Source organism: Cajanus cajan, chromosome 1 (genome assembly GCF_000230855.2).
Source record: "Cajanus cajan strain Asha chromosome 1, NIPB_CcT2T_4, whole genome shotgun sequence".
In the NCBI taxonomy this organism is placed as follows: Eukaryota; Viridiplantae; Streptophyta; class Magnoliopsida; order Fabales; family Fabaceae; genus Cajanus; species Cajanus cajan.
This window is the reverse complement of record NC_138517.1, coordinates 11,257,923-11,330,011: the sequence shown is the minus strand read 5'-3', so window position 1 is coordinate 11,330,011 and position 72,089 is coordinate 11,257,923. Positions and strand designations below refer to the sequence as shown.

Genomic DNA, 72,089 nt, shown 5'->3' with positions numbered 1-72,089 from the left:
CCAATACAAAGGAAACCCTTCGAACACACTCTCATGACCCGGTATACTACGCACTCGGAAAAATGATTTCTTGAAATCCTTGTAGGATGACTGAAACAATGACAACAAACCCCGACCTGACACTCCGCTAACAGACACCCAGCTCGTACGTTTGCTAACCCTACTCTAAAAAAAGTATACAAATTTATCTGCAGTCAGAATTATCCCGAGCCCCTCACACAAAATCTCAAAACCCCGTACAAAAGCCCAACTGTTTGGGTGTAGTTGGGTTGGGGCGACATTCAAAGCTCGAAGTACCCCCTTTTCACAGTCGGTTAGGGGCCATCTCACCCTAATCTTAGAAATGAGAGTGGTGTAACAAAAGGTAAATTTTTCGGTTGGGGGAGGACTAATGCATACTGGTTCCTTATCAACACAAGGCTCACACGCGACCACTTCATCCCCACCCCGGAAAACTACATAGTCTCTACAGAAGCTATCCATGGCTTCGCAGGAATTTATCAAAGATTCGCATTTCAATGCATCGTCCTTAACCCATCCATATAATTCCCCATAAATCGCGTTAGCCATTGTGAATATAACCTTAGTTTTAACCTAAAACTTAAAGGCTTGCAAGAAAAATCCACTAAGAGGGTAAAATAAATACGAGCGTACCTAAAGGTTTCCTCTCACAACTTCACCTACTAAAAGATGGGCACAAAACCACCGCCAGCCGCCGTAGATTAGAACGGAGGAGAAAGCCACCACCGGAGGAAGAAAAGCTATGGAGAGGGAAATGCAAAATTTTAACAACACAAGGGGCCACCCCTATTTATAGCAACGAAAGGCCGTATGTGAGGAGGTACTCCCAAGAGTCACAACGCGCGTGAAAAAATACGCTCAAGAGTCGTGAAGCGCGTGGGACGTTTTGGCATTTAATATTTCGTGATAAGTGCTGCCACGTGGCACCACCTTTACTAATGCCTCTGCAACGCCGGCTTCGCAATAAATGCATGTCCCACCTCGAGTAAGGTGAAGAGACATGACTTGTCAAAACAAATGTACCGTCTCGGCTAATGGCCGAGACGTTCTCTCAGTTTATTTTCGGAACGACTCAAGTGTGCCATCCAGGTAACGGCCCGACTTGATCTCTTTTGGATCGGATGCCGCTTGGCCCACGACCGAGTTGGTCTCTCCGTTTGACTCGCCCCTAACCCAACTCCACTCACCTATAAGGAGGGTCACTCGGCTTCTGCCTAATGGGATCTTCGGAAACATGACAACTCGACTTCAAGCCCTCTCGCCTCATGAAGCTCAGGGCTGAAGGGCAAGTGGACCGTTCAGGTCGTTTTCCGACCTGATTCCCTTCTCGGTCATAGGACGTTAGCGACCCTCCTCTTGACAAATAACCGACCAGGTGGCCATGTCTTGAGCCCTATCGCCTTTTAGGCTCAGGGCTGAAGGGCAAGTGGACTGTCCAGGTCGTCTTCCGACTAGCATACCGTCTAGGTAAAAGCCCGACTAGTGTACCGTCTAGGTAAAAACCCGACTAGCATACCGTCTAGGTAAAAGCCCGACTAGTGTACCGTCTAGGTAAAAACCCGACTAGCATATCGTCTAGGTAAAAACCCGACTAGACCCTCTACTCGTCTAACACCCGACTGGACCGTCACAGGGTGTGGCAACTCGGCTATAACACCAATTACATGCACCCGAGAGGGGATACGCCTTTCTCCCGACAGGTCCCCTTGTAAAGGCATTCTCGGTAAAATACCGATTTGACTAACAACCACTCACTCCCCTGGCTTCAGGATAAGAGCGGTTAAGGAGAATCCCGAAAATCGCGGGGTCCACGAAGCCCATAAACACAAAAGTATAAAACCTAAAACCCTAGAACTAGGACGACAGATTACACTTTTTGAATGCTCTGGCTTTGAGGCGACCTAGGCAGAAAACCCTAGCGTACCCCATGGCCAGAACAACTATGTTCTTGTAACTATTTAACTAAGGCGATACGCTTAAAATACAATGTGTATAACATCTTAATTCTAATGGGGCTTTATTTAATGACTAAAAATAAAGTAACTAAAAGAAATATGACTCGTCCAACATATTATTATAACTTCTTAATTCTAATGGGGCTTTATTTAAAAACAAATCTTAAAAAGAGGTTTTTCTAAAATTTATAATAACTTCTTTTGATTAAAAAAAAGCGTTAAAGAGATGTGTTTTGAAAAAAACAATTATATTTGAATATCTTTGAGAGATACATCTTTTAAAGTGAATTATTAAGAATGCAAAAAGTGATTTTAAGTTATGGAATTTTAAAAAAATTATATAAATATCAATATAAAATGTTTTTTTTAAGGGAGCCTAATGTCAATGCTTTGTTGGCCTACCATTTGTGTAACAATGTGTTGTGAATTGTTTATTTAATTAAATATTTGTTGATGTGTTATTTTAATGTTTTAAGATCTTTATATTATGTAATATGATATTTGTATATGTGTGCGTGTAAGATTTAATTATAATCACACCAAAAGATATTATATTTCTAGTAATTTATTTTCTTGATATAATATATATATATATATATATATATATATATATTATATAAATATTCAAAGACCGTTAGTATGTTAATTTTAAGCTAGAATATGTGTATGTTTTTCACTATATTGTTGTTAAATTGTAATGTATAGAGATATGTAGGATGTTACACTTTAAAGTATCTAAACAAAACAAAAAAAATTCACATTAATTAAAATGATCCAATTGGTTTTCAAGTAATTAGCCCAAAAAAAACTTGTTTCGTTGCAAATTTATATTTGTATGTATAGTCTACAAATTTTTTAATATTATTTATGAAATGTTTCAAAGGCGATAACTATAAAATAGTGCATACTTGTATTTTAAACACGAGTCAGTGTAGATAAATTTGTTTAGCTACTGCGTACATTAATTATAATATTTTTTAATGCAAGATATCCATAATATTTATCACCCTATTATTAATATTTATATAAAAAAATCCAATTTCCCAAAACTCTAGCCTCGTTTTTAGTCCTTTTGGCTGTTGAAAATGACTACACTATCAACACTCATAATTGCAGCATAGTGTTTCAGTAGTCTCAACAAGTGACCATTGACCAAGTACGAATAGGGTTTACAGCATAGTGCATACATACCCACCCAAACTCATTATTAAGTTTAAACTAATTAGTGCTTGTGTAGATTATCATTTAAAATGATTTCAAATAAAAAAAATAAAAAATAATAATTTCTTACTTTCACGTTCAACAATATTTAAAAATATTTTACAATAAACCAAATATACGGTTAATAAGTTACCATATAATAATTAAGTTTTTAAATTCATAATTCCTATAGAGAACATGTTGACACATAATAAACTCACTTTAATAATTTTCACAATTTAAAAATGTTGATCTACAACGATTGTGAGACCCGTTCTTATTTTTTCCCCTCTTCCCCCATACTCATTTTCATTCTCATTCTCTCATTCACTCATTCTTCCTCAAACTCTTCCTACTCATTTGTTGATTCTTCCTTCTTGGATGAGCTTAGGTGCTGAGTAGTTAGATTGCTAGCTGGGGTGTGCGAATTTCTTCCTTCTCCTTTCTCATTCGTTCAAGCCATTTTCGTTCTCTCTTTCGTCCTCCTCTTCCCGGAGCTCGAAGCTGTTGAACCGAGGTAAGGGAAGCTAGACTTTTGTGCATTTTGAGTTGAAAATTGAGTCTTAGTACTCATTGGATGACTGTGAATAACTGATTCTTGGCTAAAATTCGAAGGAAGTGTTTTCGGGGTTATTCGGGGATTTGAGGAAAAATTTGGGGATTTCTTGATTTGTTGTTGCATGTTGAAAAAGGCGGTATTTTTGAGATGTTTGATGGAAATGTGATATCTGGAATGGATTGCATGTGGAATTTCCTGGTTGTTTTGCAAGTTCTGATGAGATTTTCAAAAATAGGGAGGTCTGCGGCTGAGTTCGCGCTTAGCGTAGTTCTTCGCGCCGGGCGCGTGGCCACCCGAGGGCAGCATTTAGGCAAGCCGCCGGGCGCAAAGATGTATGCGCTGGGCGGGCTTGAGGATGTTAGCCTCTGGATGGCCCACGCCGGGCAGGACTCGAACCGCGCCAGGTGCGATATCGATTGTGACTTGATTTTGTACTTCTGGTATGGCGCTGAGCGCGATCCTTGTCGCGTTGGGCGTGAGACTCCTTGGGAGTCTCTGCCTTGTGGGCGCTAGGCACAATTTGAATTGCACTGGGCGTGAGACCAAGGGAGGTCTCTACCTACCCCGCGCCGGGCGCGAGTTTGGGCACGCTGGGCGCATGGGACTCTTTGGAGTCTCTGCCTGGTCTGCGCTGGGCGCAATTGGTATTGTGCCAGGCGCATGTAAGCCTTGGGCTCTCTGGCTGAGTCCTACCAGGCGCAGGCATGTTTGCGCTGGGCGCGTTAGCCTTAGTGCTCTCTGGTTGCACCACGCTGGGTGCAACCACGAGTGCGCCGGGCGCGGAGATGTGATTTCACTAATGCATGTTAGAGGTTGTTTATGTTGAGTTTAAGTAGAAGTTGTTGATTATAATGTGATGACTGGTGGTTAACGCTGCTTGTTGATATGTTGAGCTGTAAAGTTGTAAAGTTGTGTTGTGCTGTATGTTGATATGAGTTGATCTAGGCCGCAAGGCTGAGTTGATGTAGGCCGCAAGGCTGAGTTGATGTAGGCCGCAAGGCTGAGTTGTTGTAGGCCGTAAGGCTGAGTTGATGTAGGCCGCAAGGCTGAGTTGATGTAGGCCGCAAGACTGAGTTGTTGTAGGTCGTAAGGCTGAGTTGATGTAGGCTGAAAGGCTGAGTTGTTGTAGGAGATCTCCGAGTTGATATGCGTGATAACGCATTATATGCTTATTGATGATTATGCTGTAAAATCGATGGAATGTATGTTGATGATGTATTGATAGTTGTAGATGTTCATATTACTTAAATCTTCCTATATGTTGTTCCTTTTTATGCTAGCTTATCCTTGTTGGACTGCGATAATCATACTATGTATGGGAGCAGAGCAGGGATAGGTGGTGGCTAGTGGTGAGTCTGTAGCTGGCAGGCGGAGCTGACTCCTTTTGATGTTTTTGTTTGTTTTCAGCCGCTTGATACAGTGGCTTTGGATGTATTTTTGAATTGTACACCCTAACTCTAGCCAGATTGAGACATTTTTATATATTTATATTCTAGATCCTATATTTATATACTCGTTCTATTCTGTCTAGTGTTTCCGGTGTGTTGTGGTTGGGAATGTAGTGACCAGCCGGGTCGTTACACTTTAGTGGTATCAGAGTAGTTCGAGTCTAGTGGACACTCTTTGGGGGTGGTTCCTTTAGGCTTTTGTTGTGTTAACTCTGTGTTGTGCTGTCTTGTTGTGTTGTTTGCTGTGTTGATTGATGTGATGAATTGTTGTGTTGTTAATTGTTGATTGGTTGAGTGGTAATATACTGAAGATGTTATTATTTTTGTAGACAATGACTAGAACCAACGAACAAATAGCCCGTGCCATAGAGATGATGGCTATGGCTATGCAGCAGCAAAATGCTTATTTTGCTCGGATGGAAGCTGAAAGAGCTGCAGCTGGTGCAGCAAGGCCCACGGGGTCACAGGAGAGCCGGGACCTAGCTGAGTTCCAGAAGTGTCATCCTCCACAGTTTGCGAGAGATGCAGATCCAGAGGCAGCTGACCGCTGGATATGTGAGTTGGAGAAGATTTTTGCCGTACTGGGATGTTCTCTAGAGAAGAGGTTGGCATATGCTGTGTATATGCTTGTGGGAGAGGCCGAACATTCGTGGAGGGGCACTTATCATATGCTTGTGGCGAGAGGAGTTACAGTTGACTGGGAGTGCTTTAGGATAGTGTTCATGGAAAAGTATTTCCCGGAGAGCGTGAGGCACGCGAAGGAGGCGGAGTTCATGCGGTTACACCAGGGAGGGCTATCTGTATCGGAGTATGCGATGAGGTTCGAGCACTTGGCTTGTTTTTATTCACAGGCTATTTCTGAGGCCTGGAAGTGCAAAAAGTTTGCTGAGGGTCTGAAGTATGAGTTGAAGAAGGTGGTGGTGCCTATAGCCATCACCGAGTTTCCGGCCTTATTAGAGAAGGCGAAGATTGTGGAGAGGTTGGAAAGGGGTAACCGTGTGATCAGAGCTACTAAGGGACCAGCTGGGTCCAAGAGGGGAGGTGGAAGTCAGAGGAAGCCGTATGATAGGCCCCAGCCACAGCAAGGGGGTCCTGTCATCAGGCAACCTGCTGAGACTACCAGAAGAGGAGGACAGGGTGGAGGTGCTGCCCTTAGGTGTTACAGGTGTGGTGGATCCCATTTGATCAAGGATTGTCCACACACTGAGAGCAGATGTTTCAGATGTCAGCAGATGGGCCATGTGTCTTTCAACTGTCCCATCAGGAGTAGACCGGAGAGGAGTACTCAGAGGAGTGATGCGCAGAGAGCTGATACTCAGAGGAGTAGTGTGCAGAGGACTGAGACTCAGAGGGGTGACAGACCCACTACAGCTGGTAGGGTGTTCGCTTTGACGGGTGTTGAGGCTTCAACTTCTTCTGACCTAATGAAGGGGAAGGGCAAGGTTGCTGGTAAGGATGTGATGCTTTTGTTTGATTCTGGGGCTTCCCATTCTTTTATTTCCTATGCCTGTGTTGCTATGTTGGGAGTGCCTGTGTGTGACTTAGGGTTGAGATTGCTAGTGTCGACGCCCGCTTCTGCTTCAGTAGTTACTTCTGAGCTGTGTGCTAGCTGCCCTATTGTTGTGAGTGGGAAGAAGTACAAGGTAAACTTGATTTGTTTGCCTTTGGTTGATATTGACATAATCTTAGGGATGGATTGGTTATCTTCCAATCGTATCCTTATAGATTGTGCCAATAGGCGGTTGATCTTTCCACAGGAAGAGGATGAGTTGTTGGTTTCAGCTGGACAAGCTGAATCAATGCTGAGGGATGGAGCGGAGTGCTGCCTTCTGCTTGCTATGATGAGTGTGGAGACTGAGAGGGTTATTTTTGAGATAGATGTGGTGAGAGACTTTGCTGAAGTGTTTCCTGATGAAGTGCCTGGGTTGCTTCCTGTTAGGGAGATGGAGTTTAGCATTGATCTGGTTCCAGGTGCGGGGCCAGTGTCGGTGGCTCCCTATAGGATGGCTCCTGCTGAGTTAGTTGAGTTGAAGGGTCAGTTGGAGGACCTATTGGAGAAGTAGTTGGTGCGGCCGAGCGTTTCGCCGTGGGGTGCTCCTGTGTTGTTGGTGAAGAAGAAGGATGGAGGTAGTCGACTTTGTGTAGATTACCGGCAGTTGAATAAGTTGACCATTAAGAACAAATATCCACTGCCACGGATAGATGACTTAATGGATCAGCTTAGGGGAGCATCCGTTTTCTCGAAGATTGACTTGAGGTCGGGCTATCACCAGATTAGGGTGAAGGAGGGTGACATACCGAAGACTGCTTTCAGGACTAGGTATGGTCACTACGAGTATGTCGTGATGCCGTTTGGTGTGACCAACGCCCCTGTAGTGTTCATGAATTAGATGAACAGGATCTTCCGACCGTTCTTAGATAAATTCATGGTGGTATTCATTGATGATATCTTGATTTATTCAAGGACCCGGGAAGAGCATGGAGAGCACTTGAGGTTGGTGCTGGAGATTTTGAAGGCAAAGCAGCTGTATGCTAAGCTTTCAAAATGTGAATTTTGGTTGGATGAAGTAAAGTTCTTGGGCCACGTGATTTCAGCTGAGGGGATTGCGGTTGATCCGGCTAAGGTGGAGTCGGTGTTACAGTGGGAGCGTCCGAGGACTGTCACTGACATTCAGAGCTTTGTGGGTTTGGCGGGTTACTATCGACGGTTTATTGAGGGATTCTCCAAGATAGTAGTGCCTCTAACCCAGTTGACGAGGAAGGAGCAGTCGTTCATTTGGACAGACGCCTGTGAGCGGAGTTTTGAGGAGTTGAAGAGGAGGTTGACTGCTTCTCCTGTGTTGGTGTTGCCGGATTCTGGTGAATCTTTTGATGTGTACTGTGATGCCTCTCACCAGGGTCTTGGGTGTGTGCTGATGCAACACAGGAAAGTGGTGGCATATGCTTCAAGGCAATTGAAGAACCATGAGAGGAATTATCCCACTCATGACTTGGAGTTGGCAGCTGTTGTTTTTGCCTTGAAGATATGGCGACATTATCTGTATGGTGCTCAGTTCAGCATCTTTAGTGATCACAAGAGTTTGAAGTATCTGTTTGATCAGAAGGAGCTGAACATGAGGCAGAGGAGGTGGATGGAGTTTCTGAAGGACTATGATTTCCAGTTGATGTATCATCCTGGCAAGGCCAATGTTTTGGCGGATGCGTTGAGTAGGAAATCTATCCACATGTCTGGTATGATGGTGAAGGAATTGGAGTTGGTGGAGGAGTTCAGGGATTTGAATCTCTGTGTGGAGTTAGCTCAGGATCACATTAGTTGTGGGGCAATTACCATTACTAATGAGTTCTTGAGGCAGGTTGGAATCAAGCAGTTGCAAGATGTTGAGTTGGTTAAGCTTCTTGGTTTGCTGGGTACCGAGAAGGCCGTGGGTTTTGAGCTGGGCGGAGATGGAATCTTGAGGTTCAAGGGCAAAATTTGCCTACCTCAGGATGCTGAGCTGAAGAGACTTGTGTTGGAGGAAGGACACAAGAGTAGACTTAGCATACATCCGGGTATGACCAAGATGTACCAGGACCTCAAGAAGACTTTCTGGTGGTCTGATATGAAGAGGGAGATAGTTGAGTATGTGGCGGCCTGTCTGACCTGTCAGAAGGCGAAGGTTAAGCATCAGAAGCCGAGTGGGTTGATGCAGCAGATGGAGATTCCAGAATGGAAGTGGGATAACATTACTATGGATTTCATTGTTGGGTTGCCTAGGTTAGCTAGGAATAGTGATGTTATCTGGGTGATTGTAGATCGGTTGACCAAGTGTGCGCATTTCTTGCCTGTCAACATCAAGTGGTCCTTGGAGAACCTGAGACAGTTGTATGTGAGGGAGATAGTACGGCTGCACGGGGTGCCTTCTAGTATTATTTCCGACCGAGATCCAAGGTTCACTTCCAGATTTTGGTAGAGTCTACACCAAGCCTTAGGCACGAAGTTGAAGTTAAGCTCTGCTTATCATCCACAGAAGGATGGTCAGTCAGAAAGGACAATCCAGTCCTTGGAGGATCTGCTTAGGGCTTGTGTGTTAGACCACTTGGGTAGCTGGGAGGAGGTTCTACCGTTGGTTGAGTTCACCCACAACAACAGTTTTCATGCAAGCATTGGGATGGCACCATTTGAAGTGTTGTATGGCAGAAGATGTAGGACTCCTTTGTGCTGGTATCAGGATGGTGAGTCAGTGGTGGAAGGTCCGGAGCTAATCCTACAGACCACTGAAAAAGTGAAGATGATTCAAGAAAGGATGAAGACTGCTCAGAGTAGGTAGAAGTCGTATGCTGACAAGAGGCGGAAGCCTTTGGAGTTTGCCGAAGGGGAGCATGTGTTTCTGAAGGTGACTCCGACTTCTGGTGTGGGTAAAGCATTGAAAGCAAGGAAGTTGACACCGAGGTTCGTGGGTCCCTATCAGATCATACAGCGTGTGGGTCCGGTTGCTTATCGATTGACCTTGCCACCGTCTCTTTCAAACCTACACGATGTGTTTCATGTCTCCCAGCTGAGGAAGTACGTTCATGACCCAAGTCATGTGGTGGAGCTGGATGACGTGCAGGTGAAGGAAAATCTGACGTTTGAGAAGTTGCCGATAGCTGTAGTGGATCATAAGTTGAAGGAGTTGAGGGGCAAGTCCATTGTTCTGGTGAAGGTACTGTGGGATGCAGCTACCGGTGAGGCTACTTGGGAAGTGGAGCAGCAGTACAGGGAGCGATATCCTTTCCTTTTCCCAAGTAAGTCTGTTTTCGGGGACGAAAACTCTTGTTGTTGGGGAGGTTGTGAGACCCGCTCTTATTTTTTCCCCTCTTCCCCCATACTCATTTTCATTCCCATTCTCTCATTCACTCATTCTTCCTCAAACTCTTCCTACTCATTTGATGATTCTTCCTTCTTGGGTGAGCTTAGGTGCTGAGTAGTTGGATTGCTAGCTGGGGTGTGCGGATTTCTTCCTTCTCCTTTCTCATTCGTTCAAGCCATTTTCGTTCTCTCTTTCGTCCTCCTTTTCCCGGAGCTCGGAGCTGTTGAACCGAGGTAAGGGAAGCTAGACTTTTGTGCATTTTGATTTGAAAATTGAGTCTTAGTACACATTGGATGACTGTGAATAACTGATTCTTGGCTGAAATTCGAAGGAAGTGTTTTCGGGGTTATTCGGGGATTTGAGGAAAAATTTGGGGATTTCTTGATTTGTTGTTGCATGTTGAAAAAGGTGGTATTTTTGAGATGTTTGATGGAAATGTGATATCTGGAATGGATTGCATGTGGAATTTCCTGGTTGTTTTGCAGGTTCTGATGAGATTTTCAAAAATAGGGAGGTCTGCTGCTGAGTTCGCGCTTAGCGTAGTTCTTTGCGCCGGGCGCGTGGCCACCCGAGGGCAGCATTTAGGCAAGCCGCTGGGCGTAAAGATGTATGCGCCGGGCGGGCTTGAGGATGTTAGCCTCTGGATGGCCCACGCCGGGCGGGACACGAACCGCGCCAGGCGCGATATCAGTTGTGACTTGATTTTGTACTTCTGGTATGGCGCTGAGCGCGATCCTTGTCGCGTTGGGCGTGAGACTCCTTGGGCTCTCTGGCTGAGTCCCGCCGGGCGCGGGCATGTTTGCGCTGGGCGCGTTAGCCCTGGTGCTCTCTGGTTGCATCACGCTGGGCGCAACCACGAGTGCGCCGGGCGCGGAGATGTGATTTCACGAATGGATGTTAGAGGTTGTTTATGTTGAGTTTAAGTAGAAGTTGTTGATTATAATGTGATGACTGGTGATTAACGCTGCTTGTTGATATGTTGAGCTGTAAAGTTGTGTTGTGTTGTATGTTGATATGAGTTGATGTAGGCCGCAAGGCTGAGTTGATGTAGGCCGCAAGACTGAGTTGTTGTAGGCCGTAAGGCTGAGTTGATGTAGGCCGCAAGGCTGAGTTGATGTAGGCTGCAAGACTGAGTTGTTGTAGGTCGTAAGGCTGAGTTGATGTAGGCCGAAAGGCTGAGTTGTTGTAGGAGATCTCCGAGTTGATATGCGTGATAACGCATTATATGCTTATTGATGATTATGCTGTAAAATCGATGGAATGTATGTTGATGATGTATTGATAGTTGTAGATGTTCATATTACTTAAATCTTCCTATATGTTGTTCCTTTTTATGCTAGCTTATCCTTGTTGGACTGCGATGATCATACTATGTATGGGAGCAAAGCAGGGATAGGTGGTGGCTAGTGGTAAGTCTGTAGCTGGCAGGCGGAGCTGACTCCTTTTGATGTTTTTGTTTGTTTTCAGCCGCTTGATACAGTGGCTTTGGATGTATTTTTGAATTGTACACCCTAACTCTAGCTGGATTGGGACATTTGTATATATTTATATTCTAGATCCTATATTTATATACTCGTTCTATACTGTCTAGTGTTTCTGGTACGTTGTGGTTGTGAGTGTAGTGACCAGCTGGGTCGTTATAACGATCAGTTAAAAGATAAAAAAAATATATATATAAATTAAAAAAAGTTTAAAATATAATCTTTAAAATATGATTTTTCTCAAGCCCAACTAAGTGAACAATTTATTAATTGGAAGAATAAGCACGACATTTTCAAAGAAAAGGTGCATTGGTTACCTCAAATGAAAGATATGGACCAATGATCAATATTGATTGGTATAAGAGTAATTATTTATGTTTTTTAATTAAATTATTTAAGGTTTGAATTTTAATTTTTAGATATATAATAAAATTATATGTGAGTCTTCGCATGGAATTTATACTCTGGTTCGATGATGTTTATTTTTATTCCCTTTAAATTGAAGAAACAAGCCTAACTCTATCCTTTTCATTGGTTTTTTTTTTTTGCTTTTTTTTTTTTTGGATTTTAAGCCAAATAGATATATTTGGTTAAGTTAACCGTATCCTTTTCTCTGCTCACTAGTGACTAGTCAACTACAAATATGAAATACGAATAATGATATTGAATTGACCTATTTTTAGAAATTATTTTTAATATATATATATATAAATATAAATATATATCTTAAGTTAAATTTATTATTTTAAAATATCAATATTTAAAAACTTTTATTCTAATAAAAGTTATTTTATTATCGTAAATTTAAAATGTAATTTATATTTTTACATTTAGAATAACAATGAAAATGATAAATTAATTAATATAAAATTATGAAAAACCAATATATAAAATTGTAGGTTCATATAAATGGATAATTATATTATTATAAAATTATTAATAATGATGACAAAATTATTTATTCTTATTTATAATTATTATTGTTTTTTTTGTCTTAATATTTAAATAAGATTTTAAAAAGTAACAATATTAGTTCAACCAATCGACTTTTGACTTATTCATACCAATTTTAAAATACTCTAATTTTTTAAGGTAATAAATTAGTCAATAGATCTCTTGGTCAAATCAACGTTTGATTTGATTTTTAAAATTATGATGTAAACAGTTAAAAGTGATTAAAAAATAAGTAGCCAATATTTATTATTCATTTCTATTGTACCATGATAAGTATTATCGCAGATTTTTTTTTACATGAACCAAAAAAATAAATAATAATAAATAATAATTTTATAAAATTAACTATTATGTAATGCAGTAATATCTTTTAAGGAATATGAGTATAAATAAAAAAATATAATTAATATTACATTGAAAAAATTAAAATGACATATAGTAATAATATATTATTTTCTTGCATGACATGTATTATTAGACGAAAGGGACGAAATGGACTAATGGAGTATATTCTTACAAATTACTAAAAATAGTCTTTCTTATTTCTCATGAAGATGGTTAAAAGAATCAAAGTTGAGTGAGAACTATTAAGATTAATAATGAGAACTACTAAATTGACGTTGAATGGGTGTTAATATCTTTTTCTTTAATCTTATTTAGAACATTGTTTTAAATAAAGTCAAATAAATGTAGCAAGTGAAAATTTTAAAAAAATGTTAGTGTCCAATTCTTTCTTTTCAACATTGACAAATTGAGTGAGAAAAGGGAAAGTTCGGTATGGAGAATTCTAATCCCTACTCACGAAGGTCAAAGTTTAGTCCACAATCTTAACCACTTGTGCTAATATAAATTTTTAGCACAATTACTTCATGCCTCATGCATATATTATAAAAAAGTAAATATATATTATTTGTTCGATATAGTTTTTTCATTAATATAAATTTATGATATCTCTATTAATAGATTTATTTCATTAAACAAAATTCTTAATTTTTCCTACATGTAGTCATGTGGTCTCTATCTATTATTTTTAAGTATAAAAGAGTTAAAGTCTTAATTAAACCTAACAAGCACAACAAAGTGTGAGACCCTTGTATCCCAAAAATTTAAATAAAAATAATAATTTTGGAAAATAAAATAAAATTTAATAATAAAACTTTTCTCTTTAAAACATAGTAAAAGGGTTCACAAATCATTATCCATCACTTTATTAAATGAAGAAACATGAAATACTATTTGAATCAAAATAAAACACAATCTCCTAATTAATTGTATTTCAACAATAAAAATAACTGAAGAGCAACACAACAATCCAACAACTACAAAAATTAAAATTTTGTCTCGATGTCACACTAACAGAGCATAACCCCTTTTTATGTCTCCCCTTCATCAAACATATCTTGTTGTACCTACTCTAATCCTACAAATGACGTTCAACCCAAATACAAACATACAAATACAAGGAGTGAGAATACATCTCATCCATAAACAACATATAGAAGACATAAAGATAGACACACGTTATAAAATCAATCATATCTCACACGCCTTCAACAAATCTTAATATAACAGTAATAACAATTGATATATCTCCATTTGTCATTCAATACCATTCAATAACAAAATATAACATAATCATCATTTAAGACTCATGTAATGCATGCTCCTAACTCTATATGCATGTGGTACCAATCTCTTCGTCGTCGTCATTATCATAATCATCGAGAATACAAAATAGCCTATGAATAATAAAAGGGGACCACCCTATTGAATACTTCAAGGACCACCCATTAATAGTGATTCCCCCCGAACCACCTCAACCAGGGGATATTTATCAGGGTCCTATTGAAATATTATAGTTGGCCATGATAGCCTCTCATTCCAGTTAGAGGTTTCCCCTCCATAACACCCCCTAACGCATAAGTAAATGACCTATTATATCCCATCTACATAGACTCACACTATTTTATGAAACAAAGTGTACATGCATGGAGTGAGTACATTCAACATAACAACACAATATGCATACTTAACTCCTCGAGTGTTAGTCCACAACATTGGACCTATTCATCATATCTTATCATCAATATTCTCACAATATACATCATCAAAGAATCCATCACAATCACTCAACAACATCTCAACATAGTTCTTCATACATCAGTATGGGTATAACATAGTAGATTACATCAATTTTTACATTATTATTCATTAATTCCTCTTCTTAGTGTACAATATCAATCCCTTTTCATGGTTCCTCAATTAATAATTAATTAGTAAAATATATAAAACATCTTAAAATGAAAAAAAAGGTGTTCACCCAATGAGAAGGGATTCATGCTCAACGTGGAGAGGTCAGAGACCTTTTTGCCAAACTCACACCTGACGCAAGATCACCTACGCCCAACATGATGAGGTTTGGGGCCTTTCTGTCTTAGTCTTGCCTTGCATGATCTAGGCCACACCTGACATCACCATGCTAAAAAAATCAATGTCAAATGACACTAGCCGTAACACCTCACATCTTATGCTGAGAGGTTTGGGACCTTTCTAACAATTTCGCACCCAATGTGGTTATTCTTATGCTCGACGTAGTCATAGAAATTACACATTGTAAATTTGTGATTTGTATTCTTCCCTTCTACAAGACTTTTACATATTCATCCAATTTATAATTCAATCGGCCAATTAATTTATTCACACTTCAATAACATTACCATACCATCGGATCATACATACACATTTAATCCCTCAAAATCTTGAATTTATACACATAATACCCTAATCCACAAATACATTCATTCATACCAATAATTTACTCCAACGTCAATTAGTATCCAAATTCATGAAGTATAACAGAAATCAAGCATTAATTCATTCATAAATAGTCACACAGATTAAATTCAGTAACTAATGGGGTTTAGGGATAACCCCTCTACCCTTATCTGTCATATATGCCCAAGTAATCGATAATTTCACTCCTCTTACCTGGAGTGATATCTTGTGGAATGATACCCTTCCAGTAGCTCCTGCCACTACTTTGTGCCTCCCCTGACGATCTCCTCCAAGTCTTATTCTACGTGTGCTCTAGGTTTTTCAAAATGAGTGTACTAACCTAAGCCCCTCTATATTGTCCTCTTTTGAATTAGTCTCTGACTTGAGCTACGACCTCGTCCAAAATATTCTGATTAGTTATTCCTGTTTTATTTTTAGTAATAAAATATTTTCTTATATTTTTCTAATTATTCTAATTCAATTGTTATTTATTTAAAGAAATAAGATGTTACAATTAGCATTTTTTTAATAGCATGTGAAAGTTCCTTGAGTAAATGGTTAAATTAGTCTAAAAAATTGTCACTTTCTCTCAATTTGACCCCTCATGTCACTAAAAGTAAAAAAATCATCCCCCAAATTGACAATTGTTACTCATATTCGTTCCTCTATCGGCTAAACCCTAATTTGATCCCTTATAATTAATAATATAAATTTTCAATTTAGTCCCAGTTTAATTTTTTGATTCAATTTAGTCCCACTTGTAAAAAATGTTTGCAATTTTTACCTTCCATCTAAATTTCACACACGCCGTTTAGGGAGTGCTCACATGGCCTTGAATGGGTTTGCTGACGTTTTAAATGAGAGCCACATTGGCTTTCCTTTCTTTTTCTGGTTCTACTTCCCAATTTTCATCTCCCTCATCATCCTCTTCTTCCTTTTCACCTCCTCCCTCACTCCCCACAACCCCAAAACCTAGTCCTCACCCTCTCCGCCCCCTTCGCCACCATTACTCCCCAAATTAAAAATAGACCCCAAACTTCTCCAACCCATCACCTTCCCGACTGTTCATTCCTTTCGCGACGCCCTTCGAGCTCATCACCTGTCGCCTCTTCCACTCCAATCTCTTCGACAGAAAATTGTCGCTCGACGTCGGTGACGACGCGTCTCCCTCTGACGAAGCGGACTCCACCAGAGGACTAGGGTGTCAGAATTGAATCTTTTGGCTCTTTGCCGATTGCGAATTTTGAGGATGGTGAAACTAATTCGAGATGCTGCGAACGTCGAGAAGAATCCCTAACGAGACTTTCTACGGCGATAGGTGGCTTCACCTTCGTCTTGTAGCTTGATTTGTGTGATTCGTCTCATTTTTTCTATTTCGACATGCGTTTTTCTTCATCTATGGTGGAGGTGCCGCTGGTGAGGGAGGTGATGTTGGGGGTTTCATTTGTTTATGCGTTGTGGGTTTAAGATGTTCCAAGAGGGTTGGTGGTGAGGATTTGGATGCGTTGAGGAACAAGGTTAGTGCTGCCCTGGGAGTGGTGGTGGCAGAGAGGGGGTGGGGAGGGTGAGGAACCAGGTTTTGGGGTTGTGGGGAGAGAGGGAGGAGGTAAAGACGAAGAAGTGGATGATGAGGGAGATGGGGAGAGTGACAACAAAGAGAAAGGAAAGCCAACGTGGCTCTCATTTAACACGTTAGCAAACCCATTCAACGCCACGTGGAAACTCCCTAAATGGTGTGTGTAAAATTTAGACGGAAGACAAACATTGAAGATATTTTTTACAAGTGGGACTAAATTAAAATTTTATAATATTATAAAGGATCAAATTAGGGTTTTAGCCGTCCTTTATCATATATACTTTATTAAATATACTATAGTTGCATATGTGGCTAGTTATATGATGATGTGGTAACTAAAAAAAGTAAAAGTTGTGTCATTTATGTTGATATTTAAGAGGGATTAGTTTGAAAGTAATAACTTCAAATGATAAAAAAATTTCCTATGTTGCTATTTTAAGGGTGTCATTTGGTTTATAGGGTTTAATCTTTCTTTTTGTGAAGCTAGAGATGGGTGGTGGGGAGGATGATGGTTGGCTTCAAACATAGTTTATTCTTAGGGCAATTCTTCTTCTTTAAGGCATGTTGGTAGTGAATAAAACCATGGATCAAATTTTGGTTTTTGTTATTGTGGCAGAAGGGTAGTCATTAGCACATCTAAAACTGTGAAGAACCCTAGTCAATTATTCTACACATGTTCAAGGCCAAAGGTTTGCTGCAATCCTTTGTTAATGTTTTGTCTTTTGATATTTAAACTTTGGGTTTGGTTTTTTATGCTCTACTTGTGTTGACCATTGCATGAAAGTGATGAAAATTGTAGTTACTTCCATTGGGTCCATGCAAGGGCTATAGATGATAATGAAACTAGATCTATTGAAATGAATTATGGTTGAGTGGCTGCAATTGGTTCTAAGCTTGACAGATTGTGCTTGGAATTAAGGATACCTCTATAAAAAAAAATTAGCTAGTACAACTAGTGCATGAAACTCAACTACATTATGCATATATGATATAAAGGTCCAATTATGTTGTTTGTAATCTCCTATATCATCATGCAACAAAGTAAGAAACCATTTCTAGTTGTCTTTGTTTTCTACATCTACAATGGCAAATGTAACACTAGGTGTTTTTAGTTTTATTAATTAATTATTTGACATATGTTGAATAATTGTTGAATTGTTGTAATTGTTGTTATTTTAAAGTGTTAAGGGTCAAGGGATTTTTGAGAGTTAAGTTGTTGTTGAGGTAGTTTTAATTAGGGTCAAAGTTGACCTAACTTAAGGAAGGGTATATGAGGCTTTTCTTGAGACCTGAACCTCATAAGTTTATATCTTAAGAAAAGTAAAGAGAAATTAGTGAGAGGGACTCCGGAGCTAGAGAACTTCTTTCTCTTTCTGCTTTTGCTAATTTCTTCTAGATCTTTCCTGCAACTGAGTTGAGTTGATAATGGTGATTCAAGGCCTTGAAAGTTGATTATCAGAGTTGGAGAAAGTCGTACAACAATGCCAGAAGCTTTGGGTTTTCTTCTTTTTCCCTTGATTTCTAAGCAATCCAAGGTAAGGGAAGTTAGTTGATTGAGAATTGTTGATGTATAATTGTTATTTGTTGTCTGGTATCATTATTTGTAGTTGAAATTATTTGAATTCATGAGATGATGATGTTGTCTTGAGTTTTGGTTCCTTAAAGGTGTTTTGGATAGAATTGATGATTCTTGAATTGAGATAAATGAATGTGGTATTTTGTGTTGAAATTATGTTATACATGTTGTATATATATTGAAGGTTGCATTGCATGTTGGTTTGGCTGAATGATTCACAAGTTTAAACCAATTTGAGGATTTTGTCAAGTGCGAAAATCCTCATCACGTTGGGAATGCCTTTATGGTGTTGGTCGTGACTCAAGTTAGGGGCTTTTTGCCTTAATCTGCCATACGTGAGATTGGTAGTACTGGGCGTGGGATAGTGAGGAGCTCTTTGACTTAGTCACGTTGGAAATGGAAATGAGAAACGTCGAGCTTGATTACTTGAGGAACTCTCTAACTTGGTGATGTTGGGCACATGTTAAGAGGCACTAAGTGTGATCAAGTTAGTGGTTCTTTGCCTAAATGATGTGGGGCGCAAGTTTGGTGGTGTTAGGAGCCATAGGATTTCTACATGGATGAGGTTAGCAAAGGCTTATCTACGCCAGACGTGATTGACATAAAGACTCTCAACCTCAATTATGATGGATGTGGGAAGAGTGGCGTTGGGAATGGTTTCCCAAACAAAAACTTGTTGATTAATTGTCAAGTGTGGAGAACATATGAAGTGTAGTTGTTTACTTACATGCCATATGATGTCATATGATTCTAGTTCATTATGCATTGATCTAGGATGATGTATAATGATGTTTTAAGTTCCTAAGTTATAAGTTGATAGTTGATTAAGTTGCAAGGTATATGTTGTTTAAAGCTGATTAAATTGTTAAGTTGTATAAATATGTGGTGATGAGATATAAATTGTGATGCTTCGAGAGCCTAGAGTTGAAAACCCTTTAATGAGTAAGTTGACTCTTGAATGGGTAGTTGTTTTTAAATTGTCTCCTCTAGGTTTTAATGTGTGGGCTAGGTCAAGCCATACAAATTATAAAACAACCAATGAAGATTTGTATGAGAGAAATATTAAGTCATACATGTATAAAGTGACCAAACTAAGTAAGGTATGAAGTTGAGGGGTAAAATTCTTGATTGATTGTTGAAAAGATGCGTAGTATTTGGAGGATAGTCAACAAACTAACTCCCTATGAGATACTTGACCGATAATAGGTTATTTTATTTGCAATTTTGGTATATTCGTTGTATATCATATATATGTATAGGGATGATATATAACATTTTAAAGGGCTTTATGTTTTTAGTTATATTGGTAGGAATTGTTTTAAGTTTTCTACACCCTATACATATATTTATTACATGAATGTCCAGTGACTGTTGCATGAGAATCCTAGTGTAGTTGAATGAGAACCTTAGTTTAGTTGATTAGTTTAAGTTTTTTGTTATATAGAAACTACATTATATTAAGTATAGTGACTTGTCGAGTCATTACAAGAAATACTATGACAAAGATGTGATTTTTGACATCTTTTCCAACTATAGAAAGCAATTGACCTCCATAATAACCTTTTAAAAAACATCCATTTAGGCCAATGAATGGCCTACTACCAGCCTTGAAGCCTATTTTACATCCTTCAAGGCAAACATAAAACCTTTAGAATTAGGGTTGTGCTTTAGGAATCGGGATCTTGATTGTTGATCCTGGATTTCTCATAGTCAATCTCCCTTTCAAGGTAAATTGTGTAGTCCCTCACAACAGTTTTAAAACTTTTCAAAGTTGAAAACTTCGTTCCATTCTCTAAATGTAATGTCCAAACCTTGCAACTTCATTAAACTCAAGATAAATAACTTTTCGATCACTTGCAAAAACCTCGTCATCACTACTAATGGGAGATCTGAATACTTTAGACTAATAACTTTGATTAGTGTTTTTAGTTAAGTTAGCATCAAACATTATGATAGGCCTGCCCATATGGGTTGTCATCAGCAACCTTAGTAACTGTAACAACCTGCCTAGACCGTCACACTATGGAACAACAACTAAAACTACTATAAATATATATATCAAGTAGTATATCAAAAGAATATATATATATATATATATATATATATATATATATATATATATATGTATATATATATCCAACCATAAAGGCTCAACAGGCCAAATAAATATATACAATGACAACAAAATGCTACTCCAAGGTAGTCTACACAAAAAGATCGTCTACTCTAGTTTCTACCACCAAGTGGCCTCCAACAACTCACAACAGCCTATCCTTGCCCTGCTCCCATACGTAGTATGATCATCGTAGTCCATACTACATGAAAACAGGCAAGGGTAAGCTAGTGAAAAGAATCAATATATATATATATATATATATATATATATATATATATATATATATATATATATATATATATATAAGCAACTTACAACACAACAACATTTTCATCATCCTCAACGAGTTCAATATACAACACATAACAACACACAACTCAACCACAGCTTCACAACACAACAACATATAAACAACTTACATCAACACAAAATCAACTCATCAATAATTTATACGTCGTCACGCATTACAACTCGAAGTTCTCTTACAACATAGGTGAGAAGTCTAAGTGGCTAGGTCCTACCGAACCGACAACATATAACCTTTTTGGGCTTGCTAGGTAAACAAAAAATTTGGATAAAAATCCACAACATGATAATGGTTTCTCAGACTTTGTCACTTAAACAAGGAAGTATAGTACTATATCACGATAGGACAACTGAGTTTAGGCCTACCACGACATTAGCTAGTTTAATTAAGCTACGTATGGGATTAGCCTACTGACTATCCTCCAAATACTACAACCCTCCAATACTTGGTTAAGAACTAAGTTCCTAACTTCATACTTTACTCGAATTGACCGCTTGTAATTGATATAACTCGACCTGGCCCCTATACTGTGGTCGCTTTATACATGTGTCTCTCGACCTTGCCCACACATGAGATCAACTAAGTCCTAGAGCACAACAACTCATCAATACTATTTAACAACACAACAACTCATTCAACTCATATAACATCTTTACACAACTAGGGTTCATCATGCAACTCTCAACTCACAAGTATGTTTTCTCATCATACTACAACATTCATCATTTTTCAACATTTTATCATATATAAAAATACACAACATTTTTGTCACATAATACATCTCCTATTACATATTTAAAACTCATAAATCATGCCAAAATTACTCAATATAACAATATAAATAAGTTTAAACATCCAAAAGAACTATCAAATTAATCAAATCACTCATTGTGAAATGACAATCTTCACATAAAACAACGTATCGGTAGTTATACTACTCCTATAATGCTCATCCTTATCTCATATCAAAGATAATAAGATTTTCTACAACTATTATGAAGACATCAAGTCCTAATTCCATCATCTACTTTGTTAAAAATTATAAAAACCGCAACAGCTACAACCAATGCTGACAGCTTGACCCTTAAAACAGTCATATCTGGAGTTTTATACCTCCTTTTTGGGTGATTCCAACACTATTAGAAAGATAAGATCCAAGGATACAACTTTTATGAAGACCACAAAGTAAAATTCTGAAAGCACAAAAGCGCTCAGCGCCTCCAAAGGGCTTAGCTCTTTGCCTCCAGGAATTCTCCCCTGGCACGCGGCCCCCAAAGGGCTTAGTCGTTTCACCAAGCGCTCAGCCATTCCCAATGGCTCAGCCTTTTGCCTCCTGGGAATGCTCCCCTTGCTCGTGGCCCCCAAAGGGCTTAGCCCTTTCAAAGGGCTCAACCGTTGATGACAAAAACACTTAAGTTCTTCACCATTTTCACCAAAACCAGAGATGCAAGCTTATCCAATTCATGTAAAAACATCAATGCAGAAGATTCAACACACAAAATCATACATTTTCAGCACACAACACAACATGCAACTCAACAATCCTCAAAATTACAACATGCAAACATCAAACAACCATCTCATCCCATTTTCAACTCTTCCCTAAAAACTCAATCTTTCCAACTCTCACTACACCATTCATCCACATTTCTCCAAACACAACTCTCAATCCTCACCTCATGCTACACTCAACACGAATTTAGCAAACTCACTAGCTTCCCTTACCTTGGAGAAGAAGAATCTGAGCTTTGGGGAAGAAGAGAACAAGCTTCCACACGACTTTAAGTTTATCCCAAACTTTAAGCTCTCTGGTACCAAAAGCTCAGCTTCTCCTTAGCTCAATCTTTAGAAAATAAGAAGAAGAGGAGAAAAGATTTGGTTTTAGCCAGGGACGAATAAATGAAGAGTAAAAGGAAGAAAGGAGCTGTGGGGACTTACAGTAACAGGTTTGTCACAAACATCTTGTGTATATCTTTATTTAAAATTAAATTCAGTAAATCAGCATAAAAACCAATTACCAAAGCAAAATGAAAAAAAAAAAAAACCAACAATGAAGAAACAATGATGGTTTTTAAGAGTATAATGATAAACAATAATGAAAAAAAAAACCTAGAACCATGAACATACCCAAAACCATAACAATAACCTAAACTCAAAAATATAAACCAACATAAAGAAAAATAAAAGACAAAAGCAACGAACAACATGATGAAGAACGAAAAACAACGATGAATATAAACAACCATGAACACACAAATGAAAAGATAGAAGTGATAGTAATGGATACCTAACATTGTTTTCATCCTTCGTGAATGTTCAAAATGCAACGGAGATGACTTCATGAACACTCTTTGGTATGCAACCCTCTTGTCTTCCTTTTTTCACTACACGGGAAAGAAAGAATGGGAACAAAAGACACTAACACACTTTTTAACCTCATCAAGTAAAAATATTCACTTTTATAAAAAGAATTTTTTATATATTCCAAAACGTCCCTTCTATGATAAGGCATGAAAAAAATATTAAATTTATCACATTATCATATAAATGGTCATGTATGCAACTATGATATATTTAATAGAGTATATATTATGGAGGGACAAATGTAAGTTACGATCGTCAATTTGGGAAATGATTTTTTTTAAATTTTTAATAGGCTTAAATATATTTTTATTCCCTTAAATTTAAGATAAATTTATTTTTAGTGTCTCAAATTTTAAACTATTATTTTTAGTTCCTATAATTTTTGAAGATATTGTTTTAGTCCTTAAGGTCACCAATAATATATTTGAAAGTGATTGATTGAGACAATTATGAAATATCAATTAGATTTAATATGATATTTTCACTGATAAGGACATCAATAGGTAAATTTTATGCAATAATATTTAAAAAAATCTCTAACAAAATTTGAGTATAAAAAATAAAACAAATTTTGTTAAAATTATAAAGTTAAAAAGATCAATTTTAAATTTGAGGAACTAAAAACAAATTTAATTAACTTAAATTTAAAAGATTAAAACTATATTTAAACTTTTTTTAATAAAATGAGAAACTAAATTAAGAACAAATAACAATTTCGGAGACAAATTTCACCATTTACTCAAATTTTGTTGTATTTTACTATTTCCATTCAATTGTCATGCAATTATAAACTTATAAATCTTCACACCCTGTGGTCAATTATTTAATTATTTCAAATAGTATATTAATTAAAACCTATCTATGTATAATTTTCTTACGCTTGAATCACTGAATGTTTTCTGTCATTGGAGTGAGTATAGAAAACGTATATAATTTGGATCTTTTTTCTGTTTAGACATCATAAGAAATTCGAGACAACCAACAACATTTGCACATAAAATCTAATAGAAGTCTGACTTTCCATTATGCGAGAACAAAACGTATCTTGGCCAGTTTATTTAAACTAGAAAAAAAGTGATCATTATATATATATATATATATATATATATATATATATATATATATATATAGAATGTTAATATACTCTCATCTATTTTTTAATTGAAATATGTTAGTAACTTATACCAAAATTTTAGGACAAGAAAATCACTCATTTCTTTTGATTTGGTTAATTTGTATAAAGGATATTATAGTAATTTAATTTAATTTTAAAAGAAAATAAAATATTTTCTCTCTCTTATTAACTTCATTTTCTAATTCATTTTTTTTCTTCTATTAATTAATTTTTTATTTGTTCAGAGAGAAAGGGGAGACATCATGAGAGATGAGAGATAAATGAGTTAAATAAGTAATTTAATAGAACAGAGATAAATAAGTTAGAGAAGAAATTTAATAGGAAAGAAAAATGTGTTGGAGAATGAATTTAATAGGAGAGAGAAATAACTTATAGAATGAAGTTAATAAGAGATAAAATATTTTATTTTCTTTTAAAATTAAATTAAATTACTATGATATCCTTAATACAAATTAACCAAATCAAAAGAAATGAGTGGTTTTCTTGTCCTAAAATTTTGATGTAGGTTGCTAACGTATTCCAACTAAAAAATAGGTAGGAATATATTAGTATTAACTCATATAGAGTTAATTCCCCTATCTATATAGAATTAATCACCTATACACTGTCAGTATAAAGTTTTTTTACACTAGTAACCAATTATATCTTTTAATTGTGCCATGTCACTATAAACACATTTACTTTTAACAGTGACATGACACAATTAAAAGATATAATTGGTTGCTAGTGTAAAATTTTTTTACACTGGTAGTGTAGGTGATTAACTCATATATATATATATATATATATATATATATATATATATATATATATGTATATATATATATATATATATATATAGAGGGGATTATAATTACACCGGTGTAACTTTTACTAAGTATTACACCACCCAATAACTTTATATTAAATGTGAATTTTGTAAATCTAACCGTTAGAATGAAAGTTTATATCATTTTATATGTGTATATCAAATTTTGTTAAAATTAAACAACAACTTGAAGGTAATCAAAGTGCTCATATTTTAATATATTTTGAAATGAATATATTACGTCAATTTTATTTTATAAGAATGAAGTATAAAATCATCTTAGATTAATATAAAATTTTGTATATATGATTACCTTCAAGTTGTTATTCAATTTTAACAAAATTTGATATACATATAAAGTGATATAAACTTTCAATCTAATAATTGAATTTATAAAATTCACATTTAATATAAAGTTATTAAGTGGTATAATACTTAGTAAAAGTTATACCAGTGTAATTATAAACCCCCTCATATATATATATATATATATATATATATATATATATATATATTAAGAAACATATAACTAGGGATGGCAAAATGGGCCGTGGCCCGCGGGCCGGCCCGCTGGCCCGCCAATAATTGGCGGGCCGGGCCTAGCATTTCAGCCCACCAACCCGCCAAGCCCGCCCCGCCAACCTGGCGGGCCAAATAGCGGGCTGGCCCATCCCAACCCGCCAAGCCCACATAGGTAATTTATTGATTTAGTGATTAGGCTAGTATAAATAATAGGCTTAATAAAAAAAAAAAAATTAGGCCCAATAGAGCCCATTTCCAGCCACAACCAAAACCTAAATCAATTTCAGCCAACAGAGAACATTTCAGCCAAAACGTAAATCAATTCCATTCCAGCCGCAGCCACCGAAGAGCATACCATTTCCGCATTTCGCGTGCTTTCTGCTTGGCTTCATCCAGAACAGGTGATTCTGTGCATACCATTTCTATTTTTTTCTAATTTTTCCAATGATGCGTATACGACTACCGGCCCCTACACAAGTGCTTATGTTATGTGTGCCTCCTGGTACTTATGGTAACAAGCAATGATTCCTTTTTTTATAATTTTTTTCCCATTTTTTTATTTAAACAAATTATATTTTTTTTCCATTTTTTTACAAAATATTTTTTGAGTATACGGCCCGGCCCGCCGGCCCGCCAACCCATCCTTAGACGGGACGGGCCAGCATTTTCAGTCCGTTTTTCCTTGGCGGGCCAGCCCGGCCTGGCCCATTTTTGGCAGGCCATTGGCGGGGCGAGCCAAAACGGGGCGGGCTGGCCCGTTTTGCCACCCCTACATATAACAGTTGTTTATTAAAATAATTTTTTAATAATCAGTTTAAACAAACATAAAAAGCTGTTTATTTATTAAAAAAACATTTTCTTTATAATAAATTTAAACAAACGAAGCTATTATCTAAAAGGGTAAATTTACAACCCTACCCAAAGACTCACAATAGTGTTTGCATTATATTATTTTCTCTTACATTCATATATATATATATATATATATATATATATATATATATATATATATATATATATATATATATATATGAATTTGTCTTCACTCATGTGAATTGAACATGTCCTTGCACTAGGGACCACCACCATGCCACGCAAACATTGTGATTGAAAAAAGGAACAAGTAGAGAACAAACTCCATAAACAAGGGCTAAGGGTATGAGACAAAAGTTTAGACAATGACAGCATGGAAAGGAAGGTCACAAAGCTTCAACATGGAGGAGGAGATGCTAGCAACTTCAAAAATGGCATAAAATACTTCAATTTATTTTACGTATTCATATTTAACATGTATTTGATACAATACTTTTTAATATTTCATCAATATATATTAATAAAATATCATAATCTTATTGACAAAGTATTTTAATCTTTTAAAAATATTATGAAAATTTTATCCGATCTCAATATTCTTAAATATTTCAATATATATTTATAAATTATTTAATTCTTTTAAAAAATATGAAACATCTAGTTAAATAAAACATATAAACATGTTTATTATAGAAATATTGACCCTTTATAAATTATAAATAATTTTTTTTCTATATAAATAATTTTAAGAAAGAAACAATATTAATAATATGATTCATTCTACTTATAAATAAGAAGTAATTTATGATGAAATGATTATAAATTATTTATTTTAAGTACATAATGTACAATAAATATACTTTTAATTTGAATTTATAAAATAATAATTATATTTATTATGTTTATAAATTTTGAACAAAATTATAATTACACATTTACTATATTTCATAAATATTAATACGCACAAAAATACATGTTATATATATATATATTGTATCTTATATATTTTTAAATAATCATATTATTATATCATATGTGTCATATCCTATATGTGACACCCTCTACCCCACATACAAATAATAAAATTTGGAATATCACAATCTTTCATTTTCTAAAATACTAAACATGTTCAGATAGAGAGCACCACATTCATAACTTAACAAATAACATAATCAGTGGTAATTATAAAAGAAATAAGGTTAAGGTTTTTGAAATAATTTAACAAAAACAACATCCTAATTTAATCATATCTACGCCCCGATGTCACATGTCCTATCAGAGCAAATTCCAACATAGAAACCTAAGCTTCATCATCAACATCCTCAGCCTCATGCTGATAATCACTGTATGACAGTCAAAGAAAACAATACAAGAGAAAAGGGAGTGAGAAACATCTCACCCTGACTCACAGTGTAGAAATATACGTCGGACAGCTAAACACAAACAAAACAGGTATAACATAGATAAATTAATAATAACATCACATCTCACTCATCCAAGACATATCAATTTTTCATATGACATTAAAATGCACATGTATGGACACGAACTACATTTTATCATATGCATGTGGCGCCAGTAACATATCACATGGCATATTGCCGCTAGCAATACACGAAGAGTAGTCTAGGAGTACATGCTAGGTCACACCCTCTGCACACTCTCACTAGAAGGACATACTACCAGAGTCTCGTCGAGATATCTAAGTCGTGCAAGATACATCCCATGCACACAATGGGCGAGACTGGAGCTTACAAATCGAGTTATCCCCAAGGACTAATCCCCAAAGCTTTTACACTTAAAAACATTTATGCACATGATGCATGTCAATCAAGACTCTATGCATCCTCATATCACATTATCATGTCTCATTTTCATATCACATAGTCATGATCACATTTCATCACCACATTTCATCATCATATTTCATCGTCATAACTCATCATTATATTTACATTTCATTGTCATATCACATTATCACATGTCATTCACAATTTTCACAGAGCACTTTAATCCATATTAAAACTTGTCTATTTTCAAAATTAAACACATATTTACACTCCATAAACATCAAGGAACACAACAGAAAACTCATAAGATAAAACATAAAACATTTAAAATTTGTCTGTTTCTCATAGGGTTTTCACAGGAACCTACAAAGCACTGTAATTACAATAAACATCTTATCATATAATTGTCTCTTACAATTACAAAGGAATTCCCTTAGGGTTTTCTATAGGAACCCATAGAGATATTAAAATTATACATTTATTTTTAAATAACATTTAAAAATTTGTCTACTTCTGATAGGGTTTTCCATAGGAACCCACAAAAATCTCAAATCATACAATTACAATTTTAAAACTGAAATTAATCATTCATTCAAGCAATTCATACAATTAATTACATACAAGAGGAACAATAGATGAAACAGATACAATTGGGGAAAATCTCTCATACATGAGCATACAACAAACACAGGATTGGAGGTCAATCCCACTACCCAACATACATTCCCACACCCAGAGCAAGGTTTCTCACTCCCTCCTTACCTCGATAAGCAGGAGCTGAAACCAAAACAAGACCTTGCTAATCTCCTCCTCTAAGTTCCCCTTGGTCTTCATCCTACGCAAATTTCATATCCAGAACGACCCGTTCTCAAATCAGAACGGCCCGTTCTGGGATTACATTAACCCACTACGTCCACTTCTGGAACGGCCCATTCCAACTTAGTCTTTTTAGGCCATTTTAGTAGTCTAGAACGGCTCGTTCCAGTTTGAGAACGGCCCGTTCCGGGCTACTAAAAATCAAAATATTACAAAAATAATTTTCATAAATATTCATTATCAAAATACTAATAATTATTAAAAACCTTTAAAATATTCTATAAAACTCATTAAAATAACTATAAGAACATAATCTCCATAAATATAAAATAAATAATAATTAACTATTTACCAATAAAAAATTTAGAATGTTACACTATATGTCTATTATATCAGTACATCATAAGTATAAAAGCTAAGGTTGAAAACCATGGCCACCTTAGTTTCATGGAAAAGCTTAGGAACTCCATCATGGAGCTTACAACCTCCAAATTGAGACACACACTTTTACCATAGGAAATCAATCACATTCAGTTCCACTACCTAAAACTTTCCATGATTAATTTTCAGACCTCAAATCATCTCATATACAGATGTTTCTTATCTATAATACCTTATATATATATATATATATATATATATATATATAAAATATAATATAATATAATGGATCAATTATGGTGTAAGCTCTTACATGCATTTTTATTTTAATCACTGAATAATTAATTATTAATCATCAAACTACATCAATCATTATTTAATTGAAATGTTCTTAATTTATTTCATTTGTTTAGAAAACACATGTTAGGATAAGATAAGATGTGGATGGAAAATAATGTATTAAATAACTTTATATTTTTTATTCATAGAAATTATGATGACACAAAGTTTAAATTTAAGATCTTGTGTATAATATCTCATTCTCTCATATCAATCTCAGTAATTTAATGACTTTGAATAATGAAGTTTTGTAAATATAATTAATGTGATATTATTTTTCATTTACGGTACATTTTATGAAAAAATTAGCTGAGGAAAAGATTTTATAAAAAAAAAAAACGAGTGTTCAATGATTGTTTTTGTTTTTCAGATGATATATAGAGCCATGGGAGCATTCGATAAAGATGGTGGTGGATCAGGCTCAAGCTTTAACTTCATTTCATTGTACATTATTGTGTCTCATTATGTCATGGGCACATGAGAGAATCCTCTCTAGCCATCTTGGAAAACTAATGAATAGTTGAGAGATTTTGACAAACTCTAATGGTTTTATTTATTCCCAAAAGACATGAAAACTCCACATGACAACTATTGTCTTTGGAACATCCATGTCTAGACTTAGATGTGACTAAACCATATGACAATTCACAAGTCATTGTAGCCATAGGTGATGTGGAGACACATCAAGCTGTTAGAGGGAAGAAATGGCTAAAAGATTGAAGAAGAGACATTGCCAAGAGAGTGAAGGGAAAAGAGAGGAAATGACAAGGGAACCAAAACATGCAAAACAAAGAGGAAGGGGAAGTTCACCAAAGATGAAGAATATGGATAAAGAAGGAAGAAAATGATGGCAAAAAATCAAGTTGTACTTATACCGATTAGTTAGTTTATAGTTTTGAGTTTACTGTATTTTTAATGTCTAGTCATGTTTTCAAAGTTTTTAAGCAATGAAGATTTATTGATTTTATATAGAGATACAAAAGATTCATAATTGAGTGTTGAGATGTAATTTTGGAGAGTAACCATGTACTACAAAATAATTAACTAATTTATATTATATTCATCTATTTCACATTCAATATTTTCTAAATTATTTGATGGTAAACTTTGTAAGTTTCTTAATTTAATAATTGTAAACTCTGTCATGAAAAATGAAGAGTCAACCTAATATTGATTGATTCCTGTTAATTGGTGTTAAAATAATGTTTAATTAGTAAAAGTGAAAATCATTTATTATAAATGTAAATTAATTTTTACTTATTAACTTTTAGAGATTAGATAGACTGTTTGAAAAAAAATGATAGTATTTAAATCATTTTAAGTTTTCTTCTTATAATTTATATCATTCACATCTGTCACTTAACATATATGATTAAGCTTTACTGCTTCATATTATAGATTAACAGTACATTGCATCCTAGCGCATATTATTTTTAAATTTGTTTTCTTCTACAATAATGAAAATTGTAAATAAAAATATGAATTTTAAATGAATGAAATTTAATGATGCATTGTTTTTATAACTTTCTCTCCCATGTTTCCCTCTTTCAATTTCTTAGTTCCTTTGTTCAAGACCATGTAAATTCATATGTATTCATGAGAAAAAATAAAATAAATAATATAACTATCTTTTGTTGAGAGTAACACTATTTTGACTTTCGAGAAATTTAGAACCAATGGTCTTTTAATAATATAATTAGTTTCTAAAGATGAAAATGATCATTTTATAATAATTTGATGAGAAAAATATTATAAATAATATCTCCATTAGTTTCTAAAAAAGACAATGGTCATTTTTGTTTTAAGACGAAAATTATGATCATTTAATTATGAGTTTTCATCTTTTAAATATAAAAATAATATTTTTCATTCACTTAAAACAGATTTTTTTTTTGTCATATTGCATTCTCCTAACAAGTTAGGAAGAAGGGTCCAAGGATACTAAAAAGTAGCTAGGTTTGTAGTTTAACTAACACCATTTCCCTCATTATTATTTGGTGGGTCACAACATTTTGATAACTTTGTTTTGCTGGAATCAATTATCATAAGACTTTGTCCGAGTTAAAGTTTGTTGAATGGTGAGGAAAGAGTTGCATGCCAAAAGTCCCTACAATTTTTTAACAAGTGGAATGTTCAACTTTATGGATTACAAATTTGTTGAACTTAAACCAGCATGCTTTAATCAAACCCCTTGTGATGGCATGAAAAGACCTAGGGAGGTCTTTTCAAACAATAATACTTATGATGTAGATAATAGATAATGTACGTGTTTGGATATTATTCAACAATCAATTATACTTCTATTTTTTTCTTCTAAAATTCATTCGTTTTATACGATAGAGATAATGATTACAAGTTTCAAAAAGTAAAAACAAAAAAAATTAGAAAGATTAAAATGAAAATTTATTTTATTGGAATATATTTAAGCTTATAATACATGATGATGAGGAGGAGGAGAAAAGATGAATATATATATTTTAATCAAATTTTTATGTTATAGTTGAATGAAAAAGTTTATAGGTGGATATATATATGTAGCATATTAATGATTAATGATGAAAGAGAAAGCATACATGGTGATGGTGGACTGTGAAGAAAGGCAATGTCAACGAAAGTACCAAACATGACCGAGAGGGACCCTTTTCACTTCAGGTATTTTGCCATAAGGCTAAATTTCATTTTCTCTAATATAAAAATATAGCTAAAATGAAGACAACTAATATTTTCTAAACATATATGCTCTAAATATTCAATATTAATAAGAGTAATATAATTATATCATAAAAGTCGACATTAAGTGTTTGAAAAAGTGATGAAAGTTAGAGTATTTTGATAATTAATTATAATTATAATGATTTTTTTTGCATAAATTTATTAAAAATAATTTTAGGATATTTAATTTTGTTTAAATGAAAACAAATTTATATAATAAATTAAATTTAGAATGAAAAGATATTTGCTTACATGATTAAAGAACAAAAATATTTTTCAAAAAAAAATATTTGCTTTAAAATTGTAAATACTTAAAAAAAAAATAAAACAATTGAAAGATGAGATTATAATATTTTCAAATATGTTCTAAAAGTACATGTGGAAAAGTTTTTTTGTTTTTATTATTTTATCTTCTTTTTTTTTTTGGAAAAAAAGCTTTTTGTAAAAAGAGTTATATATTTGAGAGAATAATTTAAATTTGTAAGAAAAGAATTTCTGAAAAAAACCATTATTTTCATAGGAATTAAGCCAATTATATGTATATATAATTTGAAACTTATGATTATTTCTTAACCATTTTTCTTTCAGAGCTTTTATTGTATCTAAAATAAAACTGAATATTTTAATTTTTTAAGTAAACTTATTAAAAAAAGTTATTTTTAATTATAATTGATTATATATATAATAACCTATTATAGAAACAATATAGTTTTTATGAATGGCTAAAAATAACTCTAACTTATGCTCCTTAATCACAAATTAATTTATGTTCTAGACATATAGTGTAGTCCAACCAAACTTTATTCTTAAAATGAGTCTAAAGCTTTTTTAAGTATCTCAAGTGATTTTATACTAGTACTCTTTAATTAAGTATTAACATAGTCTTAGTTTGGATATAAAGTCCTACCACTTTATACTTTTAACACTCTTTTAAATATATTCTTTAATTAGTTAAAATTTATTGAAAAACATAAAATTTAATAGATCTCACAACTTATTTAATGATTTTCTTTCCCATGATTTATAATTTTTAATAAATTATAATGAAAATGAATGAGTTAAGAAAGTGTATTACAAGCATTCCTTGTACTTGTATAATTAGAGTTGATTAGTAGGAATGATATAAATAAAAAAGATTAAAATATTTTTAGTTTTTATAGTTTTACTAACTTTATATTTTAGTTTTTATAGTTCAAAAGAAATATTTTTAGTTATATATTTATCTTTCTTAATTCTTATAATTTTTATCATTAATTTTTTTTTAGCATTGTGCATTTTGTGCTAATGTGATAGATGTTTTTAATTCTTGTGAGTAAAAAAAAGTGTTTCAACAATAAACATTACATGTGACATTAAAAAGAGATATTAAGTATTGAGAGATCTAATAAAGTAACTCTAGTAAAATAAATTTGATATCAAATATGCAAAATTTAATTAATACCTCTATCATGTCAATATAAAAGACACAATATTATAAAAAGAAATTAAGGACATAGATTAAAAAATTATAAATATAGAGATTAAATAAATTTATCTTAAATTATAAAGATTAAAAAAATAAATATAAAAATTTAAAAATATCATTTTAAATTATGAAGACTAAAAAATAAAATAATTAAATTAAAAAAATTAAAAAAATATTTTAACTATTAAAAACCTAAAATCTATTGGTATAACTCTGAAAAATATTATTAAAATACTTAAAAAATTCTGTGAAGAAAAAGGAAGAAGGTTTAAAAGCTATATCTAAAATCTAAATTTTGTCCTAAGCAACAACACTACATATTTTGCTTCCATGTTTTGCGCAGGCTTGCTCGGGGCTGAGAAAATTCCAAAAAAGGAAAAAAAAATGAAAGAGACAGTTGAAAACTAAGAAAGAGAGAGAAGCAATGGTGTATTGGAGTGGCGCAGATTGAGGAGTATATGGGTGGTGGAGGAGGATGAACACTCGTGGATGGCATTCCTCGCTTCTTCCATCCTCACAATTCTATTAACTCTCGCATTCATCATCACAACAACAACATTGTCCTCGTGAGACATTTGCCTGCCCAGTTGCCCAACGTTCCCACTCACCAAATCTCTTCCTTCCACCTTCTCAAAGTGCCCAAAGGCTCCCACTTCTTCCATGGATCGTAACAAAAAGGTCTCTTTTTAAAAATTCACTTGTTTGTTCATAAGATCGTGACTTTTTTGTATTTTAGCTTATTTTGGGTGATGGGTGCTGTCCAAGTTTCCTTTTTTTTTTTCAACCCTTTTTTTGTGCTTGTTTGGTTCTTTGCCATTTATTTAATCTGTGTTGGGTCTTGTGTGTGTTTCATTTTTTAAATCTTGCATAGAGCTAGCCATGTTTGGTGTCATATAGAATCTGGTTTATGTTTTGTCTGAGAATATTGAAAAGGATGGGGGAGTATTAGAGAGATATGATTACAGAGATTGTAATTGATCTCATTTGGTGCTTCTTTCTGGTTATGGTTAAAAACTAAGAAATAGCTTTTGGCAATTATTAAGTTAGCCTGATCATGGTGAACTTTCCTTTTTCTTTGCTATGTTTTCCTATAATTGGGAAATGAAAGAGGAAGAGGCATGGTTAGCATTAGCATTAGCATGATCTTGATTTATCTTAAAGCTGGAGTTTGATATGCTATCACGAATCCCGTATGATGTGAAGAAGTGCCAACTTTATGATAAGTGCTAGATTGTCTGCTATTTGACTTTCCCATATATATTCTAACAATGCTTCCTATATATGTGTTTTGCATCTATTACAGTATTACCATAGAACTTGCGATAGGTTGAAAGACAAAATCATATTAAGTTGTGGTACTCAAATCATCTTTACATGTTATTGCCTCTTTCTACATAATGGTTCCTGGTTTATCAAACAGGGTGCACCGGAGGTAGAGTTTTTTACCGAGTATGGAGAGGCAAGTAGGTATGAGATCAATGAAGTGATTGGCAAAGGGAGTTACGGTGTTGTGTGTTCTGCTGTTGATACTCATACTGGGGAAAAAGTTGCAATTAAGAAAATCCATGATGTTTTTGAGCATGTGTCGGATGCCACGCGGATCGTAAGAGAAATCAAACTCCTTCGCTTGCTCCGACATCCTGATATAGTTGAAATTAAGCATATAATGTTTCCCCCCTCACGACGAGAGTTCAAGGATGTCTATGTTGTGTTTGAGTTGATGGAGTCTGACCTTCATCAAGTAATTAAGGCAAATGATGATCTTACTCCTGAGCACTACCAATTTTTCTTGTACCAACTTCTTCGTGGCCTGAAATTTATACATTCAGGTATCCTTGTAATTAAGTCCTTGACTTTTGCAGATAGTGATATTAAGCTAAAATAATATTTTTCTTACAGCTAATGTGTTTCATCGTGACTTGAAGCCAAAAAATATTCTAGCTAATGCTGATTGCAAGCTAAAAATATGTGATTTTGGGCTTGCTCGAGTTTCATTTAATGAGGCTCCATCAGCTATATTCTGGACCGTAAGTATTCTAGCAAACTGTTGCACTTATTATTTCTGTTCTGCATCTTCCTTTTAATATTTTCAGCAGGAAATTGCCATCAAATTCATTATTTCTGTTCCAGAATCATCCTTCTAAATCATTTTGCTGACTGATTTTACCTACTCTTACCAAGGACTATGTTGCAACTCGGTGGTATCGTGCACCTGAGCTATGTGGTTCTTTTTTCTCAAAAGTAAGCTTCTTGTATTTTTTGCACATTGCCCCCCTTTTCGGTAGTTTGTGACACGTACTTAAGCTGTGATTGCTCCAAATCTGATTATGCTTAATTATATGTGTTAGCGATAGCAATCAGATTCTAAGAGAAGAAAATAAATATTCAACACACAAACAACGGTTTAACAAGGTTCGGCAATGTGCCTACATCCTTGGGAGCAAAGTGGCTGTGTTTCTATTATTAATCGTCAAAAATTGGGTTACATCAAATGTATATAAACTATGAAAAGTGGCTGTGTTTCTATTAATTAATCATCAGAAATAGGGTTACATCAAATGTAAATAAACTATGAGGACATAGTCCTACACTCCAAACCAATTAGTTTGTAATCCAACAAATAGGTGGTCTAAGTCCGAATTGCTTTACTCCAACATGTGTCTATCCATTATGAATATGAGTCATGTATTACCGTGCACACCTATGTACAACATTATGATATAGTCCAGTTCTCTTTTTGTATCTTTCAATTCTGAATATTAGCTTGTTATGCTTATATAATACTCTCTACATGAAAATACTTCTTGAATTTAGAGTTAGAGTTAATCTTCTACTCTGTTCTTGTTATATCTATGTCAATAATTTCCATCACAGATACTTGTTTTGTCTTCTATTTTTTCTTATAGATTATTTTTTGAGAGAAAGGAATAAGGTACAACAACTAGGGGAAGATAAAACAACCTCCAAAATAACAAGAACTATGTAAAAGAACTTAAGAATTGGTAGTTGTTACTTGTTAGCTATATATAAAGGGATTGTGATTTATGGTATTTTTACTATTTTTGAGCCTCATTTTGTAGTGTGTATATAGTTTATCAAATATCAGTTGCTACATATATCATATCTGTCACTTTGTTTTAGTTGATTTTTCATTATCCCTTTGCAAACGCCTTTTACACACTAGATCATTCGCCTTGTCAATCCTCCTCTACCTGGGTCGTATATGATATATGAAGTTGAATATACTTGCAAATTGCAGTACTTGCATAATTTTACATCATTGTCTTTTGCAGTATACCCCCGCAATTGATATTTGGAGCATTGGATGCATATTTGCAGAAATGCTTAATGGGAAGCCATTGTTTCCTGGAAAAAATGTAGTGCACCAATTGGATCTTATAACTGACCTGCTTGGTACTCCTCCTGATGAAACCGTTTCCAAGGTCAGTTTATCCAAATCTGTTCTGCATTTTGTAACATCAACAGGAAAAACTAATGAATGTTGTCATGGCTAATGAAATTAATTCTAAGCTTCTATTTTCCTGTTCTAAAATATTTCATGTCTCATGTTTTTAATATCTACCTTATAATTTGTTGTAATTAGTGTTTTTCATGCTTATTTTATTTCCTCTCACATGTCCTCTTGTTAATAACTTTTAATCTTAATTTTACAGATTCGAAATGAGAAGGCTAGAAGGTACCTTAGTAGCATGCGGAAAAAGCAACCCATTCCGTTCTCCAAAAAATTTCCAAATGCAGATCCATTGGGTCTTCATTTGCTGGAGCGATTACTTGCATTTGATCCTAAAGATCGTCCAGAAGCTGAAGAGGTTGATCTTCAGTTAACTAGATAACTACCAAAGGGGAAATTTCGTTGAATGTACCAAATGAAACCTCTTTAAGATAATTGTGCAGATAATTTCCAATTTTCCTTACTTTTTTGTTATGCCTGTGATTGCAGGCACTAAGTGATCCTTATTTCAATGGTTTGGCAAATGTTGACCGTGAACCGTCCACTCAACCCATTTCAAAGCTTGAGTTTGAGTTTGAGAGAAGAAAATTGACCAAAGATGATGTTAGAGAGTTGATTTATCGTGAGGTATGTCCATACATTTCAATGACTTGCTTCAATTTATTGTCTTCTCTGTGCCTTGGTAATAAATGAGTTAATATATTTGTACCGAACAGATTTTAGAGTATCATCCTCAGATGCTCGAAGAATATCTCCGTGGTGGAGAACAAACAAGCTTCATGTATCCAAGGTAGGGCAGTAATACTGACTATTGAGAAGTTCACTCTATCTCTTTCTATAACTGGTTTTCAGATTTCTGCTAGTGATATCATATGAAGGTTTTTAAACAAACTATTCCCCTAAATATGTATTAGTTCTAGTCTTGACTATGGAACTCATTCTATTACTTAGGAAGTGGTTTAAAATCAATTCTATAAAAACAATTCCACCAACTGTAAACTAAACAGGCACTTGGCAGAACTTCTACCTTATCCCAATGATTATTTGTATGATTTTCATGATTCATGGATTGTATGTGAAATATATGGCTTGATGTGTATGTGAAAGTAGATGTGCTTGGAAGGCTTGTCTATCCTGCCTCTAGGCACGCCCTTTCATAAATGAGATTGAGCCAGCTTTTATGATATGCTTTGATTTTATAACCATTGTCAGGATCCCTTCTATACATTTATTGTTGTTGCACCCAAGTTCCGATAGATTTTCTCTATGTAATTTCCTATACAGAACTAGAGAGCTTCTCTTATCAAAATCATTTGGCATGCATATGTAGTTTTTGTTGATTCTTGTATGTATACGTTGAGTATTGAGAAGCAACTGATGGTTGGTTGTCTTTTTTCTGCATGTCATCTAAGAACTGTTAATATGGGATCTTTTAAACCATTGCTTGCTTGTGATTTTAATTATTTTTGTGTTATCTTGTTGCAGTGGAGTTGATCGATTCAAGCGACAGTTTGCACATCTTGAGGAGCATTATGGCAAAGGTGATCGAAGTGGTGAACGAAGCACTCCATTGTTGAGGCAGCACGCCTCCTTACCTAGGTAAGTTTTGGTTAAACATCTAGGTTCCTAGACAGTTTCTAGATCTAAACTTGGTGAACCTTTTCAATTGATTGATTTGCATGCAGACTTGCACACTATCAACAGCCTTTTTGTCTTGTTCTTTTGGAGGTTGATTTTATCTATATTTTTTATTACCATCATCATGGGCTTTAAAGATTAGTATTGTCTTTACAATGCTGATAGATGAGGCTGGTAGTGTGAACTTTGTCTCTGGTATCATTTAAGAGTCATCATGCATTGACTATTTCAATTTACATTTTTCCAGAGAGCGAGTTCCTGCTCCCAAGGATGAAAATGATCAAAACAACGAAAATGCTGGAGCAAATCTTCAGAGTCCTCCAGGGTCTGAATCAATAGATTCTGGAAACTCAGATGCACAAAATGGACCCTCCAGGCCAAACTGCAGTGCACGCAGCCTGTTGAAGAGTGCCAGCATTAGTGGTTCAAAGTGTATAGGAGTGAAACAAAATAAAGATTCAGAGGTAGTTAACTCCCTTTTCAGTGCTGTCCATGTATTTTGTGAAATGGAATGGTACTAGCTGGAATGCTTGACTTCAGTAGAATATCCAATAATCTACTAAGCACTAATATTTTCATTTGCTTTACGTGTCCGCATCCTTATCTGATACTCTTAGATACTTTATTAATACGTAGCTATGAAGTATAAGCATGGAAACCTTTAAAAAAGGTTATGAAAATCCAATTCATCTACATATCAATTCTTGGATCTGCAAAATTGGGATTATATATTTATTACGTTTTATGAATTTTTATGCATCTAGATATATATCTTACATTTGTTGTATCCTATATATTTTTAGAATAATCGTATTGGATCCTATACCTGATACACGTATCCTATATGGGCATCATAGCCAATAATTCATTACGATTTACTTGTTCCATCAAGTATGCACAATAGACATCTGCCTTGAAATGATCTATGTTTATTTTCAATTTTACTCTTTGAATACATTTCTCTTTTGATTATGTTGATCCTATTTCTATTTCCATAGGAGGAGGAGCCACTTACAGAGGTCAATGATGAGACTCTGGATGAGTTGACACAGAAGGTTGCTTCCCTCCATGCTTAGTTCAAACTTGATTCATGATCTTGATCTAACTTTCCTCTACGCTCCTTCCACAAAAGAAAAAAAATGAGTTGTTGCATAGAAACCCTTCACAATTTTTTTGAGGGTAGAAGCTAGCTATAGGACTCTTTTGTATTGAACTACATTTTGTATTACCAGTGCAGGTCATGCAAGTATATATTTGTGTAATAGTACTCATTATTGCAGCACAATGTATTATAGTACTTGTTTCTGCAACAGGTAGGGATGGTGCCAACTACCTTAATTTCTTCTTGTGAGAATTTTAGCAGAAATTTCTCTTTATTTGCATGTCCTCAAAGGCAGCACAGGATGCTTGAAACTCTTGTCATGCATATTTTGAAATTTGAAAGCCTTTAAGGTTCATGTGTAATTAGTCATGACAATAGATATTTAGATATGATATTAGTGTCCATTTTTTGTATTTGTGTTATACCTGTTCCTAAATCCATACTTGCTTGGGAAAATAATTTTAGTTTATTCCCATACTTTATGGATTGATACCTAGAATGTATTTAATTAAATTTAAAATCAATTTAATAAATTAATCACAAAATATATAATGTACATCTATTGTTTATAACAAAGAATATTTATATAAATTCAAATAAAACATAACGAGTTTATGAAATAACTAATTTATAAACTTAAAATTACTTTTATTCTTCAAGACATGTCAACGAATAAGATATTAACACTAATTATTTATAGGGATTTGTGAAATTAAAATAATATCTTTTTAGGTTAAAATATCTTTTTTAGTTTATATAATTTTACTTATTTTATCTTTTAGTTTTTGGTTCAAAATAAATTTTTAGTCTTTATATTTACATTTTTTAATATATTTTTTTGTCCATATTGTTAATTTCTTTATAACCATTTTCATGTGAGTGAAGTGGATTTATTAAATTTTTGTGGCAATGATGTATGAGTTTTTGGACGTGTCGTTTAATGATTTATTAAGTAGTTACCAATAATTTGATTATTCATTTGAATCACATTTGATTATAGTAAATATTGACTGTCTTTAAAATCATTCATATTTTTCGAATTTTTCCTCTTAAACCATAAATCAACACATCATCATTCACAAAATCAAATGTAACGTCACATGAATTTAATAAATCCATTTCATTCGCACAAAAACGACATTAACAAAAATTAATAGAGACTAAAATTGAAAATATAGGGAATAAAAAAGTCTTTTAAATTATAGAATTAAAAGGTAAAGTTAGTGAAATTATAAAAACTAAAAATATATTTTAATTTTTTTAATTATATAATGTTGTGGGATATATTTGTTATATATAATGTGTAATATTAATTTTTATTATAATTTTAATGTATTGAATAATATGATAATTAGGCTATATGGTAAAGTACTTGTATATGTATTTACTTTTATAATTAATATTTTATCATGTACAATGATAAAATTTGATTTTATATAACAAATTATAATAAGTAAAAACTTTTTACATGTAAAAATTATATTATAACTAAAATTTATGTGTAAAAGTATCTGTATATGCGTTTATTTTCATATTATATGGCATTATGGGAAACTAAGCATTATGCTTTCTAATTATCTCCTTAGCAAATGACCGATTTGGAAGTTTGTGTGTGATTTACTTTGCAATATGTTGAAACCAATTTATGGAAAGGCTAGAGCTAATTCATTGCATTGTAGTTCATACAGAATGTTGATAAATAGCTAATTGGGTACATTAATGCAGTGCATTATCGACCCAAAAAAAGGAAGGACTGGTTTACCATTGATGACAATCAGAAGTTTGTTTTTTATTTTTTTCTGCGATGACATTCAGAAGTTATTGACATAATTAGAAAAGAAAAAAATATTGCGCTTGGATTGATACTGTTCTGCTTCAAGACATTAATTTAATTAGTACAGTGATTCACCAACAACAATTTTTTTATTCATTTTTTTCTCTTTATTTCTTGTCACATTACTCATCTTATACAATACATCTTCCTCTTTACATTTGATAATATGATAAAATCAGGAACTATACACGACCAATTAGAAGTCATCCTCCGTATGACTTTTAAGATTATTATAAAAAATAAATTTATCATGACAATTTGTAATTAAATAACAGTTTTAAAAACTTTTACACCATCAATGTATATATTATTTATTCAAAGTATATACGTGTAAGTAAAATGTCTCACTCAAGAATAGCTGGCAACTTGCATAAAATGAAGAGGAAGGCAATCATACATCGAAAAGTGCACATTTGAATATAAATACATCATGTTGTCGCATAACCAACATTCTTTTTTTATGACTAACCACAACAAATATTGCATAATTACAACAGACATGTAGCAAGCAAGCAAATTTGATTCCCATCACACCCCATGCCAATCTCATCCATAAAATCATATCAGCGTCTTTATGGATGAACTTAGTACAAAGCCATTATATGTACAGAACGACAAATGGCCATATATCAATGGAGAATAGAATAATTTCCCTTATTTGGGATTCTCGAAAATGCATACCCGTGTATTATTCACATCCTCTCTTCCATTGAGCTATGGAACTGGTTTTGTAATATTCACATCTTTTCCTCTATTGGGCTTAGGCTTATCCCTGCCAGCTTTTTGTGTGCTTAGCGTCCCTTTCACATTAGTTCCAATAGGAAGTCTGGTTGTTTGAGATCTAGGACCACTCCCTGCTTATAACAAATAATATTTAAAAATGGCCGGTTCTATTCTAACATTATCCAACCAACTGGGTTTTCAGATTGCTTACTACTGTACTCTTTCATCAACAAGAGTTTAAGAAATGAAGATGTTTACACAAAATATCTGATTGAAATTAAATTGCAAATTAATTCCTTTGGGAGTTAGCAGAACATCAATGATCTCATTCTGTATAAGTCGGTGAAGTTATTTCTGAGAGTAAAATTTAGAACAATGGAGAGATCAACCTATAGTGAATACAGTGAAAGGGTTTTCTACGGCGTTGGCCAACTTTTGAAAGTTGGAACGCGCAGAAATTTAGGAAAACTTATCTACAATATTTCCAGAAGAATCGACATGGAATGTAGTTATTTTACAAATCTTTTCATCTTTAATGTAACTCTTGGAAATGATTGATCATCTGCACTTACCAAAAACCTTTCAGGGAAAAAAATTGTGAAAAAAATAGCATTGCTCTTGTAGCAAGTATTCATTTAATCAATTTAAGGTTTTGGGTCCTCTAGAACACAGGCCGACATCAGTAAATGAGGAGTGAATGCACTAGATATGATTCCTCCTCTAACTTTAGTTGCCAATTGCAAACTCGAACTCCGTGAAGTACAATGCAACGATTTAGGTTAGTTAGTCTACCTATATTATAGTTTACCTGATAATTTTTCCAATCCATGAAGCAGCTGTCACATGCCAGTGTACAGGTAATAATAAAATGAACAGAAAGAGAATAAACTCACCATTGTTTGGCAGAGATAATCGATTTTTGGCCTTCTTATCTGCCTGTGATGTTCTTTCCTTGGGGTTTGAATGAGATCTTGATTGAATTCCAGGTTTTAAGTTAGCTTCTTCAACAACATTTTCAACATCTGCTTTAAAATTTGGCTTGACAGGCTGTGTGTCTGATGTTTCTACCGAACCTGCTGACTTACTTGGTGCAGGTGAAGAATCACATCCATTGGAAAGAATGGGACCAGTTCTCTGACTTGCAGGGAGCGGATGCAAGTTCGATGAAAATGGTTTCTTGTTATTGTTAGCAGGTCTTAACTGATGTGCTGTTCCATTTTGACCATCCTTAGCTCCATTTTCATGCATCATTAATCCATCCCTCAGATTAATGTCAACGAAGCGATTCTCCCAAGGACGGACAGCCATCCATCTTTCCAACCAATTCCAACCCCAGCTACTTTTATCTGGTTCAAATCCAGAGGAAACAGGCTGTTGCCTTGATCCTGCCTGCCACTGCCAAGGGGAAATTTGAAAAATCTTACAACAAGCTTGGGGAACAAAACGATGTATCCAAGGAAAATGGATAATGCACAGCTTCTGATTGTGTGATGGGGATATTGTTGGACAAATCCAAGTTCATTTCACTTCTAGAAGTTCATTACCACGTTATAACATCATCAAGTAACCGTACTATGTTATGCTATTGATATTACAAGTTATAAAAGTATGTCGCTAAACTATGTTCAAATTTATTTCATATTTTTCTTTTTGGGAAAAAATAATTCTATTCTTGGTACTCTGTTCTTTAACTCTACATACAAACTTGTGTTTGAGATGGACAATTCAAAAGCTCAGATTGAATTCCCTAGCAATATCTTATGTCACGTGATGAAGAATAGCTTGAAGGGGAATGAGGGCCTACCAATAAATTAAATGAAAAATAAATTTCAGATATTTCTTATTATACAGGTTGCAGAAAAATTTCACCAAAGTATAATACTCACCACCCACATGGTTAAACAACAGACGCTATTGTAAATTCACCTGATGAGCTAAAGCATATGCCATGGCTCTCTCACGTTTTGCTGCAGCCTCCTGCCTCTTCAATATTTTAGTCTGAATTTCTTCAACAGATCCTACACTATCACACCATCCTTCCTGTATACATGATTATAAAAAGTTGAGTTATTAATCGCTATTATTAAACTATGAGGTGCCTCAAACAAATAGTTTGATAAGAAAACTGCAATTCAATTAACATTGTATCATAATAAGCACTAAATTGTGGCATTTTGCAAATACAGTTCTTTATGGAATTACTACCTTTATGAAAACATTTTGAGAACAAATAGGATGCATAGGAAACTAAATCAGAATGGTATTATCATAGAAACTTGTTTTGGATTTTGTATGTGATAACTTTTCCTCTTTGCTTCCTTACTTCCTAGTTCTTTCCATTCGTTCTTTTCAATTTCTGTCAAGTTCTAGCCGACAACATTTCTGGAAAGGAACTATTAAACTCATCTGAGAGGCTCTGGGACTTCATAACTATAATGAAAGAGACGATGATATTTTACAAATAAAATAAGTAATGTCACTTAAAGAGCATTAGTCCTTAAATCCTTACTTCTATTTCTCGAACTTGAACTTTGTTTGGAAGCTTTTGCTGAAGTTTCTGTTGTGCTGCTTGAGTTTCCAATGACATGCGAACATGCCTTGCCCGAACTCGAGCCTGAACCCTTACCAGAGCTTGCATGCAACGGAGTGTTATTGCAGCTTGTTTTCTCACTGCATAGCCTCTTACAAGGGCCTGAAGTTTTACCACTCCTTTCAAAGCTCGTAGTGCTCTTCTGGCCTGATACATAAAACACAACTTTCACATGGCCAAATTTGTTGGCAATAAAACTCCCAAAAGAAGATTATTGTAAGTCTCAAAAAAAATACAGGAGTGATACAAGAAAGAAGGACCCTCAAAATAGATCTGAAGTACATTTTGAAGAAAACCAATTAAATTCTAGAAACATAACATCCTAGAGGTGGATAAATCACTTTTGTCAACCACTTCAATGCCAAAAGTAATTTCAGAGAATAAATAGACTCCTGAAGTACAACGAGAGGGAAAAACAGAACTCAATGGAATTTGCCAAAACACTGTCCTAGGCTACAGTCACATCAAAACAGAAGAAAAATGTATAAGGTAACAATTTCAGTTCAGATACGTATTTTCTTTAGTAAAATATTTCAGTTCAGCTCATGTCAATCAATTAAGCCAAATTTATTGTGGAAAATTACCAGAAATCCTCGAAATGCTGTTTGAATGCGTATTGCAGCCCATTCCTGCCTATTTTGATGATTATGATCGGCATCATGTGCTTGTTGTGAGGTAGAAGGTGAGCAATGTGCATCAGTGTTTGTATGTCCATTGTTGTCTCCAGTAGGTTGAGTAGCATCACTATCAAATTCGTTAGGAAGTTTACCATCATCAAATTCGACAGAATGCTTTTTCTGATCACGATACTTGCTAACCTTCTGATCATTGAAAGTTAAAAATTAATTGCACAATATTATCATTTCTCACAATATGCAATGTATAGTATTTTTATGCAGGAGTGGGACCAGAAGAATTCATTTGGGGTGGGTGCAAACCTTGAGTGGTAATGTGGCATCTCTCATATGCTAAGAACACCACTTCCTTGAGTGGCACTCTCATATGCTAAGGCATTAACATTGCCCTGCCATCGGGGTTTGGGGAATGCAGTATCCCCCTTATTACCTAAAATGTGGGTCCACCGCCGGTTTTAAATGCTACTAAATTCAATTTACTCAGTTTCATAAAGGAAAATTCCTTGAGCAAACTAGAACTGAAATCATCAATAACAAAACTACTTAATCAAGGTGAACCATGCGAACATTTTTTGAAGAATTAAAATGACTCCACTAAACGCCCTGATTACAGCACTTTCAAACACACAAAGACAATACAATTTCCCCAAATCAATTGAAACCCAATCCAAGCAACAAAAGTTATTTGCTCCCTCCATCCCATTTTGTTTGATGTTTTAGCACAAAAAAATAAAAATTATTGTCATTTTACAATCCCAATGAAATGAAGCATTGAATATATTTATTTATTTTATTAATTATGGAATGACAAATGAAATAGACATACACACGAGAGAAAATCTAACACAAAAGACAAGGGATATATTAGGAAATTACACAATAATCTTTATGAAATCTAAAATGTTTAGAGACACGGAAAGATCATCTCACATTTCCAATCCCATCCTTCTCTAACGAGTCTGGCTTTTCTGATTTCTTTCGACCCACCAATGCCTTAATCCACTTCCCTGAGACACCCATAGTGAGAGCAAATTCACTTTATCTCAATCTAGCACAAACCTGGAATCAAAGGGCAAATTCAATACCAAACCAAAGTAGTTGATCATCATCACACACAATCTCAACCATCCTAATTACCAATCACGTATGAGCAGAGTATCAAAGCAAACATAAGCATAGCTGATAAAATCTATATTACATTACTAATTATGATTGGCCTAATTTCTAGGTTTCTTTCCAAAATACTCCTGTAGTATGGTAATGGATAGATAAGTTATAAATAGAAGAACATGGTTTTCTCAGTTATATGCAAGCAATAGTGTTATAAACAAGTTCAGATAATTCTAAAACCTAGAATCGGAAGGGTTTGAACTTTGAAGCGCAGATCCAGAATGTAAGAGTTGACACAGAATTCACCTGAAACTCATAGAAAGAGAGATTGTCACTGAGCTAATTCACTGAGTCAAATGCCGAGTTCTCATTCACACAAACTCTCTCTCTCTCTCTCACTGACACACTCTGCAATTAGTTTCGGTGGAAAACAATAAAATACATAAGGAATGTATATTTAATTTAATAAGTAAATAAACCCTTAATTTTTTTGAGGTTTAATTACCTATAAGGTACCTACAGTGTCATAAATTTTACTCCCGTCTCCTAATAATTGTTCTCTTATGGTATTTTATATAGATAAAAAAATTAGTAAATAGATAAAAAAAATAATGATAATTTTATAAAATTATCTTCATAATTAATGTTCTTTACTATAATATAATATAATAATCATTTTTAAAAAATATTATAATTTATAAAGGAGTATAAATAGAAAGGTGATCATTAATATTGTATTAAAAAATTAATATGACACATAATTAAGATTTTTTTTTTCAAACCAACATTTATCTACATTAAAAAAAGCAATAATAAATATATCATTATTATTTATACCTATTCAATACTCATAAAAGTGGTTATATGAGTTAATTTATTTTTTTATTCAAAGTTATAACTAAAAATTAATTTGTATTCATATTACTTGCCTTATAATGAGTTAATTTAAAAGATTAAGAACTATTAAGAACAAATACTTAAATTTAGTTTTGAAAGATTGTAAGATTTTTGTGTGATATATGATTTCCAAAATTTTAACTCGGTTATACAAGTTAGTCATTTCGTCAGATACTAACTCTATTAATCTCAAAATCCTAAACTTTGTTAGCCTCAAAACCAATTAACAAATAATTGTCATGTTGACACATATTCTCTTTTCTAATTGATTATTCTTTCTCTTAATCATCTAATATGAACAATAATGTAAGGTTTTGGTACTTTTCAATCAACAACAAACACTTTGTCATGTTTAAATGTTTTGGGCTTGAGTACTTTGATTAAAAAAGAAGGTTGTTATTGGATTTCATAGGATTTTCTGTAGTTGAATTTTTCTATCTCATTCATCCTTAATTTCTCCATTTGTTTTGACTTCATGATTAATATTGTAAACCCTAAATTATTAAATTTGAGGTTCAAAATGAGTAGTCATTCTGAAAGATTTCAAGCAAGAATGCATTGATTAAATATGAGTGTTTTTACTATATTTAATAATCACAAAACTCCTTTGATAGAAGTGGAGAAGAGCCTTCTCTTATTGTAGAAACATGACTCTCTTGAGGGCTTCACAAACAACCAGAAACCTAGATAATTTTTTTCACTTGTCCCTTTCCAAGGGTATGATAGTCATGTTATTAATGTTTCAATTTTTCTGAGTTTTCTTTCCTTTTAATGGTCTGACATTTGCGTTGTTTTTACTAGTGTAGAATCATTCAAGTAACTACAATTTCTTTGGCGGGCAAATGGACAAAATGAACAGAGCTCAAGGGATGTGTTAAATGTAGAGCAAATTACAACGAAACAAATATGGAAACTTAAATGTCACTTAGTGTAGATAGATTAGTGATGGAGTTAAAAATGTTGAAGATTATGGTGTTCGTTATCTTTATAATTGTTATAATTTTAGGTTTAACTTGGATTGTGTTTATGATGGGATATAAGGTATGAGTGTATTTGGCCCATTATGCAAGTGGCATGACTATACTGAAATATAAAAGACATGTGAATTATATTATGTATGTTATCTTTTTATGTTATATGGTTAAATTTAAGTGTCATTCATTAGCTTAAAAGATGCAGACCCATGAAAATTATATTCTAAGAGACAAAATAATGGATGATAAATATAAGAAATTAACAAAATAACATTAAGGTATTGTCCATAACTGTATACACATTGAAAAAATACATATAAATAAATTGACATCCTATACCCAGGAATACTCCCCCTTCTATGTGCATTCTAACAAATTAGAGGGAGCTATTTACTATATATATATATATATATATATAATACTATTAGATATTATAAAATTCAATAATGTAAATATTGTTAACGGAATTGTAAAATTTGTCAAATGAGATTTCACTTGACAAATTTTTTTATTTGTTGGTATTTACCAATATTTATATTATTAGAGAATATAAAATCTAATATTATTATACATGAGTTTCATATGTTTTTAAGAAATATGAGCTCAAATTAGATAATAACATAACTAAAAAAATAACATAATTGAAATTTGACATCCGGACATTAGTTAGGAAGTCATTTTCTATTATTAATTACATTAGTGATTTAGATTCTTTTCTTAAAATTATTTTAGTATTAATTTAATATTCTTTATAATCACTTTTGAATTTAGTTTTGTCATTTTAGAGATTCAAATTTAATGTGATATATATTTCTACTTAGAATTTTATTTTATTCAAAAAATTTATATTATATTACTAGTATGATGCATGAGGATAGAGAATGTCACATATTTTCTAACGAGAGAAATTGAGCATTTATAATCGAAAGAATAGTAGTTTCAAGTTAAAAGATTATAATTTACACTATAGAAGTAAATTTAATCCATGTGCATGCATTAATATAAACATCACTTTAAAAGAAATATAAACATCACTAAAGGATCTTTCATATTATAATAAGAAACAAAAGATCAAAGTAAAAACTTCAAAGAAAAGTTGTCACAAAACATGGCTAACCTAACACTTTTTTTTCTCGATTTCTCCAACAACTAAAAGACAATTCTTCATCTTCTCAAGCATATTCTGAAGTAGAGAAATCAAACACATGACTTTTTTTTATTTATTTATTTCACATTTCATCAAACACCTTACATATAAACACGATATTTTTCATAAGAACCATATACTCACGAGTCAAAGAAGCAAAATCATGAATTAGAATCACAATTAAAAAGCAACAAAATATGAAGAAAAAATAACTTGAGCATAAGCAAGAGAAAAAGGCAAATTATAAGTGAAAATAAACTAGCAAAGCTTTTATCTTATTTTACTATACTTGATCATTGATAAAATACATGGCTACATGTGCAAGACCATAGGAGGGGGGAGATCTAGACCGCAAAACACAAATAGTTATTTTAAGTTTCAGAGACATTCACAAACATCTCAAAGCTTGTAGAAATAACCAATTCTACAATTATTTATAAGGTATAGAATTCTTATCACTCAAGAATCAAGTTTGATTGGTGCAGTTTGGTTCTTCATTTCATTAGAAACAAAGCACCAGATCTGCACCAAGCAAACTCCATCCATGAGTGAAGCAAGGACAAAAGACAAACATGATTACCAATGGTATTTCACATAAGTTTTGCTATTGATCTCTATAAATCTATTATACTTGATGAGCTAGTGTTTATCCTCTTATATACAACGAAAAGGGATAGAAAAATTAAATGTTATCATCTTTTAATGCTTTAGAATGGTAGAAATTAATATTTTTTATATTTTACATTAAATAACAATTAATGATGATGTAAAAGAAATTAATGATAAGTATTAATTATGTATTGATTGCATTGACATTTAAACATATATTTAATACGTTATTTTTTCATTAAAATAAAGCATTTATATGTCTATGTTTTATTCCCTTCGTTTTTTTTTTGTTTGACATTTAAGGTTATGCACAAGAATTAAGAAAATGATTGATATTTTAGTTTTTCAAAGTATTTATTACTTATTTTCCTGTTATACCTTTTAGGTAGTTGGAGAAGAAATAGGTACATTAGAAAATGAATAAACACATTGTTCAATAAACACACATTAATTATCAAGGGTAAAAATGAAAAAGAAAATCAATAAGTTATTGGTTTTAGAAAAGTGACAATGAAAAAAGAAGAAAAAAATGTCAAAATGACTATAAATAAAAAACGGAGGGAGTAATATTATCTCTACCCATATTTATTATCTATTTTAATTGGATTAAAGGTGTCAAACAGGTTTTAATCTTATCTACAAGGGTCAAATGTTATTTTAAGTTATGTTGGTTTAATCTATATTTTTTTAATTTTCATTCTTCGGTTCAACTGTCTCATATTTGGTCATCGAACCAAATTGATCTAATTAAAAAAATATTTTTAAATATTAAATTTACTTTTTAACAATAAAAAATAAAAAATTATAATATGATTAATTGATATTATACATTGCCATAAAATTAGCTTTGTTACCCGACATGACCTCCAAAATCTTAGTACTTAGGAGATACAGAACACTTAATAATATGATAAAAATAATTTTGCATGTATACCATTTCTCATAACCATTGCATTTGCATTTATCCACCCATCAACTGGATCAAACTTTTCATAATAATTTCATATCTTAGAGGTATTAGACTTAGTTTTCTCAGCATTTTCAGTATTTTAGTTTTAGTCATTAATAATTCTACTCTTTCTTTTATTACCAATAGTAGTAACAAAAGGACTAGTAACAATAGTAGGCTCCCTCTTTGTGTTAGGTGAAATTTTCATTATATCTAAATCATCCTCCATGTTATCAAAAATGTCATCAACATTCGTGATTGTAATATTCAAAATTAAACAAATTTACTCATTTAATTCATAGTTTTCACAATGGGTTATAAAGCAACAACAAAACCAATATAATTATTAGTTCAATTCATAAGAAACAACAACAATAATTCAGTTCATAATTCTCAGTGACAAGTACGGATGCCAAAAAAAACTTGTACTTGCGAATAAAATCTATTATAGATTTTAAATGAATAATTAAATTAGTACCAACTTAATAATATGACAAACCTGTATTCGTGGATATTCTCATTTTAAAAATACTCTTAATTATATATAAAATATTTTAATTTAATTTTTTTACACTAAATATATGTGTCATGATTATTTATTTTAGTATAAATATATGTTACAAATTTATTTTTTAATATAGGTATATGTTTTTAAATTATTTAATTTTTATTTTATTTCTTAGCTTTTTATTTAAAATTTTATATTTTCTCAAATATCCACAAATACCATAGATACTTGCGGATATATAAAAATTTCTTGGATACGACTAAATAGATACTCACACTAAACACACACATGATTGGAAGCTATTACCTGCCTCACCCTACTTCACCCCATTGTCAACCCTAAAGCACAAGTGTGATTATGTCTTCATTTTCTTTGACAAGTGAAACAAAGATGATAGATCAGGAGATTAAGTAATCAAGGACACAATGAAAGCAATGAAACTCTCATAGTAGCTAATTCTAACTCTTAACTTCTAATCACAACTAGGGATGAGAATAAGTAAGTTAAAGTCTAAATCTAACATATTATATATCATTGAATTTTTTTATAGGTCCAACATGATCTTTTTAAAAGTCTATTATGACTTATTAACCTATTTTCCATTAACAATGTTAAACAGACTAATAAATTTAATTTTGGATAAGTCAACAATTATATTTTTAAATACGTAAGTTTTTTTTTTAATTTGTATGATAAAAACTTAGTTTACTCTATTATTATTAAAATTTAGAGTTTAAGATAAAAAAAAATTAACTGAGATAACTTATATATACTCATGTACACTAATGTACACTCATACACAAGTTATAATGAAAAAACATAATCTTATAAAAAAAATTCTAAATATATCATACATCCCATTTAAAGTATTATAAATAACCAATCATGACGAGAAAGAAAAATAGCATACAAAGATATGATTACTAAAACAAATAAAGTCTAAGATACATCGAATCAATAACATGATTAACAAAATATATATATATATATATATATATATATATATATATTTAATGTAGAATATTACTATCATTCTAAATTGAAAAAATAAAATATACTTATGTACGTACATAATAACTTATTTCTTAATAGATATCATTGATAATTAATTAAAAATAATCATCTTTTAAATTTAACTACATATTTATAAAATAACAATCTTTTTAAATAAATTATTACAGTGTTTATACATTTAATTTTTCTATCATATATAGTTTTAAATTATATTATTAATTTTCAACTATTAAAGTTGCATAATAAAAATAATTAATATGAATAATTTAATTCTTCACTAAATGTGATTAGAGCCGTCAATTTGGGTTTGATCTGACTAGTCCATAAATAAGGTTAGACTGAACCTTAAAAAATATGGTCTGAATAGAACTAGGCCCTTTTGGCCTAGCTTACTAAGCTTGACATGTTAAATGACCTCAGGTTAGGTTGACCCATTAAACTAATAAGTGAAATAATTTAAACTATTGTCAATATGTAAATTTGTAATGTATTATAAATAAGAGAATAAAATAAAATATAATGATAGAAATAGTCTTTCACTTCTCTGTGTTCACTTACAAAGTTGTGATTACAAGTTTTGTCACTTCCATTGTGTCCTTGGTATCTTGACCTTGTGACTTGTTTGTGTGAATTGAGAATTATGAACTGAATTTGACTTATTGTTACTTTATTGTTTGGTGTTGCATTATTTATTGTTGTTGTTGCTTGTAAATTGAACTAAAAATTATGTTGGCTTGTTACTTTACAATTCATTGTAGGAATCGTGAACTAAATGAGTAAATTTGTTTAATTTTGAATATTGTAGTCATGAATGTTGATGACATTTTTGATAGAATAGAAGGTGATTTAGATACTATGAAATTTCACCTAACACCAAAAGAGTTTATTGTTGCTACTAATCCTTTTGGTATCACTATTGGTAATAAAAGTAAGAGTAAAATTATTAATGATCAAGACCAAGATATTGAAATGACTAAGAAAACTAAGTCTAATACCTCTTAGATATAAAATTATTATGAAAAGGTTGGTTTAGTTGATAGGTGGATAAATACAAATGTAATAATTGTAAAAAATTGTATACATGTAAAACTATTAAGTGTTTCATGATAATATATAATATCAATTAATCATGTTATAGTTTTCTTTTCATTATAAAAAATAGATTTAATTTTTTAAATATATTTTTTTTAATTTATTTAATTTGACCCAATGGCCTGACATGGAATAGGTTGAGAAAAAAATGACAACCCATAGAAAATCTGGGTTAGGGCAATCTAGTCTAAAATAACATTTGATCCGTGTAGGTTAGATTAGGTCGGCTCGACCCACTTGACACCTCTACTCTTAATTCTAATTAAATAATAAAATCATGAATTAAAATAAATTAATAAATGTCATGATAGTGTGAATATGGTTGGGTGTCAAAGTGTGAGCTAATTAAGTTGTAACATTTTGGACTGTAAAGGTCGTGTCTTTTCACCCTAGAGATCATCATCTAAGGTAAGAGGGAGAATGATGTTATCTCTTCATGTATGCATGTATGAGGGTCATAAGTAATGAATTGATATCTAAGCTTCTTTAGGTTTGTTGTTGCATTATATTTGATGAGATTGATGTTATAAGATAAATTTCTATGATTTTTGTGATTTGAGATGATGAATTGTACTCTGTCATGCATTTTGTTATTTGAAGGTTAGGGTTTTATGTATAAATTTGGGCTTTTGTACATGGAGATTGTTTTGGTGTTAATTGGTGATATGTATGTGTTTTAGGAATGATATTAGAGTGTTCTACTAATTGAATTGGAGTAATAAGTGTTGAGAGTGAATTAGAAGGGTTAAGGAACCTTGAATTGTGTTTTTTCGTAGCACATATTTCACAATCATGCCAAGCACAAGTTCAAGGTGTTGAGTGTGGTGAGGGCAAAGAGGATTATATCCTCTCCATGCTAGGCGTGGGAAGTGCCACGCTTGGTGCAAGAGCCACAAAAAGGTCTTTGGCCTCTCAATGTTGAGTTAGAGTGATGTTTTTGCATTAGTCTCTCACTATATATGGCCTAGGGGTGGTAAAGTGGGTTCAACCTGGTGGGTCAACCTGCCTTTTTTGGTGGTTGGGTTTGAAAAATAAACCCACCAATCCACCTACCCTACCCCACTCAACCCGCCAAGCCATCAACTTGGTGGGCCAATTGACGGGTTACACCAACTTAATTTTTTTCACACCATTTACATGCTAGTCCTAAATGTGTAGCTAATTTAGGGTTACAAGTTTCTCTTCACTTTTCCTTGAGACAAAAAGTAGCGTTGCTCACTCACCAAGTTCACAACCTATTTTGTGTTGCGCTTTGCCTATAGAGAGTTTCAATCGGCACTACACAACATCGTAGACCGCACAACACAAAAAAATCTCATTTAGGACAAGTTGAGTACCTAGTACTTGTTTATTGCACTATTTGGGCGAGGGGGTAGGGGTAGGGGCATATGCTTTTGCTGGGGCTACTTGCGAAATGTGCATGAATGCTTTGGAATTTAATTAATGAATGCACATGAATGTGAAATGGGTGAGGGTCATACTACACATTGTGCACAACAGTGCATGCATGATTTTTTCTTCTAAAAATAAAAAAATGAACTTATTAATTTGATTAAATATTGCAGCATATTAATTTGATAAATTTGCCTTCAAATGACTTGATTTTGTGGAATTGGTTGACTAATTTTCTATTATTTATATATTAATGCCCTCAACCTCTCACTTAATTGATTATTAGTGATTTCTGGACTTGGCCAAAAATTAGCTTGTTGTCACTAGCTCACATACATATTATATTATGTATAGGTGTTTTCTTATGGACTTGTAAGAATATAGCTAGTGTATATTTATTTAACTCGTGTGCAATAATTCCTAAATAGTAATAGAAATTAGATGTTATTAGGATTAAGTATTGCATGTTTATAGCAAGTTATTTGATGAAGCAAAAATTCTTTCTCTTTGAATCCTAGTATTAATCTTATAGACATAGGACATATTTATTATCTATACTTGTTTGGAAAAAAATATTTAATCCCATTATTACTTGCTTCCTTATGACTTTCTTTTGGCATTATTTAAGTTGTATTATAATAAGTAGTAACTAAGTATTGTATGTACTATTACATATTTCAATCATTTATTTAATTGGATTTTTAAATTTTAAACAAGATAATTATTTTGTAATGGATTCAATTAGTAAACCAATTTTGAATGATGAAATTGAGGATATTGAAGAAGAATCTCAATCTGTTAAACCTAGTAAGAAAAAGGCTAAGTCTTCAATAGTTAATTGTTGGAAGTAGGGAGAAGTGTAATACTTGTAAAAAATAGTATGTGGTTAGTGGTTAAAAAAAATTTGGGATATCATCTTTAAATCGTCATCTTGAAAAGTGTAAGGAAACCAAATTTGAAGATATTGGTCAAACGATGATAGACATGCAAGGAAAATTGAAATCTAAAAAGATTGATCAAATGGTATCATTTGAATTGTGTATAGCTTTAATCATTAAACATGATTTACCCTTCAAATTTGTTAAGAATAAGGATCTTTGGACTTGGATACATTATTTGAATCCTAATGCAAAATATTTTTCTAGAGATATTGCCAAGGTCGAGCTATTTAAAAAATATATGAAAAAGAAGGAAAAATTGAAAGAAAAAATGACTTCTATTTTTAGTAAAATATCTTTAATTTTTGATTTGTGGACATCTTGTAATATTGGGTGTTATATAAGTTTGATTCCTCATTTTGTTGACACAAATTGAAAGTTAAATAGCATGACTATTAACTTTTGTCATATGTCTTCCCTTCATACTGGTTTTGAGTTGTTTAAGAAGGTTAATGAATTATTGCATGACTGGGGCATAGAAAAGGTTTTTTTTTGTGTCACTTTGTATAATTCTTTTGCCAATTATGTTATGCAAAAACTTTAAAAATTAACTTGCATTACAAAAGTGGTTGTTATGTGATGGTGAATTTTTTCATGCACATTGTTATGCATGTATTCTAAATTTGATTGTTCAAGAAGGATTGAAGGTAGTCACCCATGCTTTGCATAAAATTAGGTAGAGCACAAATATGTGAGGGATTCAGATATTAGAATGATGAAATTCAAGCAATGCATTGAAAAAACATTAATGCATCTAGTGGTTTATGTTTAAATGTTCCTACAAGATGGAGTTCAACTTATTTGATGCTTCAAAGTGCTCTTAAATATCGAAGTGTATTTGAAGCCTACATTTAGTTGATGAAAATTATACATATTCTCCTTTAGTGGAAGGGTGGAAAAGAGTAGAAAAAATGTGTAAATTCTTGTTACCATTTTAGGATATTACTACCTTGATTTCTAGTACAAGTTATCCAACTCCCAACTTGTATTTTTTACAAATTTAGAAAATCCAATGTCTTTTGATGGAAAGTATAAGAGATGAGGATGAGATTATAAAGAATATAGCTAAAATGATGGTGGTGAAATTTGAGAAATATTGGGATGAATATAGTGTTGTACTTGCATTTGGTGCAATTTTTGACTCAAGGATGAAGTTGGAAACATTGGGTTACTGTTATGAAAAGGTTAATCCATTAACTTGGGAGATAAAATTGAAGGAAGTGAAGAAAAAAATGTACATGCTTTTTTCCCAATATTTTTTCAAAGGTTATACTTTGAATGTTCCAAAGACTACTCGAACCCAATCATCTAGTGTGCCAAATGAGTCTCTTCCATACAAACGAAACCTATTTGATGTAAGTTATTATATGTTTTGAAAGAATGGTTCAAATTTAATTAATTTTTTCTTCCATTATATTTATTTCTAACATTATTTTTGTGTGTCACTTAATATCATTTTAGGAATTAAAAATGTGCAAGCACCAAATTACTAGTAAAACTGGAAAGATTCAACTTGATACTTATCTAGATGAACCAACATTGGATTTTGATTTTACGAAAGTGAAACAAATGGATGTACTACAATGATGGAAAAATAATAGTCTGGTTAAACATTCCTATTACTACTGTTGCATATGAATCTTCATTTAGTATTGGTTCTTGGATTCTTAACAAATATAGAAATTGCCTCTTACCTAAAAATGTAAAAGCATTGATATGTACTCATAATTGGTTGCATGACTTTATAGATGGTAATTTATCTAAATTGAATGTAATTATTTATTATTTATTTATTTTTATAATCATTTCTTACTTTAAGTTATTTTTTTCTTTAATTAAATATGATGTAGATGAAGACAGGGAAAAAGAAGATGAAAATGATAGAAAAGTTGAGCTAACATTTTCTAAGGGTGCATCTAATGTCCTTGATGTAAAAGATGATGAATAATTTGTACTTTATTATTGTACGACACTTTATTATTGTATGACACTTTATTATTGTATGACACTTTATTTCATTTATGATGCTTACTTTATGGTTTAAGGTATTAAAACTATTATGTATTATGGTCTTCTAGACTTGTTACTAAATGACTTATTTGTAATGGTTTTCAGGTTGTAGAACTATTTTTTTGTAGTCTTAAAAGATAAATTTGTAGAAAATTAACTAGATTTATGTAGGAACAATAATTTTATTTAATTCATTTCTTTTAATTTGGGTAGGTTAGGGTGGGTCAACCCACCATCCCACCATTTTAATCCACTAACTCACCAAAGTGGGCCAACTTGTCAACTCACTGTTAAGTTGGGTGAGTTGCATTCTCTAACCCATTTTTTGGATGAGTCAACTTGCCTCACCTCGATTTCTTGGTGGGCCAACATGCCTTGCTTCGCCTAAGGTGGGTTAGCCCACTTTACCACCCCTAATATGGCCATAGCCTCGTTGAGTGAAGAAGCTCTAAAGAGGATATATCCTTTAAGCGTAGGGTATGGGGGATGTCATGTCGAGTGCAAGCAACTAAAGAGGACTCTAATCTCTAGGCATTGGGTGCAAGGATGATAATTTGAGAACGTGAGAGGAAGTCGTCTAGCGTAAGCGTTTAATTACAAGAGTGGTGTGTGATGCTTAGATTAATAATTAAAGGAAGAGAAATAATGAGCTATAGTTGTGGTACCTATGTAATTAAATAGGGTTGATGAGAAGGTTAGTTTTTAAGAAATAAGAGATTGTTGTTGTTGGGATACAATCAAAATCTCACATCGTTTAAACAAGATGAAGGACATGGATTCATATACATACAATTGTCTCCATTGAAAAAAGACCTTTTGGAAGATGATAAAAAAAATAAAACCATGAAAGCTTAGGTCCAAAGTGGACAATATCTTACCAATATGAAAACATGATTAGAATTGTTTCAAAATATATTGAGTTAAGAATGGGAGTTCATTGTTGGAATTTCTATTCTTTCCTAAGGGATTATTGAATCGGTCTCTTTATGAGTTGGATGAATGAGTTGAACTCCTATGTGGTTATTGATATATTTTTTTGGTAACCATGGTATGTGATTGTTGATGAGATAATTGTATGTTGACAAGTTGATTGTTGTGTTGATATATGATGATGTATGTTGATATGAAGAAGTATATGTTGAACTTTGTGTAAGTTGTAAACTCATTTGGTTGAGAATGTATGTTTTCTAAAAAATTGTATTAGAGGAGAAAAGTTGCTTGTGGTTGAAAGTTGTTTTGTTTAAAAGGTTGTCTCCTCTAGGATTTTGTAAAAAACAATATGGATGTTAAATCGAGTCATATTTGTCATAAACGACTAATGAGTAGGCATGTAAGTCGTGTTGTCAACAAGGGCCTCAACCAAGTGTTGGAAATTTGAATGGGCCTACAGAATAGAACTAAACTTCACTATAAGTTATGGTCATTGCAATCGTAGTTGTTGTAAGCCACTACCTATGATTTCCTATTTATGGTGTTTGGTTTGTTGATGGTGACTTATTAAATTGTCTTGAGTGATGAATGTAAATGTGGATGATGATTGGAGAAACATTTTGTTTACTTTTTTTCCTTCTAAATCTTTAACTTTTTTTTTTTTTTTAAATGAGCTTACCCTTGTTTTCTTTTGTGAACTGTGATAATCGTGTATTTATAGGAAGCAAATGGTAATGTTGTTATTGAAGAATGAAATGTTCTTATTGATTTGTGTCATTCTCTTGGGAGAATGATAGTTGAAAATCTTGATGTGTATAGCTGTTGTGGTTTGGGAATGATAGTTGAAGATCTTTTATATATATAATAAGGCCAAGACTTATTATATATGTTGTTAACTGATAGTGTTTTTTACGATTTTAGCATGAGCTATATTTGTTTCTAAATGAGAAAAATTTACTAAGGCTTTTGGACTCAGTTGAAAGGTTTTATAAGTGAAAATAAGGAAATCTTTTTTTTTTATAAGAAGTATATGAATTGTCATGTGGCGGCTGCTGGGTCGTTACACAATGTGCTGATGCTCACTGTCACATTACTTTTGATTAAAAGTCATATGTTGACGATGTTGTTTCCCAATTCAATCGCATGGTTACCCCTCCCATCTTTTAATTCGCCAAGATTTTAGGATCCCTTGTTCGGATGAAGCATTATCCCACGTTTATTTACCTCGAATAACTAAATGTGTCCTCTTGCATTTATCAATTAACTTTTCTATTAGTTCCATCGGACACTTTCACTAACTTATAAGTTTACAATTTTTTAGTTTCTTAACTTATATAGCTTTAAGTTAGTTTTGCCAAACACCATACATGATTATATTAAAACAAAAATTCATATGGAATCAAATAACTAAAAAATATCTCTGATGGTTGTTCATGCGGCACTTCCAAAAGTGAAGACGCATTCAGCACCACATTAATTGGAAGGAAGATTGAGAAAGAAGAACGGGTAGAGAATAAGTGTGTGTTTGCGTCCTGACGTGAATTTTCACGTTTAACTTGAAGTCATAAATATTAATTTTCACGTAAATTCACATTTAGACTTGGAAAGAGAAGAAAAAGTTGCTTTAAAAAATGGATACCAAACACACGCTAAATCTATAACAAAATATTTGTAACAGCAAGACCAAAATTGTGACCCCAATATCGAAAAAGCTTGATGCTTTTTTTTTTTTTTTATCAGTTTGATCGTCTCCATTCATGGTCCTCGTAGTCACTGACTGGTTGTTCTTTAGAGCGTTCAGTATTGCACTTCAGGCAAGCCATGTTTCTTGCATAATTGTAGAAATCACATCTACAGGCAGTAATACATAAAACGAGAAACTTAAAGCATTCAAGGAAAAAAGATAGGGAGAGAAGGAAAGGAAGAAAAACAATGGACTTACTTGGGACAACTCCAGTCCCCAGGATATTTCTTGGAACTTGGGTTTGGCAATTGACAATGCGAACACTTCACTTTACTAGCAAAATTCATGAACCCACACCTACATACATAGAAACATCGATGAGAAAATATTAATTATATACTCCTTGCATAATGAAAGAAATCAAATACAAATATAAGACGGGAATCAAGGTGTTTTCATGGCTGGGGAGGTAGAAAAAAATGACTTACTCGGGACAATTCCAATCCCCAGGATGTTTCTTGGGCCTTGCCTCGGGACAACGCAAACATTTTGTGTTCCTAGCATAATTCATGAACCCACATCTACATATGGAAAAACATTCACGAAACTTGGATATCAATAATCATATGTAATATAAATTTAGCTTTTGCTCATATTTAAATTGTAACTACTTTTAGCTGAAATTTTACTGTGATTTACAGTTTTAGCTGGAGATGGATAAAACAAAAGTCACAAAGGAGCAGTAAATTATTGTTATAGCATAATGGCAACATGTTTGCAGACAGTGCCATAACAAGTAACTAGAGTTCACATAAATGAAGGAAAGATGTCTTAAGGGAGTAATTTAATCAATTAAAATCATAACATATATGGCCACTAAAACGCCTCTACTGACCAAACCATTTTCCCTACACCAGTACACTATAACATAGCAACACAATGCATAGAATTTTAGACTGCAGCAACAATAGATTAGACCTACAAGGCTTAACATACAATCAAGATTCAGGAATATAAACTACTAGATTAATTACATCATCAAGTTGTGTATTCCAATGATTGCCCATTAAGATCATATGGATGAGTTAGCTGGAAAAGAACTTCTAAACTGAAGCTTTGAGGAATCCCATATTAATGCAAAGTGAGAGACCTAACATTTTTCAATAGTGGATTTAGTGCCAAATGCAGCTGTCCAACACAATGCAATTATTCCGGTGAAAGAATACATGACATAAAACAGATAGAAAGCTTAATGGTATTTTTAAACAAATGTTAGAAACATACTCCAATATTTGTAATTAAAAAAATATGAATTAATTAAGAAAATCATGTTAAATTAAAGGATCCTATTGAAAACTTTTAGAATGTTGTCCACTCCAAACAGAAGAGAGCCCCACAAAAATCAGTGCACAATACAGATAATTATCACTGTCGCATTGTACATTACTTTTTTAACTTTCTGAATTAGGCATCAATAAGGACCCAACCAATAAAGAGAGCTAACTAATAATATTATTTACAAAACTAAGAATTTAATGAGAAAGAGATGAACCGTGAAAAATTAAAAATATTAAAGGAAAGAATGTTAACAAAGTACAGAGACAGATTAGTAAAATGGTTCCTATTTTGATGTTTGAAAATCATCAATGTTTAAATTTAGACAGTTATCGACATTTTAATTATTGAATATGAAATTGATTCATCTTCTACCATAGGAAAGAGAAACTAAAATTATGATTAATGGGAATTTTCATGAAATAGGGACTTACTGTGGGCAAGTCCAATCTCCTTTTTTCCTTTCAACTTCATTAGTATTGGCTTCCTTTGTTGGCCCCTCTGTTTTGCATTTTAAACATTGTGTGTTTCTCGCAAAATTTAAAAAATTGCATCTGTAGCAAAACCAAAGAGCAAACATCAGTAGATCAGAAGACACCAAATAAGGGATAATTGAACACATGTATTTGATGACAGCCTCAATACAGCACATAGGAGGCAAAATTTTGAGTCATTTAAGATACTAGTCAGTTTGACATGCATAATTGCATTTGAACAAGAACAACAAAGAAAACTTGAGACAGAAATTCATCAAAGAGGTTAAGAGGCGTTTCATATAAATCTTTTGTTAATAACTGTTATCAGATTCTTTTTGAAAAGGAAGCTGACAAACACAAAAATTGACCATGCCGTACAAGAAAAGATAGTAAAGCAACTAGAGGACTTACTCGGGACAGATCCAATCTCCTGGCTTCATTTGAATAGTAGGCGGGTCAATATCCTTAGGCCTATCTTCATTACAATTCAGACATTGCATATTTCTTGAAAAGTTCATGAAATCGCATCTGCAAGTAATTTTGGGAAAAACTATTACCAGTGAATTATTAAATAGCCAATATCTAATTTAAGATGTCAAATGAAATGCAACATTTCCACCGACAAACAATTCTGGATAGCTAAATCATCAATTTTGAAAAGGACGAAGTGTATAACTGACAAAAAGGGATATAAAACAAATACACTCATCCACTGGTCAACAATTCTTATGAATGAGTATTATGACTAAAAACTATCACACTGGGGAAAAAAAACTTGTAAGTTGTATCACTGACAAAAGGGATATAATTACAAAACAAATCCAATCATGAATCATCCACTTGCCAAAAATACTTCTGAAAGAATACTATCATTAAAAATATCAAACAGAAAATAAACTATATTAAGCAGGAGCAAAGTATAATTCTCACCGCAAGTTTTAAGATAAGTTTTATATCTATAATATCTAGTTGCTATTATCCTAGTAAAAGTTGCAGGGAATCAGTAGATGATAGATCACTAGCTTGATTTCTGAAGTACAATGCCTGGTGGATGGAGAAAATTTACTTCTGCGTTAACAATTCCTTTCAAATTTTATGAGAAAATGCAAAAAACTGAAATTTCACGTGCAGAAGTTACAACACAGACAAAGAATATACTTGCATGTGTGAAAATAACTCACTTTGGACACATCCAGTCACCTTTCTTCATCTCTACATCTTTAGACAACTGATTAGGCTTTGAACGAGAAGGAGCAGGAGCATGGATGGGAGCAGGGGATGACTCACTCAACTCAATCAGCTGAGAGAGAAGTTTTCTGGCAGATGATTCAATAACTTCTCGGCCTGGTGGTTTGTCTCCTCCAGAAAGGACAAGTGGATCTAGTGCGTAGAACAGAAGTATTCGAACTATATCCACAGTTCGAGCATCTATCTCGACATCCTTTAGAATCATATAAGCTCTATCACAGGAGCTTCGTAGATTGCAAGCACTACAAACCTGGATGGAAGCAAACTTGTCTTGTCAGACCATAGAGGATCACAATACCCCCTCAAACTCAAGTAGAAAAATAAAAAACAAAAATAATAATAAAATAAAATCCCAGCACATAGACTAATAACAAGTAACAACATTTAACATCTTGCTTTGTTAACCAGAAGAAATACATAAAATACACTCCAAAACTCCCTTCATTATAGAGAAAAATTCCACACTAAATAACCTAGCTCCATTATATTTACGAGACCAACATGAGATTTCACCTGATAATAAAGAGCGAGTTAAAAAAGGGACATCAAAGAATGTTTTCTTAACATTTCTCTTTATTAACCATTACTTGCAAGTTACAACCAATAACTTCAAAACATAAATACTTCCTAGTTCCTACGAAAATAATGAACTAACACATACATCTCCTTCATCTAATTGCAGGTGTGCTCTCAGCCTCTTAGCCGAATTAACAGCTTTACGGAGAAGATTAGGGCACCCTCCCCCAACAACTGCTTGGACATCGTTCATCGGCAGCAACCTGCACAACATATGAAGCAACAAAACAAAATTTAAATCAATGCTACCACAGAACATGTAATAATATTGTAATAACCTCAGATATACACATACCCTTCCCATCATGAATTCTTACATAGACTATTGAGTAAAAACAAAACCAACAATAACAATAGCTTTTCCAGCATTAATCACCACACAAACCAAGGTCTTGTTTGGATGAACTTATCAATATCCACTTAAAGAAGAAGAAAATAAAAAAGATAGAATGAATAAGTTTCTCATAAATTTAAATTAACTTATACATAAAATAATTAGTCCAAAAGTTGATTTTAACTTATGCATAAGCTAATTTATGCCGCTTATTTGAGAAGTTTTTTCCAACCAAGTAATTAATCAAAAACAACAATTACAATAGCTTTTTCCCTCATCATCACCAATCAAACCAAGGTTTGTTTAAATAAACTTCTTTCAAATATAATGGTCATGCATTGTTGGTGTAAAACCATCAATCAATCAGAAACCATCATTAGTAAAACTCTCAGAACAATTATTGTAAAAGTCAACATAAATCATCTTTTGTGATTGGATAACTGTATAAAATTATTAAAAACAAAATGTTTACACTATGAGTGCATAATCTATTTCCTCGTTTATTAATAATTACCTATAAGTAAGAAAATAAAAGGTTAAAGAGTTTAATAGTCATATCCTTACTCTGTAAATCAATCAGATATCAAAGTAAGTATATGTGTGACTTCTTATTTATTTATCTGGTGCACAAATTAATCATAGAAGCACGCTATTTCCTTTAGCTTCAAAACCCAATTTTAATTTATACATAAGCTAATTATTTTAACTTCAATGCTTGTTGAGAAGAGAGTAATAATGGAAGTAAACAAGTTGAATTCCGAGGTTTGAAAGTTGAAAGAGGGGGAAACGAACCCGAAGAGGTCGTAACGGTCACGCGCGAAGCTGAGGAAAGCGTCCTTGAGAGGGTTCATGTTGGTGTAAACGCTGGCGGCGTCGTCGGAAGGGGAGGGTTTGGGGAGGTAACCTTTGGCGTTCAAGCGGTCGACGAAGGAGACAAATTCGGGCCAGGGGTGGTCGACGGAGGGTAGGGTGGCGGCGACGGCGGCGGAAGAGGAGGCACGGCGGAGGAAGGGAATGGGTTTGAAGAAGAAAGAGGGCGAAGGGGCAGTTACAGGTGCGGTTCGACGGGTGCGGAACAGTACAGTTCCGATTCCGTACAGTGTAAGCTTCGAACCTGACATTTTTTTTTTTTTTTTTTTTAGTTTTTTGGGTTTCAGAAGGTAATGCTATGCTATGCGACGATGCTATGCTATCTCAGGTTTATCTCTCTTACACTAGCAGGGTTTTGGCGTAGGAGGAGATAATAAAAATAATAATAATTTTCATTTTAATCTATCGGTTCAAAAGAGACACTTGTGTGACTTGTTAATAATTAGTCAAGTGAATCGTGAGAATCTTTATGTAAAATATGTTTTTAGAGTCACAATTTTATAGTAAATTTATTTATTAGTATTTTTTAATTTAAAATTGATATTTTAGTTATGTAACTTCATGAAGAAAAAAAAAATACTGGATGATACAATTGTGAAACATTCGGATTTGATCATTTCACAGATAAGTATACTAATTGCTAAATTTTGTGTGACATTATTTGATAAATTTATGGATGACATTTGAACATAAAAGTTAAGATATTTTTTTTTCTTCAAAAAACTAAAAAAAAAAAAAATCAATTTTTAGTTAGATAGCTTAAAACCAATTTAAGCTAAATAAATATAAAATAAAAAGGATTATAGAGCATATTTTTACTTAAAAAAAGTGTGACAAATTTATGGTGAAAGATAGATGACAAAATAAAATTAAACTAAATAAAAAAAATGAAAGAGGTAGTTATAAAGGGTTTGAAAAAAGAATTTAAATTTTTAAATCTAAATCTTTGAGATATTTTTTAGAATTTAAAAAATATTAGTTCTTTTATGACATTGTTTAGTTTATTCTTTTAAGATTAGAATGTAAGGTCTATTTAATAGAGATTTTGGTATGAGAAGAATCAATTGACCTAGTGGTTTTTAGGTTTTGTCAAAAAACTTGTGAATGAAAGTTTTTAAATTTTATTAGAAAACTTGTAAAGAAGGAATTTCCAAATTTTATCCATAAAACTTATGAGAAATGAGTTTCTAAGTTTCACTCACAAAACATGAATAGTAGATAAGTTTGATCCTTAACAGAAATAATTATTGACCAAACTTTACTTACCTCCTATCAAGTCAGATTAGTTTAAAACAAAAGAAATACACGCATATATTAGAATAACTATATTGTATGAGAGTATTTATAGAAGTTATTTTTAATAACGGTGTTTCTAGTTGATTTATTTTTTTCAATAACTTGTCTCTTTTGATTTTTTCTTATGTTTAATTTCAATATTTTAAAAAATTATCAATAACTGAACATACTCATCTTATAATATAATTAGTTTTCTAATTTGTATAATATATGTTAAATGTTTATCATCTATAATCAAAGATTAAAATAAATTATGTTCATAAATAAATATTATATTTAAATATAAAAATTATATACATAATTTGAATAAGTTGGTATTTAAAAAAAATATCATAACAAAAAAGGATAACAAGAGAATTAATTTTTTAAAAGAAAAAACTAATTTTCTCTAACAATAAAAATCATCATTATTGTTAATGTTGTCCTGTTGCTATCATTACCATTAACCATAAACATATTTGTAATCATTATACCAGCATCATTACCATGACCTCAACAACCACCATTATCTCATTATTGTTATTACTATTATCATCGTCACAATAATTATCATAATAATTGTTACCAGTATCAATATTATTATCAAAATAATTATTATTATATCTATCACCATTGTCATTAATGAATAATGCTATCACCACCAACCTCCAATATTCCACTTTTGTCATATTATTATTGTTGCAACTACTACTATTATTATTATATTAAAATAATTGATATTAAAATTTATATTATTTTATTGTGTTTTTTATTCCACCAAATAATACACATGATAAAATGTTATTTTTGCAACTTAAGCCTTTGTTTCTCGTTGTTTTTATTGTGATGTAACTTAATATGTATTGAATGCACTTTAAGAGTTTTTTGAGAATGAAACATTTGAAAGAATTAAAAATGAAAAATGTTGGATCATTCGAAATCTATATATCAAATAATCTTCTGACCCATTGAATGTTTAACATGTGTCCATTGATTTAATTTAATATTATTAATTTTAACATTCGAAGGATAAATTGACATTTAAGTGTTGGAGGATGTAGCATTCTTCATTCAAAATATCTCGAATGATTTTGCTACAAATGGTGAGTTTTATGGAAAATTAGGGTATGTTTAGGTATTTTTTTTTAAAAGCAATTATATAAAAGAAAAATAAGAAAAAATTTGAAGTAAACTTTTTTATAAACTAAAATTATCTTATGTGTGAATTAAATTTTTTTAAAAAAAAAATCAATAACAAAATAATTTTTACAAATTAACTTATATATAAATTAATTTTAACATAAACAAAATTTTATTTCATTTTTATTTTCTATTTTTCTCTTATAAAAATATATTTATATTTTTTTTATTCAAACAAATTGTCATAGAATAATGAGAAAAAATTGAGAAATAATCTAATATTAAGACGCGGCTTGTCTTGGCCACACCAACACTTTTTTTACTCCGTTTTTTTTGTTATGTTACTATCATGCTCACATGAAATAGGTTGATGAGATTAAAATCATTCTATGATAATTTCTATCCAAATATTTTACATATCGTAATCTAATTACTAGTTCATTATAATGTCAAAGAGATTTAACATCGATTAAGATGAGATTTTACAATGAGTTTAAGAACATTTTTTATTATTGAATTTTCTTGGATGTCTTAGTGTTTACCTTGTACGTAACTCAATAGATATAGTGTGTTCAAACTCAATTCTCATGCATGGATGTTATCATCTTCAACTACTTCATTGCAACACAAGTCGATGTTATTGATCTCTCTTTGCCAATTCAACTTTTTGTATCACTATTTACTTGAACCACCATGACACACTTTAGCTACTTAACAAGTTTTAGGTGTAGGGTTAGCTTTTGATTCATGTGTTTTTACTTTGGAGTTGGATTTGATTTCAAAGTTGGAGTTTGCATTTTTAGTATTTAGTGATATTAAGAGGGGTGGGGTTAGGAGAAACAAGTTGATATTGTTGATCTTTCTTGATTAATTCAACTCTTTACGTCGTTTGAATCATTATGATAACACATCACATCCTATTAGTCACCATCATTAAAGACCATCAAAGAAAGAAGTTAAATGAGGAGGATTTTGTTTTAGGATTTGAAATTAAGGGATGGAAGTCAAGAGTGAGAGCTTAAATACGTTGTTAGATGATCACGAATCACTTTTAATGAATTTATATTCGTTTTAATGAATTTATATGTTCAGAATTTATAGGATTTAATAGATGAAATTTCCAAAATATATTTTTAATATATCTTTACAAATTTGATATTTTAATATTAAATTTCATTGAAATAAATATTTGTTAAATTTTAATAATTAAAAAATTTAACAATATATAATATTTAATAATTTAAAATGATTTTAAATATTTAATAATTAAAAAATAAATATTAATAAAATTGTATATTAATATTGATAAATAAAAATGTAACTAAATAATATTGATAGATAAAAAAGGATAGAAGAAAAAATAGAGACAATAAGAAGTAATAAATAAGAGATGAATAAAAAGAAAAAAATAAAATAAATAAGATATGATAAAGAGAAAGAGATAGAAAATGAAGGTGAGATAGGTAAAAGAATGAAATAGGAAAAAAAAAAAAGAGAGAGAACAAAAAAGTGAGAGTGAAAAAAATAAGAGAAGTAAACAATAAAAAAAATAATGCAAAATTTTAAAGATTTGGTGAGATTGTTGAAAAAATGAATTATATGTAAATTATATTAAAAAAAATCCTTCAAAATAACCTATTGAATTTTTTTATGTTTTTGTATATCAACATGTTTTTTCTTAAGTGAAAAAGGGTCTTAATTAAATGCTACATATTTTTTAAAAAAATATTGATTGTCTTAATCCACTAAATTTTAATGTGTGTTTTTTTTTTAAAATTAATTATCTTAATTAAATATTACAAAACTTCTTTATATTAATTTTTTCATTGAATACCAAAATAATTTCTTTATAATAAAAAAGTCTTTTAAAATATTTTAAATTTATAAGACAATATACATCCTTAAAGATTGATTAATATTTTCATTTAAATAGATTAAAAATTATATAATTTTGGTATTTAAATAATTAAAACTACTTAATTATATTACGCGATTAAAATTTAAAAAACATAATACTTAAATACTAAAATCATTCAATTAAAATTTAAAAGTTATTAAATACTAAAATTTCTCAATTAAATTATGAGGAAATAAAATCACAATAATAGCGTAATTAAGGGGAAAAAAAAGGTATCTAAGTGTAATTGTTAATATAAAATGAGAATGTGAATAAAGTTTAGATCGGTGGAAAAGCCTAAAACCCTGTCCTCGTGGATCTACGAAACCCACATAAACCCTTCCAACTCTCAACAACCCAACCCATCAACGCCAGATCTTGTTGGTTGTGTTCTGAATCTCAAAACCCACGCTATGAGAAGGCTACCCTCCATTCTCTTCAGAAACCTCGCCGCCCCACGCGCCGCCGCCTCCTACGCCGTCCCCAACCGCCTTCTCCGTGCTCCCTTTCACACCGCCGCCGCCACCTCTCACCGCCGCCGCCTCTCCTCGCTCCTCGGCCCCTTCGCCGCCGCCTCTCTCGGCGTCGCCGGCGCCCTCTTCTCCCAGGAAGTCCTCGCCAAGGAGCCCCTGCCGCCCGAGGCTCTCCCACGCGACGTCGTTCTTTACCAGTTCGAGGCTTGCCCTTTCTGCAACAAAGTCAAAGGTAAAAAAATGAAACTAACTTAACCGTTCAATCATGTTATTACTATCTTCTTTATCGGGCTTAGCGGGTTTTAGATAAATTAAATTTTGTCTAAAATTGCACTTTCCTTTGCGATTTTTGTCCTCAAGTATTAATTCTGCAAATTTAGTGTCAACTTGGCAATTTTAGTCCTCACTTAATGTCAATTGTAACATTGACCATTTTTGTTTTCTAGAGTGCTAGCTATTATTAAGGGTTAAACATATTTCTTTGTCCTAATATGTAAAACTTCGTTTTTAGTGCCTCAATTTTTTAAACATTGACTTTTGGTCCTTGCTTTTTTAAATGTGTCAAATTTTATGCCGTCGCAAATCCTGTTAATCCAATTTAAGTGTGTTTCTCAGTCACCTGACACAAGTATGCTAATTTAAAGGCTCAAAACTAATGATACTTAGCATCAGAATTAGATTTGATTGACAATGTTAGTGAAGAGACTTAAATCGGATTTTTACATATTTATAGGAACAAAAAAATGTTTAACCCTATTATTAAACGTCAACTGTTATGTGATATAGTTAAAGTAATGAGACCAAAATCGAGGATAAATATAGGGGACCAAAAATGAAATCAAGTCTTAAATTGTTGTAGATATGTCATCTTGTGCTCATAATTTCTGCTAAGTATAATATGTATCTAAATGGTGTTGATTGATGGAGAATTAACTAGTTTTAAAATTATATGGATTTTTGTGTACTTGATATGCTTAGCAAAAAGTCTCAATCTAATGCTTAGATTGATGGAATTCAATATAATGGAGAAGTTTGACAACATTTGGTTATGAGTTAGATACACAAGTTTATGTTAGATTGCACCTCCAAACGCAGAAGCTACTTCCTATGGCTTGACAAAGGATGTGCAATGAGTGGTAGGAAATGCAGACGCCAAACCAACACTCTTATTCCTTGGAGGAAGTAGGTCCCTCCAGAGTTATATGAAAAATTTAAATAGAAGCAGCGAGTCATAAAAATACAAAGAGGATGGAAAAATGACACATTGGTAGTCAA

The 72,089-nt window shown here is 32.6% G+C and overlaps 4 protein-coding genes across 6 annotated transcripts in view; 2 read left to right on the top strand and 2 right to left on the bottom strand.

Annotated features, from left to right (window-relative positions):
- Positions 1–34,271: 34,271 nt before the first annotated feature.
- Positions 34,272–40,576, top strand: LOC109799951 (mitogen-activated protein kinase 9). The gene is made up of 11 exons (XM_020360617.3): positions 34,272–34,620; positions 35,363–35,771; positions 35,842–35,969; positions 36,124–36,183; positions 37,236–37,385; positions 37,617–37,772; positions 37,904–38,041; positions 38,131–38,204; positions 38,900–39,013; positions 39,300–39,516; positions 40,051–40,576. Exons 1-11 carry the CDS (start codon positions 34,603–34,605, stop codon positions 40,126–40,128), a joined length of 1,542 nt encoding a protein of 513 aa, XP_020216206.1. The 5' UTR covers positions 34,272–34,602; the 3' UTR covers positions 40,129–40,576.
- Positions 40,577–42,332: 1,756 nt separating this feature from the next.
- Positions 42,333–47,505, bottom strand: LOC109799952 (protein IQ-DOMAIN 5). 3 transcript variants are annotated; one of them, XM_020360619.3, is made up of 7 exons: positions 47,353–47,505; positions 46,867–46,995; positions 45,886–46,122; positions 45,221–45,448; positions 44,638–44,751; positions 43,605–44,106; positions 42,333–42,842 (listed from the first exon to the last, which is right to left on the bottom strand). In XM_020360619.3, the coding sequence occupies exons 2-7, from the start codon at positions 46,954–46,956 to the stop codon at positions 42,703–42,705; spliced, it is 1,311 nt and encodes a 436-aa protein (XP_020216208.2). In that variant the 5' UTR covers positions 46,957–46,995; positions 47,353–47,505; the 3' UTR covers positions 42,333–42,702. The 3 variants fall into 3 exon arrangements, with proteins under 3 accessions (XP_020216208.2, XP_020216207.2, XP_082931033.1); XM_020360618.3 differs by having other exon boundaries at positions 47,287–47,478; XM_083074907.1 differs by lacking the exon at positions 42,333–42,842 and adding an exon at positions 42,923–43,519.
- Positions 47,506–61,013: 13,508 nt separating this feature from the next.
- LOC109801039 (zinc finger (Ran-binding) family protein) lies at positions 61,014–66,395 on the bottom strand. The gene is made up of 8 exons (XM_020362009.3): positions 65,952–66,395; positions 64,911–65,028; positions 64,183–64,499; positions 63,413–63,529; positions 62,960–63,079; positions 61,679–61,771; positions 61,449–61,547; positions 61,014–61,357 (listed from the first exon to the last, which is right to left on the bottom strand). The coding sequence occupies exons 1-8, from the start codon at positions 66,278–66,280 to the stop codon at positions 61,243–61,245; spliced, it is 1,308 nt and encodes a 435-aa protein (XP_020217598.1). The 5' UTR covers positions 66,281–66,395; the 3' UTR covers positions 61,014–61,242.
- A 4,224-nt stretch (positions 66,396–70,619) lies between these two features.
- The window catches only part of LOC109799907 (uncharacterized), a 5,655-nt gene continuing 4,185 nt past the window's right edge, over positions 70,620–72,089 (top strand). The window contains exon 1 of the mRNA XM_020360556.3: positions 70,620–71,046. Within this exon, the coding sequence (XP_020216145.1) occupies positions 70,755–71,046 (292 nt within the window). The 5' untranslated portion in view covers positions 70,620–70,754. The remainder of the gene's footprint in view (positions 71,047–72,089) is intronic.

What these genes read in the sequence shown, in the direction of transcription:
- LOC109799951 (XM_020360617.3), top strand. An exon ending in CTGATGAAACCGTTTCCAAG is followed by an intron (nt 37,386 to 37,616) that starts GTCAGTTTATCC and finishes TTAATTTTACAG; the next exon opens with ATTCGAAATGAGAAGGCTAG. An exon ending in ACAAGCTTCATGTATCCAAG is followed by an intron (nt 38,205 to 38,899) that starts GTAGGGCAGTAA and finishes ATCTTGTTGCAG; the next exon opens with TGGAGTTGATCGATTCAAGC.
- LOC109799952 (XM_020360619.3), bottom strand. Translation starts at nt 46,956, where the DNA reads ATGGGTGTCTCAGGGAAGTGGATTAAGGCATTGGTGGGTCGAAAGAAA. An exon ending in AGAAGGATGGGATTGGAAAT is followed by an intron (nt 46,123 to 46,866) that starts GTGAGATGATCT and finishes TTCAATGATCAG; the next exon opens with AAGGTTAGCAAGTATCGTGA. An exon ending in CATATGCTTTAGCTCATCAG is followed by an intron (nt 44,107 to 44,637) that starts GTGAATTTACAA and finishes TCCCCTTGGCAG; the next exon opens with TGGCAGGCAGGATCAAGGCA.
- LOC109801039 (XM_020362009.3), bottom strand. Translation starts at nt 66,280, where the DNA reads ATGTCAGGTTCGAAGCTTACACTGTACGGAATCGGAACTGTACTGTTC. An exon ending in TGCAATTAGATGAAGGAGAT is followed by an intron (nt 64,500 to 64,910) that starts GTATGTGTTAGT and finishes GCTTCCATCCAG; the next exon opens with GTTTGTAGTGCTTGCAATCT. An exon ending in GGGGACTGGAGTTGTCCCAA is followed by an intron (nt 61,358 to 61,448) that starts GTAAGTCCATTG and finishes TACTGCCTGTAG; the next exon opens with ATGTGATTTCTACAATTATG.